Source organism: Tauraco erythrolophus, chromosome 3 (genome assembly GCF_009769465.1).
Source record: "Tauraco erythrolophus isolate bTauEry1 chromosome 3, bTauEry1.pri, whole genome shotgun sequence".
In the NCBI taxonomy this organism is placed as follows: domain Eukaryota; kingdom Metazoa; phylum Chordata; class Aves; order Musophagiformes; family Musophagidae; genus Tauraco; species Tauraco erythrolophus.
The window spans coordinates 53,761,947-53,822,894 of record NC_141467.1 but is presented as its reverse complement, the minus strand read 5'-3'; the positions used below and the strand labels follow the sequence as shown (position 1 = coordinate 53,822,894).

The following is a 60,948-nucleotide window of genomic DNA, read 5'->3' as shown; positions in this document are numbered from 1 at the left end:
CTTCTCCAAGGCGCCTTCGCTCACTCGCTCACTCGCTCACTCGCTCACTCGCTCACTCGCTCACTCGCTCACTCGCTCACTCGCTCACTCGCTCACTCGCTCACTCGCTCACTCGCTCACTCGCTCACTCGCTCACTCGCTCACTCGCTCACTCGCTCACTCGCTCACTCGCTCACTCGCTCACTCGCTCACTCGCTCACTCGCTCACTCGCTCCCTGCCCGGCCCGCCCCTCCCGGCCCGGCCGCCAGAGCGGGCTGCCCGGGTGCAACCAACTGCCGCAGCGGGTAGAGGGGGGAGGAGAGCGCCCCGCTCGGCACAGGCGCAGCGCGTCCCTCGTAACGCGCGCACCACAGCGTTCCCACCCCCCCCGCCGCCGGCCGTACCACTTCGCTGCCTGTCCGGCGCTGAGGCGCGTTGGGCAGGAACGTACCAACGCCGCGGAGGGAAAGGGGTGACCGAGTGGGTCGCGTGACAAGGGGAGATCATGCTTAAACGGTGCAGCGCCGACCCTCGGTCCCGTTGTTTCGGCCGAGCGGCGCGACCCGGCCGCGGCCTCACTGGGGCTGCCCCTCGCAGCGGGAAAGGGGAGGAGCAGCAGCTCCTCCTTGGCTCTTCCCCGGCGGGACGGGGATGGGCCGTCCCGCTGGGCAGCCGCCCCCGCCCCCCGCGCGCAGCGTTCTTCCCGGATCGCTGCCGCCTCCCGCTGTCGCTGGTTCCGCGGGGCGCGTGAGCGGGCGGGCGGGTGGCGGGCGCTCCTGGCAGCGGCCCGACATGTCGGTGGCGTTTGCGGCCCCGAGGCAGCGGGGGAAGGGCGAGATCACGCCAGCCGCCATCCAGAAGGTGAGGGGGAGAGGAGAAGAGGGTCTGGGCCCGGGCCCGGGCCCGGCCCCAGCCCCGGCCCCGGCCCCGGGGGCCATAGCCGCTTCCTGCCGCCGGGCTGCGCGGGGAAGGGGGTGGCGGCGCCCCGGCCCCGGCGGGAGGGAGCGACCGGGCCGCCCTCGGGGCACGGCCCGGCGGTGGCGGTGGTCGCTGAGGCGCTGCCTCCCTGTACTTCGGCACTTGTGCGGGGGTCCCGGGGCCGAGGGGAGGCGCCGAGCGGGCGGGCTGTGCCCTCTGCGGCGGGGCGGGGCGCGGAGGCCGGGGCGGGGGTGGGGGCCGGCCGGGGCGAGGACGGCAGATGGCCCCGGGGGCGTCCCGGCTGCCCCGAGCTCACCCGGCGCCGCGGACGCGAATTGACCCGTAAAGTCTCGGCCTGGCACGGTGGGGAGAGGGAGGAGTCGAGTAACTCCTTCCTGTGAGGGGTGTCTGTAAGTCGGGACTTCAGTCGGGTTGTTCCTAAAGCCCGCCTGGCTGTGGGCTCTGCCTCCGCGGGGGAACGGCCGCTACAGCTCCCGAACTTGGTCTGCCTAGTAGCAAGGCAGCCCCTAAACTTTAAATGTTATTAGCGAAGAACATTATGATCGGAGCCAATGGCAGCAACTCCGTTTAAGCTTTTGGGAGAGGGAGCAAGTTAACTCGCTAAAGCAATCAAAGAAAAGCATGTATAGGATTTGTAATGTTCCAGGATGTTTTGTATCGACAGAAGCAAAGGAGCGTGTTCAAGTTCACTGGTAATTTGATGGTATTTAGAAACTTAACTGAAGACTCGCACTGTTATCAGTGTAAATAGCTATGAATCAAACAGATTTCAAATTACTGCAAGATCCTTGTGTAGGAGCCTTTGGGATAGATACAGCTAACCTACGGTAAAGAATGAGAGTGTCGACAAGTTAGGTGTTGCAGGAATTGGGACCTGAAAGAAGACCCTGGAGTTATAACAGACCTGCAGGGTACTGTAGCAGAAGTCTGCTTGAGAAGTGTAGATGAAAAATACATACCCACTGGGTAGAAAGCTGCCTAAAGGCAGTCAGTAGAGACTTCAGGTTGCTGAGGTGCATATGGAGAATATAGACAATTAAGTTTTTTCTTGTGCTGTAGTCAAACCATTAATTTGATGGTGGTGTGCTGGCAGAACCCTAGTATAGTTAAAGCTGAAGAATCTTTGTAATGTATGTAAGCTGTCAGAAGCCCTGGAGGTGTTTTCATCCAGCTGGAAACTAAACTCTCTTTTGATGGTAGGTGTTTATAACTCTTTCAAATAACTATTTCAATTTTCAATCAAATTTGTGTAAAACAGTGCCTGCAGCCCCGTCTAGGATGCAATTGTATTCCTTTTTGTTTACTTTCCTTTTGGCCCTAGCATGCCTTTTTTTAACCTCCAAAGAGGTCCAGCTTACATGGTGACAGTGAAGAATGTAACCATCTAACTGGAAGTCTGAAGGTCTAAGTGTCTGCTGCCTTCCTCTGGAAGGTGGGAGACATTCTGAGGAGGGCCCTGATTCAAGGCAGCCTTGGCACGTGCTGTATTAGACTTTGATATTGAAGGCATTAGCTCCTTTTTCCTTATTTTTTCTGGTGAAAACGATCATTGTATTTCTTGCAAAACTTGATGTCAGTACTTGTGAAATGTGTCTGTGTAGCAGTATGTTTGTGATCCTCTTCAGAGTGTGCAGTGACAGTTCTGCCTAGTTTCTGAGGCTCAGACAGTAACTGAGTTCTGTCTGTGTTTAGTGCTTAATGACAGTGGTTCCAGGTCCAGCAATTTCAGGCAAACTAATTGCTCAGTGATCATTCTACTTAGTTCTGGTGAATTAGTGGTTTGAATTTAGGAAGACTTGGCTAGTTGGCTCATTCTTACATGGATATAAGTCCTGAGTGGAGTATGTGAGGTTTCTGACTCCATACCCTTTTCATAGTAGGGACGAATTAGTCAGAAGAAAAAAGTGTCAGTACTTAATCTTTCTTTCTTTCTTTCTTTTTTTTTTTTTTTTTTTTTTTTATTTCCCTATAGAATTTGTTTAGGTTGGATTCCTAGGGAAATAAAGGTGATGTAATAACACTGTTTGTGCTTTACTTGTAGAAGCACGAGCCTTTTGCGTAATGTCAGCTATGTTTGGAAGAAGGAAAGAGTCTTGGAGATGGTTAAGATCCTATTATTTTTGTGAAATTCAGCAGCTGGGTAAAGGGATCTAAATAGCTTTCCACTGAGAGGAAATGAAGGGATAAATCAATGCAAATTTTTCTGTTTGATAGTAAATTTTACACTTAATTCAGTTGGCTTGAGTAACTTGGCTGGTAGCTCAGATTAGCCATGGTTCTGCTGACTCAGAGTCAGGGACAGTGGTTAAGAAGAAATGAGTGTAGGGTTATGCAGCTCTGGGAAACCAGACTTGATTATATTTTTCCTGTTTATGGAGCTTGGAACGCCTTGAATTTCTGCGCTTTTTGTAGAAAGCCATGAGACCTGCGATTTCCCATGATTTTTCATGGCATTTTTGCCACAAAAGTAACTCACGTATGTTTGTATTCCTGGACACTTCTAAGTGTGATAGATCTATTGTGCTCGTTATACAGAATATTTATAAAGTGCAGTTTCATTAGAGATTCTTAATGTAAATATGGCCTAGCTTTCCAATGCATTTCCTTGAAACAAACCTGTCTGGTAAGGTCACTCTCTATCAATAGTAATTTCATTGCCTTTTATTGTTAAATTTATGAACACCTGTGGGCTTTAGAAGGAGGTGGGAAATTTGAGGCATAAATTTTTAAGTAAACTTCTTGGTAGAGATAAAACAAAGAAGTGAAAGACTTTGAAGACTTCGTATGAACTTGGTGTGCAACAAGCATGGGTATTTTGAATGGGAAGCTTCACAAATGTAACTGTAATAGTGACTTGAAACCCTGAAAATGAAAACTGTAAAACTAATCGTAGATGGGAGCAGAAGAGTGTTCTATAGATAAATGGTTAATGTAGAACTTTCTGGAATACTACTTTTATTTATTGTTTGTTTTTAAAAACTCTGAGAAGAGGAGCAAGACTCAAATTTATCTTCAGTTACTTCATGAAACTTACTCCAGACTTCTTCTTTATCTTTTCAGATGTTGGATGAAAATAACCATCTTATTCAGTGTATAATGGACTATCAGAACAAAGGAAAGACATCTGAATGCTCTCAGTAAGACATTAATCCAAATTTACTGTGGACTGGGTGAATTTCCATCTAGATCAAGATTCTTGAGTTGTTTATCTCACCTCGTAGGATAACTGCACTGTGAAGAATAGAAAAGTATTGCTGCAGATGCTACACTTAAAATTGAGTTTTCTGTTTGCTCTATGACTATCACTTCTGTCACTGAAATGTTGCAACTTGACTACTGCAGGTTGATGTCATGATGATGATGGCCGTAAAAATGGGGACTGTCTAACCAAGATTTCTTTTTTTCCTCTGCATCATAATTACACTTGGGGAAAGAGGTAGTTTTTTTCTCAAACCTTGCAAAATCATGTAGGAATGGACCTTTCTTCTTCCTGATGACATGTTTGAAAAATACCTGCTTACCACTTGCCCAAGAGCAAACAGGCTTGTCTTAAAAGTTTGACTTGCCAGAATATCCCATGCAGACTTGCTGTCTGGTGGGATCCCTGGACAGTGACCTGAGAGAACTGTGGAAAAAGTGAATTATTAAGGAGTCTTATTTTCCCATTGCTCTCTTCTGGCGTGGGATGATCGTGGCACTCTTGTAATCAGACAAATAGAGTCATGTGACAGACGGGGATATCATGGTGTATGGCTGTTGAGCCCTTACTAAGGGGACTGATAGTTGGGGATTGGGGGGAGGTCATAAATAGTAGGTATTTTTGCTTTAAGGGAATACCTTTATTGTAGTACACTTACTGTATTAAGCTGTTTGCAAGCCCATAGTTATGTATTCGTTATATGTTCCTGCTTTCCAGGTCATTGTGACTGTGGGCTGGATGTTGAGACTCTGGAATGTGGTTCTGTAGCAGAAAAATCATTCCATAGCAAGTTTTTAAAGCTCAGGGTCCTGATGAAATGTTTGCACTGTTCATGGTCATGATTCACATAATCTATTGTACCTTGCATCTGGGGACATAAGAGCTCCCTTTCCTAGTGTTTGTGATGGAAATTACACCAAATAGCCACGTGCACACCATATGTCTTCTGGTGGCTTAGTTTGGGGCAGGAAATTAAATAGGTGAGAACTGTGTCACTCAGTTCTAGATTTTCCATAGCAAGACAGAAGTTGTAGAGAAGATGCATGCACAGGTTTGATGGAGACATTGGGGAAGGTTGGGTGATAGGTAAGTGTGAGGGAAAAGGCTTAGGATTCCTAATAATGGTACTCTTGTAAGTCTCTTGAATTTTATTTTACATAGGTAACTTTCTTTACATATGTAGAATTAAAGTAAATTCTGATGTTACTATATTCATGGCTTAAGATCTGTTTTGCTTTTATTTTGATAGATACCAGCAGATGCTGCATACAAACTTGGTTTACCTAGCCACTATAGCTGACTCCAACCAGAATATGCAGTCTCTACTACCAGCAGTAAGTACAAAATAGTGTAACAGTACAGGGAATAGATTTAATTTGGGTTCCTGGAGAGGAAAAAACAAAACAAAACACACAAAAGCGTTTGAGGCAACAGCCTTACATTTAGCCTCTCGTTTACTGTACAGTGACACACGATGCGGTGTGTCTTCATGCTCTATTTGGAGTTTACTAGTCTCACTGTTCACGTCTTGCTCAAAATCTGACTTGTTTAACTGAAGACTGATACTCTGAATTAGGCGCGCAGTGCACAGGTTATGTAGGCTGTCTCATAGATAGTCGTAGTGTTGGTTTTTTTTTTCAGCTAAGACCTCTAGTGATGTGGCTCTTAGTCAGCTCCTTTAACAGTACTGGTTTTCCTCTTATGTTAGGGAAAGGTAGAAGGGTGGGGATTTTTTTTTGAGTGGGTTTTTTATTATTATTTTTTGCTGTGATGTCATCTGTTCTTTTGCCTCAGTGGAATGAGACTGGGTAAATCTTTGTCTGCTTTTCTGTACTCTAGGTGAGTCTAGTTTTCCTCTCTCTTGTGTCAGATCAGAAACCAACCTTTTTTTAAGGTGGATAATAATATGCAAGAAATAAGGTTGCACAGGCTTAACTTGAAACACTGCATTGCTTTACAAATGAAGCATTTCTTAAAAAATACTTGCCATCTTTTTTTTAAACCAGAGTTTTCTGAATCCGTATTCCTGAACTCTATTTTATAAGATACCTCCAGTTTTTCTCCCTTTCTGTTGTTTATGGAGCAGTTAAGGAAAGATACAACAAACATTAAAATAGCTTGCTATCTGTTTGCATTTTGTGTTAATCGAAAAGCTTGGGGAGTTCATTGTGAGTAGCACAAGGAAGTTCTTTGTTTTTTGGTAATAAGACTTTTTCTTGAATTAATATAGTCTTGATTCATTTCTGTAATATGAAGCTAAAAAGAATGTCTATAAAACAGCCATTCCTAGATACTAGTTTTCACCAACTGAAATTGAATTACTTTTTCTTTGGTCTCTGGAGAAGTGTTCTCCAATCATTGCTACTAGCGAAGCATCCTTTCAAGTTGGTACCTAGAGGACTATAGAAACAGTGTTACATTATGTCCAACCTGTTGTGCCTGCAGAGGCTTCTCTTTTTATAAATCCATGCTGGTAGCTGAGAGGGAGGGAAAGAAACCTTTAAAAGGACTGTGTGTATTACTCAACTAATAGGTTTTTGGAGGCCTAATTCATATCCTGATTCTGATGACAACTGGAAATGAATTTGACCTTATCCTAGTCCCCAATGAACAGCTCTGTTCTTATGGTTGAATGTGATGACATTCTCTCCTTAAAAGAAAATGAAGATAAGGCCAGGGAAGACTTTTTTGTAGATCAAGACTGAAATGCGTTTCTGATCTTGAATGTAAGGAATATTTCATATTAGTGGGAAAATAGCATAGTGTTTTTTGTTGGGGTGGAGAGAGTCCCTTTTGTACAGCTGAGAGCGGAATAAAAAGGTAGTTTCTTGGGTTTTCTTTCAAACTAAAATATAAAATGAAATTGAGATGTTCAGTCTTACCTGACCTACCAAGTCAAATCTTTGAAGATTTGCCTGAAATGTGATAATGTAATCAAGATGAAATGACTTTTGTTGCAGTTTCTAGAAAAATATTACTTAAATTATTTCTGTCTTCCCAACAAATTTTGGACAGAAGAATTTGGCAACATGTGAGCTGCTGCTTTTTACAATGCAAGATAAACTACTTCAGACTCTTTTTATTTGCTTTCAGTTAAAGACCTGATGACGCTCAAGCTGACTTGGAAGTATTATGTTTCTGTTCACCATGCTTCTATGTCAGCTGTTGAGCAGTCTTACTAAATTTGAGGGTTGTGGGTGGCAACTGTTAAATATGGAGCAAGATACTCTGTGTGTGTAAACTTCTACTATTTTTAATAGTAAAATACATCAACTTTATGATACTACCATTGCAGTGGTTTCTCACATAACTTAGGAGAGCTTGAGTCTGGATAGCTTCTGAAGTTGGATTATATCTGATCTATTCATATCTGGAAGATACGGGATAAACTAGCTTCCCAAATAGGACTTTGTACGGTGAGGAACACAACACTGTTGCATTCTTTTGATTTTCATGATGCTACTTTTGCAGGAGGCAGCAGCAAAAGATGTTAATCTTCTTGAACTGTAGAGAGCAAAAATGCAATTAAAGTTTGTTACTGGGACTTCCAAGAGAACCTCCAAAAAATAGTAGAGAAGTATTGTGTGCACGTGTTTCTAACCATATTAAATCTCAACCTTCAAAACAGGCATCTTCTCCTCCCTGACTTTTATTTTTTGTTTTCTTGATAAAAAGGCATTGCAAACTATTGAAATAAAAAAACCCCAAACCTTTTCCTCTTGGACATCCTTTTGCCTCTCCCGTAGGTCTTCATTTTGTTAAATATTTATGAGAAAACAACCTATGACCATCGCTTCATTGGGAAAAGTAGAGTGGAACTTTTGTCCTGTGCTCCAGTCTTGTCATTCTGGCGTTAGTTTTATAACAGGCAAATAGTGAGGTCTGCAGGAATTATTTGGTTGAGAACACTGTGGGTTTTTTTAAACACAGAAAAAGTGATTATTTTTTTTTAGAGTTTTTCTTACATAATGCAAGTTGCTTTCTGCCAGCATGCAGAGCACTTGATTTCACTGTGTGTTTCAAGAAGGTGGTGAAAGTCAATGCTTCTGATTATTACATGCTTCTATAACATGCCAGTTTTCTTTTACATTGAAAGTGCCAGTTTCTTCCAGTAGTGAGCTAAACTCTGAAGTGTCTTCCAAGAAAACTGATATCTGAGTTGTAGAAAAATGCGCACATCGCATTAAATTGTTTTTCTTAATTTCATAATATTAGAAAGGTTATAAACTTCTTAATAAAAAAGTGATTTTTTTTTTCTTGCTTGAAATACTTCTCTCAAAACTAATGCTTTTTGTAGGACTTGTGAAATCCCTTAATGTATGCTGTTCCCAGTCTAGTTTCAAACTTGTCACACAGATCAAGGCAGACTTCATGCTGATTTAGTTACAAAGCACTCCTATATAAAATGGTGATTACTTTTTATAAACACCCAACATCAACAAACACTGAAATGCTGATTACTTCCAAAGAAACTGTTTCGGGAGGCAGAACCATAAATATCAGTACTAGCACCTGACTAAAACTTTTCAACTTCCTTACTGGAAGATGAATTTGTTTTGGATTTAAAAGCTGCAGAGTTTGAATGTCTAAATAGGAGTCTTCAATGTAAGAATGATTTTACTCCATCAGTGGGAAGTCTCCTATGATCTTAAATACGCTTTGGTATTTTTCAAATGGGTAATGTTCAATCTATGGTTTTAATGTTCTTGTGATGTGATTAGTTTGTAGAAACTGAGTCTTAGGAACCTGAGCAGTGCACTTTGCTTTTTTAGTAGCCTTCATTTTGAACATAAAAGTTGTCTAGAATATATATGTTAATTGAATTGTCTTGAATACTGCTTTTCTTGAAAAAAGCAAGATGACATCCAGGAAATACAAGCATGCCTCAGTTTTAATAGCTCAAAATAAAATTTGCAAATAAAACTCCTGTTACTGAAGATGAGAGGAATCCTAAATTAGTAAAATTCTTGGCTGATTATGTGCCAAATGCCTGGGAAAGTCTGATATCTATGGTAGTATAGCAGAAAATCTGTTAGCGGTATCTGCTTTCCTGCTGATCGCAGCTGGCATTGGTCTTTAAACCTCTGGCTTAATTCCGTGTATATTGAGTGTTAGTGTGTTGATTAAATTAGTTTTAAAGCAGATACACAAAGCGGTATGGTATAGTATTGTGCATTAGCCTTTCAGAACACAAGTTCATGCCAAGCTCAAATTCAACTACTTGTAAACTGAGTTTGTAGAGAACAGAGTAAAAGAAAGGTTGAGTGTTTCCTGTCAGTAGGCAAGTGAGCTGTTAGTCAGAAGTGGAGCTTGAATTTTGAAGAGTAATTACTCTGATTAAATGTTTGTTAAACAGTTTTCAAAAATCGTAGTGATTTCTAGAAGACTTTTAAAAAGAGAAACATTAGTTCTGAGAAAGGGAGGAAAGATGTTGCATTCACACTCACCATAATTATACAACTGCATTCCAAGGAGGATTTCTAGACCGTGTCACTAATGGTGATTGTGTTGTTTCAAACAAGAAATTTGAATGCTTCTGTTGGGTGTGGAATTTCATGTTAGAGTAACTTAACCAAAAGAGCAACTTCCCTGCTGCTCTTCAAATGAAAGGCAAGTGGAGCGACTGTGGCTGGGCTGGGTGAAAGAAATTAAGCTTCACGTTCCTGTGCTGTTGTTAGAAACTATGGAGCTAGTGCAAATCCATAATTGATAAAAGCTGATCTATTTGGGCCTGCAGAACATCATTTCTTAAATTGTTCCTTCCTCCATCTCTTCATACTCTACCTTTTTATTTGCCATGTTTATCTTACATAGCAAAAACCATTTCCTGTGTTTTTGAGGAAGAAGCACATGGGGTAAACCTCCTTAGGCAACAGTCTCTAGCCCATGGTTAGTTAGGCTTTGTCGCTAAAGAATGGGAAATGTGGGACATTTAGGTCCATGTTACAACACGTTATTCTAAGAATTCAGCGTTACCACAATGTTTGAGTGATCTCAGACTCAGCACTTTGAACAAAGACTTTTCCTGAAGTTGCATGGCATTACGGGTCTGTTAGGGATGAGATTTAATTCTTTATTGCTGGCAGTAGCCTAGTTCTTAGGTATGACTGCAATAACCAGTCATAAAAGCAATGCTTTATGATCTAGCTGTGTAAGTCCTTACAGAGAGATCTAGTGTGCCTGTATCACTTAATTGTCTTTGCTCCAATGCCAGCACATCATCACCTGTATCCATTTTCTTTCTTTGAGTCTTTAGATGCTGTTTGCCTTCTCACTTCTCAGTGAATACTCTTGACTGCCTGCGTGTTTCTTGTATGTGAAAATGTGGTTATGGCATATTAAAAGTTTTAGAAATAGCTACTCAGATTTTTTTTTTTTGTTTTTTGATGAAGCGTGAAGGGACACTCCCATTGCTTAGACCAGGAAACTGAAAAACTACTTGTTACGAAAAGGAAATGTTGTAAAATTCAGTAGTACAGGCTTTTTAGAAGACTTAAAGGCAAAACAACCAAACTGCTGTGATTTAAATTTTGTGGATTGTTTCTTCCCTAGCTTATTCATTGAATCTTTGTAACAACATCAGTCTGTGTGCTGATACACGTCTTTTGGGGCTGATAGTGTCATCCTGCTTTAGCAAAAGAGAATTGGGTACATTGCATTTTAAAAAGAATTTTCAGATTGTAGATCCTCAGTTTATCCACATATGATGTGGTTTTATAATAAAAATTGCTTTTCCAGGTTCTTTGTTTTACTCCAAAGAGGCTTTTAAATACTGGAAAGAAATTTGACTGTTGTTTGACAAGATTTCCTTTTGATGGTAATAGTTATGCTGACATACCCAGAGCCATACTCTCTTCAGCTGCAATTCTGCTGTGTGATGTTTTGAAGTTGTTGTTTGACGAACCAATCTGGAGAATCAGTCTGGATTAATTAGGTGGAAAGGGGAATATTTTCATTCTGGATTAGTTCAGATTAACTGCAGGGCTGTGTAAATGGCTGTGTTGGCACAACCAAAAGGGTAGTGTTGGGAAACAGAGAGCAGCTGGAGGGAGCTTCTTAAGCCAACAATTCTACTAACAAAAATATCAGAATATGGGAATTTAAGTTGTTAGCATGTCAGGAGTGAATTCATAGACCATGAATGTACTCCACTTTAAGTAAGAGGATCACTCTAACTTCTGTAAGCTGCTTTGCATGATTGCTGATCAGGTGTGTCCACATGGGGAGCTAGTGCACTGTACACAAAAAAACTACTTATTGCCTGCTAACTTCTGTGGATGATTTAGAAATCAGTAAAAATAGCCGCCAGTTTGAATTAGGAGTATGGTCTAAAGTGTAATTCTTTCATACTTGAAGATGTGATTTGCCTCTCTGTAGTACAGTGTCTGCACAATAAATACCTATTTCAACCCTAAACAGTTTGCTGAGAGCTGTACCAGGCAGCCTGGTAACATAGATGTCGAGTCTTTACCCTGTATGGTTTTGCTGTTTCTCCAATGAAGTGCTCTGAGGGTTCTGCAGGATTCTTTCTGCTTTAATTGAGTTTACATAAGGCCTTCTAGCTGGAATTTTTCTCTAAGGTTACTAAATGCAAGCAAAACCCATAAATATTGGACCAGACATTAAACCTTCTTAAAAGCCAAAGAGACTGGAGGTAAACAGCTATAGAGAAGAAAGCTCCTGCTTTTGAGGACAGATGGGAACTGTATTTTATGGGGGAATTGTAGAGTACTTCTGAAGTTGTCTGGTCTCTGTAGCTCAGTGTTCACCAAATTAGTGTCCACAGTTAATGTATTTCTAGTCATTTAAAATAAAAGCATCTGAATTTGTACTAGACTATTTAACTTTTGATTTAAATAATTTCTAGTTATATCAAGAGTTAAGAATTTTGTGTGATTACTTTTTAAGTATCAGAAGAGCTATTGCTATGTGCACGTTAAGTATTTTAGGGTTAAATTTTCTGTTTAAGATGATGCTAAAGAATATTTGTACAGTGAAATATTTTTATATAGTGATATATGCAGTTTGAAACAACTGAAGATTCCAGTTTCCTCTTTAAACAAAGTGTTTAAGTATTACATTATGCACTATTACAACATTTTGTTCAAATATTAAGTCAGAGTTTCTCTGATTTTTTGAAGACGCTGATGTAAATTGAGATTTAGAAACTGGTTGTCATTCTAAATTTAGAATTCTTTACTGCTGGTGTCACGACTGTTACTCCAAAAGTGAGAGCACAAATTAAATTTGTAATTAGCTTAGCTATTTAGACATGATTGTGAATGTTTTTCATGTGGAAATCCTCCTTACTCTCAAATATTACACTTGCTGAGAATTGATAGAGGTTCTTTTTTTTTTTTAATTTAAGATATATTTAAGATCTATGCCATTATACCCTGCATCTTGTAGAAGAAGAGTCGTAACCCAGTTATATAAATCTCGCCTCTTTCAAATCTCAAAAATGTATTCTTTTACGATCTTATTTCCCAGTCTGACACCTCAGTAAGTACTCTGCAGGTGCCATCAGCACCTATCAGCAGAGTAGTGTTCTCTGAGACTGGGACAGGTGCTGTGATATTAGCAATGTGATATTAACAGGGCAGGTGCCTCCTGGGATGGGATATTTTGCTTTGCAGAAAATGGTATTTGAGAACTGAAAACAGAGATGATTGATTAAATCCTGAGTGAGGGCTTCTTTTAGAAAGATCAGAAGGCTTTTGGGTTTGTATTCCATGTAGCTTTTAATTATTATGAGAGAATTCCAAGAAAATTCTGGTTTTGGTAGTGTACTTTAAATATCTATTGCTATTTATGTTGATTAGCAACACTGTGTTTTAGTGTGCTTAACAGTATTTTCTGTCCTTTATATTCTATTGATGATTGAGTTGGTATTCCACCTCAGTTTTTATAAAAATAAATGTTCCATAAACAAATCCTTCAACCTGCTATTGATGGTAAGAAAAATCTGATAATACAAAGTAGGGCAGAGAAGAGATGATAGATCAAAGTTCCAGGTGTACAATTCCACCTTGACTACTGTTTTAAGTGTATGCTTTCAAATAACTTTTGGGTTTTGTAGGATTTTGTTTGCTGAAAGTTGTCAGTTTAAATCTAATGTGTTGTTTTTCATTGTCTCTTTTTTTTTTTGGTTACAACTGCAGGTCATTTTCAGTCATTTCCCAGTTCAGATTTTCAGAGTTGAACAAAATAGCTTATAATTTTTTTTCATGCTCTGATAAATTTTAAATGCTCATAGAGGCTATAAATTGTAATCTGTGCATTTGGGGAAGTGAGCCAAAAATTAGTGTTTCTTAAGTGAAGCCATGTCTAACATCTTTCTTCTAATTCTTTAATTTACTTTTTACTGACAGTAAAATATTGAATGTTTTTTACTTCATAATCGGAATAAAATCGTCAGTGATTTTAATTTCCATTCCTTTCTGTCATTCATCAAGCAGAAGGAGGGAAGTAGCCTTTCCTTTGGTTCTGTTGACCTAACTGCATTTGGATGTTCGTTTCATTCTTCATATCTAGACTGAATGGGTAGGGTTCATGTTGGGTAACTTTTCCTTTCATGAAGGGTGAGGGGTTTCTTTTTTCTTTTTTATTTTCTTAGTATTGGGCTTTTGAATATTGTTTTGTCATTTTGTATTTTAAAAGGTCTTTAGTATGCATAGTGCATATTACTAAGGATGGTCAAGTTCCTTAACTTCTGTAAAGAACAAAAAAGGTTAAATGATCTAAGTGTTGTGAATGTGAGTGTTTTGTTTTGTTTTTAAATTGAATATAATTCAAAAGAAGCTTTATCACCTGTAAAAGCCTGGATCAACTATAATAGAAATAAGGAAGTTTCCCTTCTAAACCAATTTTTTTTCTGGTTTTCTTCTGGCTCTGACCAGAAGAAAAATGCTCTGGAGGAATTTCACTGAGGAATAATTATATCTGCAAGAGGCATTTCTTTTTAATTACTATCAGATAGTGATTAACTTATGACCCTGACACGAAGGCTTATAACACACTTTTAAAATACCCTATGTAACTGCTTTTATTGCATATGTGTATGTGTAATTATCTCTGAATCTTAGTTAAACTTTCTTCTAGTGTCTCATGTTGATGAATTCCTCAGGTTTATGTGATTTATGCAGTTTCTTGTATGTTTAATGTTATTCCTCAGTTTATTGACTATTCTCCTGGAGCTTTCTTTGTTGTTAAAGCGTAAATTGGATGATCTACTTTTTGTATGTATCATAAATTAAACTGTACTTCTGTCATACCGTCCTATGCTCATTTCCTTTCGATGTAAAACAAAAAATAAAAATATCTATCGTTTTTGACTTGTTTCAGGTGATAGCATTCAAAGTCTTCAGTGATTGGTTGCCTGACTGTTGAATCTTTCTGCTTTTACAGTATCTTTTTCTAATTGCATTCCTCAAACTGAACATGTATCATGATCACAAAGGCCATGGCATTTTTTTTCTTGCATATTGTACCTCACTTGGTATATCAAGTACTGTAGACAGTCAAAAAGTGAACATAGGTATTTTTGAATATTTTTTATGGATCATTTTAAAATTATTTTTTCCCAACAATCTGTGTAGTGGTCAGTTCTTTTTTTTTCGGATTAGTTGCAATGGGAGTTTCCTCTTTCTGAAGAAAGCAATTCAAAATTCAGTGCAATTGCTGTGTATTTATCCATGTTGAATTTCACCTGGCACCATTCTTCTTATTCTTCCACAGTTTCCAGTAATTACTGTTGCAATATTTTCAAATGTTGACATTTAATAACAAATATTTTCAGGGGACCTCTATATATTCCTTTATTCTTTGGACTTTGTATAAGGTTATTGCTTATTTCTTCCCTTTGGGCAGTTTCTGATCAGTGAAAGCTTGTACCCCTGGACAACGTATTTTTTCAAAAGGCTTTATAAAAAAGCTTGTATTAAGAAGTTTTTGTTAAATACATAGCTAAATGGGTTTTAATTATATTTTTGAAAATTTCTGATAGATTAGAAAGATGTGACTTCCCTATATTGACACTGTAGTAACTCATCTTTATTTTTATTATCCTTGGAATTTTATAATACTCTTATTATTTTCATCAATTTCCTTGTAGCTTGGGGAACAGGCTCACAGTTTTATGCTTCCTAGAATTGGTCCTACTACTTTTTTTATAAAAAAGAGGTACGGTGTTCGCTATGTTCTGGTCATCTTACGGGGTAGCTTATTTTAATGAAAGATTAAATTTGTTAACAGCTTGGACGTTTTTCTTGCATTATTCTCAAGAATCTGAAACGGGTTCACACAGGTCTTTGGGCTATTTCCATATCCAGAAGCTCATCTTGCGAAATTATTTTCTGCTAGTACCTTTTTGGGTGTCTTTAATTACTCCCTCAGTTCTCTCAATTCCCCATGGTTTGTGAAGTCTCTTGCAGGTTTTTCTATCAAATGGGATTTTTTAAAATCCTTAATACTTTTTTCCCTGTCCTTGAATGTTTGTGATCTCAACGCTGTTTTTTGATCACTGCAGTGTTTGTCTTAATTGTAAACAATAGTTGTTTTGAAAGCGTACAGAATAAATTTCAGAGTTGAAATATATAGTTTTTGTTTCAAATAACCCTTAGAAGTTTTTTTTGTCCATCTTTCCATGCATAGGAGCATGCCCATGTTTGTGCAATAACACCTGCGGGATAGGTAAAACCTCGGTATGATTTGATATTTTTAGCACTTTATAGTATTTTTTATTATCAGCATGTTGTGCGAACATTTGATTTACTAGTGATTTATACTTGGAATCTATTGGAATTCCAACAAATACTTTCTAAATAAAAATAATCTTTTTGTTTTCTTTTTTTTTGTTTTGTTTCTCTGTATATTGCTTTTGGCTAATTTGTTAGGTGCAAAAGTAGGATGATAGTTAGCTTTTGAAGGTGAAGGGAAGGCAGACTTAGCTGAAGCAGCCTTTCTTTGGCAAGACAATCAAGAAAAATTGAGCATCATTCTACTCACACCATTCAGAAAGTAGAGCTGCCTTTCACTCTTAACTTTTCCCCGTTCTACCACTTCTGCTATAGAATGAGGAATAAATTTGCTTATAAAAGGTCATTCTCATCATGAGGAAACGAAAAAAGAAATTTAGTCAGAGAAGTCATCTACTTGCTTGTTATTCTTCATCTCCTTCCTTCCTTCTTCCTGCTGGAAAAAGCGCCTTTCACTAATTTTTTTTTTAGGAATTTTTAAAAATATTGCAGGAAGAATTATACTTGCTTGAGGTATTTGAAGAAATGTGAAGAAAATAAGTTAATACTGTTCCCACCCTCCTCCTGGCAAGTGAATATGTATGTCTCTGTATTACCCTGATTTGCCACCTCCAAGGCCAAAAAGAGGTCCTGACTTACACTGCTTTGGAAAGGGTTACTCTTTCTACTGTACTACATCTTGTCGTTATGAACCTCCTGATCAGTAGAGATAGGTGTAAGGGTGGCTGGGATAGACAGGAACTTAGGGATCACCCCCTTGGTTCTCTCTTTGAAGAGAAGCGTTGAAAAATACACATGTGCTTGTCTCATGGGAATGGTTTTGCATTAATAGTTAATGGCCTTTCAGAGAGGGTCCTCAAAAGCCAGGGACCCAGGCGCTGACTCTCACAGAGGCGGTTTTTATTCCCCTGAGAGCACTTGGCTGAGGTGCGTGAGGAGGATTGTACGGTCTCGGAGGTGTTTTTAATAGGAAAGCGAAGCTGGCTACTAGCAGTTCCTGCGTCTCCTTACACCGCCGTGAGTAGAACCTGATAGTAAATCCCCCCTTGTATTTACTGTTTTTTCTTGTTCTCCCTCTTTGAACTCTCAAGGTTATTCAGTTATTTTCCTCACAATTTCATTAGGAAATTTGCCAAAAACATCCTTTCCAGGCAGCTGTCTCTGGACCTTTGGAGGCCAGCGCTAATGTGCTGCCAGTCTGCGGGGGGTGTTTGGCACGAAATTACGAACTTGGGGGAGAGAGGGGAGAAGGGAGCGCCAACGCTTTACCACACCCAGCTGCAAATTTCTGCTAGTCTATGAGCATCCAGAGGCTTTCATCTCACCTTGTACCTGTTCTGTCCCAGCGCAAGGTCTGTCAACGGCAACAAATTGTTGATGTGAGAGAATTACTGTGGAAGAGTTATTTTTCTGTTCAACAAATGTTGCTTTGAAGGAAAGCGCGTGTGTGTGTGGGAGGGAGCGACTCCAGCAATCTTAAACTGTTCAGATATGTTTTTTTTAATGAGGCATTGATTTGGGGGTGTTTTTTTTAATGTTAAAGCAGTGTTTGAAGGTGCCGTGGTGTTGTCTGCATGTCATACTTCGTGTAAAATCAATTGAAATATTAAAACATTTTACCAAAATTAATACTGGGAGGAGTTCAATGTATCAGAAAGAGCAAGAAATGTGTTTCAGTGCTTTCTTTCATACCCTGCTGAACAATATAGGCAACTGCTGTACCACATGTACATATAATATATTTGTCAGACTAACTGCTTCTCGTGTTTGACTAAACTGTCTCCTTTCAGCCACCCACACAGAATATGCCTATGGGTCCGGGAGGGATGAGTCAGAGCGGCCCTCCCCCACCTCCGCGCTCGCACAACATGTCTTCAGATGGTATGGTAGGTGGGGGCCCTCCTGCACCACACATGCAGAACCAGATGAACGGCCAGATGCCTGGTAAGTTTTTCTCCTCTAAGACATTAACACCAGTGTTGCCTGGCAACTGAAACGACATGAGGGCTCAAGGGATACTAGATTGTTGATGACAAAACTGCTTTGAATGCCCCTGAGTACAAGCTCTCTTAGAGTTTGTTAGCTACAGAGCTACGTGACCTGTATTCAGTGTTTATCAGGCTGCCCTTGGGCTTTGATGTAGCTGACACACAGCATTCCTCTGATGAACAGAACTGGCTAAATTTAGTCTGTTTGAAACCGTGCAGTACAGCTGGCTTTAGAAGGCTTATTGGGGAAAGGTATTGGCCTGTGGCTGAGTGAACACAAATCCTTCCATAAAAAGATAATGTGAAATCATCGTAGCTAAATAATTAGATAATAATAAAATAGATATGTCTTTAAGAGAGTGCTTTGAATGTGGGTAAATGTTTAAAAAAAAAAAATCGCTTTTATACAGAAAGTCATCCAGCTTCCACTAATCCTCTGTGTTCTTTATTATTGAAGATGTGTTGGATCATAAGGGATTTGTAAAGAAAGGGCCTCCAGATTATTGTTCTAGGTGTAAATTTTAAGTCCGTTTTTATGCCATCCTGTTTTGTAATAAAAATAAAAGTGCTTGGGAAGTCAGAAACAAAGCAGTGAAACAAGATGATAAAATTCCACATGGTACCTACCAGTACTGATTTTAGGGTAACTATTCCCTTTAGCAGTCAGATCAGAGTGGAGTAGGCCCTGGAAAAGCTTGCTTCTTTATATAGAGGCTGTTTTCCAGAATTTCTACTCATAAAGTCATACTGCCTATTTCATGTGAATTGGCTTTCAGCTTAAAATTGCATTCCCAGGATTGCTTTTGTTCAGGACCTCTTCACGTTTTTTTTTTTTGTCTGGAGGAACTTTTCATACAATAGCTCTTCAAGGTATTGATTCTTCCAAGAAAGGAAACTGCTGTCAAAAGATCTTTGAAAATTCATCTCTCAGTGGTCTCAGGGATAAGCTCCATAACAGCAAACACAGTAAATAACTATGCAAAACTTAATATGAAGTAAAAAATACAATTGCTGTGTCTCTAATTTCTGTGCAAATCTTGATAAAATGGACCTGATAGTGTTAGTGACAGCTTTTCTGAGAAGAGTAGCTGAATAGCCTCCAGAGACTGTGTGTAAGAAGTGTAATAAAAGATCTAGAGAAGTTGTTAGTTTCATCATTCGTGTTGGTCATGGTCTGCATTTGGAAGTGCAAAGAGCAATATATGCTGCTCCCTAAGTAGGGCAGAGATATTCTGGTTGTGGAGTCCTCTATCCATCTAAGATCCATCACCTCCCATGGAGAATAGCATTGCCTCTCACAAATCAGTCTCTTTGACCCTCTAGTGTAATCATATTATTGTTATTATAATGATCTTTTGCAAGGAGAAGGATTACTAAGTCACAATGTGAGCGTAATGACTTCACTGCAGAGCCACAGGGGAGAAAAGTCACTCCTTAAACATACATATTTTGTAATTAGATAGAATAAGAAAAGAGCTCTTACGAAAATACGTGAAAGGTAAATAGGTTTGTTTTGGTATTAACCTAGACAGATACTTAAATACAGTTTCCAACTAAGCTTTAATTTAGCCTTTCTTCCACCATACTCCCTTTTTTGAATGTCTGTTCCTTCCCTTCTCTGTTTAGAGTTGTCTCTGAGGATGTGAAGATAAACAGCTTAGGATGAGGGCATCTCTAATATCAAAAAGGCACACTAAAATAATTTCATAGTTAGGCATTAGAGAAGGGAAAACAGAATCATCTTGTTAAGTGGATAGCTGAATGATTATTTAAGTGTTTGCTAGTTTGCCTGTATGTGAGCCTTTGTGCATTTCATAGACATGTATTTGTGATAATTTCTGCAGTGTATGCATTTGCTTTCTGTTTACAGGGCGCTTACTCTAAAGTTATGTAGATGCTTTGTAATAGAAGCCAGATACAAAACCTTAAACATCTGAAGAAATAATCTGTCCAAAAGGAATAAAGTCACTAAGGTGCAAACCAAGAGACACAGGGTTGACACGCACGAGTTGGCCAGCCCGAAAGAAATAAAATGCAGGTTCTTAAAAATGTCAGCTAAGGATTTCTGGAAGGCCTTATCTGAGTAGGGGTATCCACAGGACTGAGTGTAGGTGGAACGGTAAATGGGAGGATAAAAAGAACTGCCAGTGATGGTCAGGGCATGAGTTGATTTAAAGTTCTCCTGTAGGCCTGTCACGTTACCTAAATGGCAAAGAATGATTTTTCTCATATTTGTGTTCTGGTTAATAAAGGACCTGAAGTGCTGCTGAGGCCCTTAATTGCATCCATTGATAAATGAGTGTTGTATCCTCTTACCAGGGAAGACAGTCATGATGAACCTTTTTCATACTATGGTGGAACTGAATGTTATCTGTATCTGTGACAGATTATGGCTTTTACCTGTCCTGGTTTTGACTGGGACAGAGTTAGTTTTTCTTTTTAGCAGCTAGAGGAGCTCTGTGTTTTGGATTTAGTCTGGGATTTGTTATGAGAAGAATGTTGACAGCACACTGATGTTTATAGTTGGTACTGAGACAGTGAGGACCTTTCAGCTTCCCATGTTTTGCCGGTGTGCAGGAGCACAACAGGCTAGGAGAAGCACAGCTGGGACAAAGCACACACCCCCTTTATGGTCTGAAATTAGATTTAGGGTTGAGGGCCAAATTGGCCAGTGCAGTATTCCATATCATGCAACGTCATGCCTAGTATATAGGTAATGGTTGACCAGGAAGTTTGATATTATCTTCTGAGGACTCTCTCTCAGAATCTTGGTCTGTTGGAGTTCTATCTCTTGGGGGGTTTTTTTGGGCCTCTCACTCATCCAGGATTGTGGTGTCAGGACTTACCTGTTTCAGAGTCATTTGCCAGGACGGGCCAGGCATTGGTCACTGAGTGGTGAGCGATTATATGGTGCATCACTTGTTTATATATATTTAAAATATATACATATTTGTATAATATTAATATTTTATCGTTATTACTTTTAAGTTTATATTATTATTAAATTTTTCTTATATCAATCCACAAGTGTCTTTCCCTTTTCCCCTTTAATTCTCTTCCCCATTCCCCTGAAAAAATTACTGTCTGAAGAGTTACATTGCTTGAGAGTTTGTGTGATGCAAAGTAAAGGTGGTTTGGATTTGAAAGGAGATTATCAACTGGGCTGTGCTGGTGGCATGTGATCTTCTACCAAGATTTCTTGAGCTTGTTTTATCATATATATAAAGTTGAAAGGTAAGACTAGCAGTAGGGTTCTCTGATCTTTGTCCTGGCACTGGTAAGCCACCTTCCTGAATAACAGGTGCTTGTGTATTACCAACAAATTCCTCAAAGTCGTCTTACCTTCCTTCAGATGTAGTCTCAAATGTACTTAAGCTGGCTTACAGCTTTTTGGAGCTAAGATACTGTTCATAAGTGGTTAAGAGGAAAAAGAACTTCTCTTTATGGTCAAGATAGATACTTATTCCACTAACTTTGTTATAACACAGAATCTAATTAGTATAGCATTTAAAACAGTTATTTTAGTAGCAAATACGCACTTCGTGTCTCATTCATTCATATTTCATTGATACTGCATTCTCCGTATCTCCCTTATTTGTATGAAAAAAAAAAAAAAATCACTTGTTGTGATCTTACTTGCAGGAGAACTCCATGCAGTATTTTGGCAAGCTATTAAAAAAAATATTTGTAAAGTGTGTTCTTCCTATTTTTAATTTGCAGTATTTTTTGATACTATGGTCTTAGCACTTCCTCTGTCCTTGTCTTCTAGTTTCTGACTAACAAACTACCTGATTTTGATCTCAGAACATATGCATGCCTGACATTCATGTGCCACTTTTTCTTACAAGTGCTTTCTTCTGTTTTGGTACTACCGGAGATGTGAAGTGTAAATCAGCCTTATAGAGAAGGTATTTTGTTGGTTTTTTTTCTCAGCTTCTTCTCTCTTGTGATGGATTTTGCCTTCCCCATTTTGCTTCTTACATTACCAGTTTTTGAAAACTTGCACAGTGTGCTTGGCTCGCTCTTTGAAATCTCTTCTTGACAATTTCTTCCTTTAAACAAAAGGAACAAAAACACTCCCAGGCCCTGACTTTCTGGCACTAACCCTGTGTATTCCTTCCTTTTCTTAGGAAAGAAATTAAGAAAGTAGTCTTCTAGCAGTCCTGCAATAATTGCTTGGCGCTACAATCTGGAGCCTTTCTTCACCTTAGCTTTACTTTAACACATTGATCATTGATCTCATGGTTAGAGATGAGCTCCTTTGTTCAGAATTAAACTGTCTCCACGTTCTCACTATTACAGGGTTCGGCAGTGTTGAAGAGGGAACAGTATAGGCATCTATAATTCTGTCATGGTCATAATTTTATTCACTGAGTTCTTCTATCTGTATTTGGGGTGGATCTGCCTTTGTATAATTCAGCAATCTCTGCTCACCTTGTTTTGCAGGAATAGTGAACTGCTTTTTGGCTTTCCTTGATTCAAATAAGCTTATGTGTTAATTTCAGTAAGGTGTCTTGAAATGGGCAAGAGGGTAAACATTCTTAAATGTATTCTCTGTTTCTTTGTTGGCTTTCAGTAGCTGTGTTCCTTGATCATTGTTATCTTTTTCGTCTGCATCTTCTTGTTAGCAGGTTAGATGATATTGCCTTTGTGACCTTGTGTACAACTCTCTGTCCTTAGTTTAGCCTTCATTCTGTCTTAGATTAGTGCAATTATTTCTTTAGCTGAGACAGGACTTGGAAACTGTTTACATCTGAGGGCAGCTACTTTTATTTTTTCCTGCTCCTCATGAAGAGATATGTAACCAAATCACTATCTTCCTACAGCTCTATTGGCATGGTTTCTTTTAGATTCCTCTTCTAAGTTTTCTGTACTTATTAGATTTTTGTAGCTTAACAAAAAAACTATGGCATGTTTAGTAACAGTGACATCTCCTTGCTGAACTCTGTATATATCCACACTTGCTTTGTTTACAGTTGACCTATTCTGTCACTGTGCTCTGGTTGTACATATCTTCATAAACCCTAAATGTGGTGCTTGTCACGCGCGTAATCCTCACATTTCATTTACTTTTTTCACTTGTCATATTTATAGTCAGTCACTTCCTAACTTTACTCCTAGTAGCTGCTCATTTGTCTCAGCTAAGGTAATGAGTAAACTGATCAGATGGTATTGTAGTGTTTATACTTTTAAAAACATGTATTAATAGTAGATGTAATTCTGAGAACAATCCAATTCCAACCTGTGTTGTCAGGAAGAGGGGAAATAAAAGGTGAAGAGATGTAGTTGGCCTCATGGGTATATGAACAGGTTGCTTTTCCTTTGAATCTTTGCAAGCATGAGAGGTGAGCTGGTAATTTGATGGCTGCCCTTCCAGTTATCATCTCCCACCCTAGTAATCTGTACTAGTTGCAGGATATTTGCTGTAGATTATATGTTCAAACGATATTAAATGTGCCTTCAGCCATTTTTATTATGTATTTGTACTATGTCAATGTTAATACTACTTTTTAAAAAAAAAAAAAAAAAAAAAAAGACCAAACCTGTTACTTTTGGGAAAAGTGTCTAATATGGTTTGTTTGAATAAACAGAAAGGTAACAGCTATTGTAACAATTAGATGTGTAGCTGTGGTAGAGCTACCAAGCTGGTTGTTAAACTGACATTGTGCAATTCAGGTTGAAATTCAGGGTGTGTGCTGCAAGTATTAAAAAGACTAGTTTTGCATATGATGTGAATATAAGATGAGCTCTGTGATATTTTACACGTTTGTTTTAGTAGCTTCTGCTGCTCAACAAAAGAAAATATATTACATAGTAGAGCTGAACTTTGTTAACTTTTTTTTTAAGTTGGGACATCATAAGCAAACTATTTCAGCTTTGTTTTAATGTAATTGTATTTAATAACTTTTATTTAGTTTTGAGATTTAGTATGATTGTATTTGCTTGTTCTATGATGCTTAATGTAGAACCTTTTCCCTGTTTTTCTTTCTGAAGGACCTAACCATATGCCTATGCAAGGACCTGGACCTAACCAACTCAATATGACGAACAGTTCCATGAACATGCCTTCAAGTAGCCATGGGTCAATGGGTGGCTATAATCACTCCGTGCCATCCTCACAGAGTATGCCAGTGCAGAATCAGATGACTATGAGCCAGGGGCAGCCAATGGGCAGCTATGGTCCCAGACCAAACATGAACATGCAACCAAACCAAGGTGAGTGAGGTGCTTGTTAGCTTCTGTTAAAAGGAAATATCTCAGATATGCACTTTTTTAAAGGTCTTTTCTTGTAGATTTACTTCTGTAAATGCAGTTGTACCCATGTTTGGAGGACTCTGTATCTCCTTTTCCCCATGTGTCAGTGAAGACATTGAACTGGTTTTGGGTGTTGTGTGAGAATCTGGGAATGGATCTGCTGTCATCAGTTAAATTTGAACTAATGTTTATCTTTCTCAGACTTTACACTTCTGTCTAAGTGTTACGATTGCTCTGGTTGATAAAGTAGATTGCTATTCTTCAGTCAGTTGGATAAATTGAAAAACTAAAGCCAAGTAGCCCTCAAGATTTTTGTACCAAATTAGTCTTTGTTCTCTGCATACTGTTTTAGAATGGAATGTCTATTAATCTTAAAGAAATAAAATTCAGTTCCAGGAACAAATCCGCTACTCCCTACTGTTTTCAGGAGATGTCCTTGTGTATGTAGTAAAATTAAAAACTAATTTTGCATCTAGGATATTTGCGTAGCATAAACAGATGATGTATCCTGGTGACAGTATGGTCCTTGTTGAAGTGCAAGGACATTGCAGAATTAAAATATTGCATTAGAGTCGCAACAGACCAAATTATTAAATTGTATGTATAGTATACCGTTTATTCTTACAAATGTGCTTTACCAAGTCAGCAAACAGTATTTTCAGTTTACCGGTTAAGTCTATTACTACATTGGGTCTGGACATACCACCGGAAGACATATTGCAGATTTTTTTTTTAAAAAATGATTCTGCCACATTAAACAAGTGTGTTTTTTTCTGTAATATGTATGAACTTTTATGGATATATTACCTGAAGGATATGACTTGAGTTGGTTTTCATCTCTTCTGATGCTGTAGGAAAACATCTCTTTCTCTTTCACTAAGACTTTGTTGCTGGTCATTGTATAAAAAAAATAATCCTCCAGTGATGTAGTTTCTTCTTATTGCAGTATACTCTTGTAGGAGACCAAAGCTCCACTTCGTTAGGTAGATACCATTTGTTCCTGAGGTGTACAAACAGACCAGTACTGATCAGTTTATTAGATCACAGAAAGGTTCTAATCAAAAGACTGAGAGACCAAAAATAAGTCAAGACGAAACAGCTGTTTCTGTAGTTTTCTTACCAGTAGTGAAAGTGGGAACTCTTAAGTCCTTCATCATCCATGTTGTTAATGGCATTTTTCTTAAAATTTAGCAGCAGGGAAAACAAAAGATAGGCGCATAGCAGAGCAGACTGTCACAAGTGGGGATATTTTTGACTGTCTCCTGAACTGGCAAATTGTCTCTGTATTCTGGGTAATACAAAATGGAGTAATTTTGTAAATGCTGTAAGATGCTTTAGAAAAGTCCTGTGCATGCTCAGTTGAGATTTCTTAGTTGCAGAGAGTTAGCAATAGGTACGCAGCAGTATGTGTGAGGGAGCCATCCACTAAGTCGGTCTACAGAAAGCAACTTACTTTGTATGACTGGGTTACAGTTTAGGACTGGTGATTATTCCATCTCAAAGTAGTGTTCTTTTCTCTTTCCCATTCCCCTGCTCTATTTTCAGTACTCTGTCAAACTTGAAAATCGCTCATTAGGAATTAGACAGGTACCTAAAATGTTCCTGTTCTGAACAAATAATAGTACTATAGTGGCTTTGGGGAATAAAAAATAAAGTAGTATCTGACCAAATTAAACATTCAAGAACAAGAGCAAAAGCTTTAGTTAGAGCTGGTACTATTGCCAGCACTTAGGGCCCTGGTAAACTTTCATATTGGGAAATTCTAATTTTTGCCAATTTTTGACCTTTTAGGCTGAGAGCCTTCTAATTCCAAATGTCTGCTTCAAGGCTGATTTTTTTTATTTTTTTTTTTTGTGGAAGTTTAACAGAAGTAGAGAACCATTTGTGACAGTGGGGTGAAAAATTATATTCTTTAAAATATTTCAATGTCTCACAAAAGCATTAGTAAATAGAGTGCTTCATATGTAAATGTAGGAGTGAAGGTGCCACTTGCTTTAAAGCAAGGCTCTGAAGCTTGTCTGTGAAAATATTGTCTCAAATTAGTAAAATTTTAAATATCTGTGGAGGAAGAATCTTTTAAGTTTGAAGATGTGCATGTTTGTGTTGTATTGGTAGCTAAGGTTTTTGACCTAAGAATATTCCTGATCGGAATCATAGAATGGTTTGGGTTGGAAGGCACCTTCAAGATATCTAGTTCTAACCCCCCTACCGTGGGCAGGGACGCCTTCCCCTAGATCAGGTTGCTCAAAGCCTCATCCAGCCTGCCCTTGAACACTTCCACAGATGGGTCATCCACAACTTCTCTGGGCAACCTGTTCTAGTGTTTCAGTCTACTACATTTCATTAATCTTAGTTGTTGCATTTGTGTTGAGATTTGGTGACAAACTGGAGGAAATATTTTTGTATCTTCACTCTCTTGTGACTCCAAGACAGCAGGTGAGAGAATGGCAGAGAAATTTGTGAGACCATGAGAGATTTAGATAGGTAGCCAAGATCTAGTCGGGCTGGGCAGAGTGTCTCAGCCAAGCACAGACACTGCAGACTTCCCATCGTAAGTGAAGAAACAAGAATGTGCTGCTAGGAAATGCATTGAGATGCAGTTTAACAAAAAGGGAATAAACAGACTGTGACTTGAAGATTTCTTAATTGGTAGCATGTGCTGTCATTCAGAAACAGAATAAACCAAAATTTTCTGAACCTCACTGCTGTTGTCAGGAAGCATTTGTATACCCCTAAGCAGGTGTTGTTTCTTTTGAAGGGGTGACCCATATTGAGAATGAGAGATCCTACTATACCTGTCCAGTTAATAACAGCACTAGCTAAATATAATGCTAAACATTCTGCAAGATAAGGTCTTAGCATCTCAAGTTGGCTGTTTAAAATATTAGTGTATGTTTTTGACCTTAGTCGTACCCTGCATGGGTCCCCCTCTGTAGAGGAACGAATTTGATGGTAAGATTATAAAACCATCTGATTTCACAGGAGTGTTGTGAAAGTATATTTGTTATGAAGATTTGGACATTTTAGTTATGAGTGCCATAAGAAAACCCATGAGTAAATGAATAATTCTGTCTTCAGTGTTTGACTAGGCATGGTGTCTCACATGAACAATTAGGAGGAAACGAAATATTAAAATAACTTTTCAGTGAATAATATCTACTGTGTACTGAATGAGACCAGTAGCTTTTTTCTGAAAGTGTGCTATCGTGTAATAGGTAAAGACACCATAACATGCAGAAAGGCTTGCTCTAACTTTTGGGTGGTTTTAGCATATCTTGTTATGTGTGTTTTCTAGCAAAACATTTTGCTGTATATACACACTTTGAAGCAGATGGTGTTAGTAAGAAAAAAATGAAAATGTGCTAATTAAGAAATAAAATGCACGGTAACAGAACCCATTGTTGGATTTACTTTGTCTCCACTTTGTACTCATTATTGATTTGCACTAGTTTATAAAATGCTAGCCACAGGAATATCTTAAATGAGAAGCAAAACTTTCATGGTATTGTTTTGATATAGTCAGTCCAGTAAAAGGAAAGACTTATTTTGGTCTTAGGCTGTAGATTACTCTTGATTAAAAAGCTACTGTAGCAGCCTGGGACATTGTCAAGGAATATTGGCTACCTTTTTTAGAAAAGATAGGAAGCAGCAGGAGCTGAGTGTATGTGGAAGAAACTCCCTTCGTATAGGTGCATTTCTTTTGTATGGGAAGCTACATATGCTGAAGGAAATATTTCAAGTCTTGTCAATTTTTGGCTTTTCAGAGGGGTAATGTGAGCATGATTTCCTGGAACCTGAAACTTAAATGAGAGAAATTTTCATCTATATTGAACAGACCTTTGTCAGTCAGAGAATAATGAACAGTAGAATTCAAATACTTTAAAAGTAAAGACCAAGAAACTATAGCTTGGCCATCTCAGACTGTTTCTCAGGTCTTTTTGCTAGGATTCTGTTCCCTTGCCAGAAGCACTTGAAGCAAAGTTGCCAGACTCCCCAATCTGTATTAGTGAACATTATACGTTGCTTGGGGTGAGGGAGGGGAACTAGTTTGCTTGTAGTAGGTGAACTCTACGTGAGAATATCATGTTGACTTGATCATTTGCAGAAAACCAATTGTCAAATCTGGTGCTGAGATTTTTTTAATGATGGTTTCATTTAATGGAAATTTTTTAAGTTGATATAAAGTTTCAGAACTCTTTCAATTACAAGCAAATATGAAAAGATCATGGAGACAGCAGAGATGAGGCAGGTGCAGAATTCCTGTTCTTTTGTTGTCCACAAAGAAAGGAACCCTGGTAAATCGGGCATAGCGTACTTTGCTGATACTCTAGATACGGATGTCCTATTGCTTTATTGATACAAGTGCACATTGTGAAATGCCTGAAGAACAGACCTCTTCTTAGCAACAAAACTAACATATTTTTGAAGACTGAAGAAACAATGGAATCATAGAATGGTTTGGGTTGGAAGATCAAACCCAAAGATCATCTAGTTCCAACCCCCCTGCCATGTGCAGGGACATCTTCCATTAGACCAGGTTACTTAAAACCTGGCCTTGAACACCTGCAGGGATAGGGCACAACTTCTCTGGGCAACCTGTTGCAGTGTTTCACCACCTCATTGTAAAAAAATTTGTTCCTTGTATCTAATGGATACAAGCTTCAGTTTAAACTCTTTCAGTTTAAAGCCATTGCCCCTTGACCTATCACTACACACCCCTGTAAAAAGCCCCTGTCTAGCTTTCTTGTAGACCCCCTTTAGGTTTTGGAAGGCTGCTAGAATCATAGAATGGCATAGGCTGGAAGGGACCTCAGAGATCATCTAATCCAACCTCCCTGTCATGGGCAGGGACGCCTCTCAACTAGATCAGGCTACTAAAGGCTCCGTCCAACCTGGCCTTGAACACCTCCAGGGAGGGGGCATCCACAACCTCTCTGGGCAATCTATTCTAAAGTCTCACCACCCTCGTACTGAAGAATTTATTCCTAAGATCTAATCCAAATCTGTTCTCCTTCAACTTAAACCCATTTTCCCTTGTCCTATCAGTGGACACTCTTGTAAAAAGTCCCTCCCCAGCCTTCCTGTAGGTTCCCTTCAGGTGTTGGAAGGCAGCTATTAGGTCCCCCGAAGTCTTCTCTTTTCAAGGCTGAACAATCCCAGCTCCCGCAACCTGTCCTTGTAGCAGAGGTGCTCCAGCCCCTGGATCATCTTTGTGGCCCTCCTCTGAACACGCTCCAACAGAACTATGTCTCTCTTATGGTGGGGACACCAGAACTGGACGCAGTATTCGAGGTGGGGTCTCACAAGAGCAGAGTAAAGGGGGAGAATCACCTCTCTTGACTACTGACCACGCTTCTCTTGATACATCCCAGGATGCGGTTGGCCTTCTGGGCCGCATGAGCTCATTGCTGGCTCATGTTGAGCTTCTCATCTATAAACACCCCCAAATCCTTCTCTTCAGGGCTACTCTCAACCCACTCTGTGCCCAGTTTGTATTTGTGCCTAGGATTGGCCTGACCCAGGTGAAGGACCTTGCATTTTGACTTGTTGAAGCTCATGCAGTTTGCACTGGCCCATTTCTCAAGCCTATTAAGGTCCCTCTGGATGGCATCTCTTCCCTCAAGTGAGTCCACGGCACCACACAACTTGGTGTCATCGGCAAACTTACTGAGGGTGCGCTCAATGCCGTCATCCATGTCGCTGACAAAGATGTTGAACAGCGCTGGACCCAGAACAGACCCCTGAGGGACACTGCTTGACCCTAGTCTCCACGTAGACATCGCACCATTGACCACAACTCTTTGAGTGCGACCATCCAGCCAGTTCTTTATCCACCGAGTGGTAAGTCTTCGTGAAGCCTTTTCTTCTCCAGGCTGAACAACTCCAACTCTCTCAGCTTGTCCTCACAGGAGCGGTGCTCTTACTGTCGGTTTTGGATTACACCCAGCTGCTCCCGTAGCTCTTTAACCAGAACAGCAGAGCCACCAGTTCATTTGTGAGTGTGGTTCCTTACTTCTCTGCTTGTTCAGAAGTTTCAACCATGTCAGCAGTTTATCTTGTCCTCTCAATGGCATTTGCCGCCTGTATCTGAGCTTCAGCAGAAAAGTAAAAGCTAAGGAGATATTTTTAAACCACTAAGTTTTTCTGCAGCTCTTTCAACCTCAGTGCACTTCTGGTCTCATATTTGTTAGGTTTATCTGGGACCCACTTCTAGTTTGCATTTCTGTTTCTCTCTGTTCATCTTACGTGTCTGAAAACTAGGTTGTCAGTTTCCCCAAGTAATTTCTTGTTAGGAGACTGCCGCTGGGTCACTGCACTTACAAGAAGATCAGATACCAGCCCGTTTTTACTTAAAACACATATCTTTTCTTCTCTATACGTGAGTCCTTCTTATGAGACACTGGCTGGAGCAGGAACAGGTATTTTTTTCATTTAGTAGGTGTAGATGTCTTTGAAAGGATTTGAGGAAAATGTTGTGTATTGTTGATAATGTAGACTATTTTTAATTAAATTGAACAATGAGCTGTTCAGTTTTCACCTGTTGTCTGGCTTGCTTTATACACTCACTCCATAAGACTGATTTAGGTCTACATTGTGCATTTTTCAAATGTCTGTGTAAGATTACCAGAATTGCCTGCACTCCTCACAGGACCTGCAGTATTACTTCTTTGCATCTTTTTCTTCAGCCTTTTATCACTATCTCAACAGTACTTCTGGTATATTGACATGTGAAGGCTGTCTCCTGAGTATTCGGAAACATTTATAGGGCTTTTTTACTACCAAAGTTAAAATAGTTTCTTGGAAAGACAATAGTCTGTGTAAATAGTCTATTTACAGGGATAATCCTACACAATATTTTCCTGAACTGGTTTTGAACTCTAGACAAATCAGGTATTTTGTCCTCTCTGGAACAAACAGTTCTAGAAATTCACCAAAAAAGAGTTTTGAAGGAGAGTTTTTGAAAGCAGTGAACATTCTTTTGCAGCGCAGTTTTGTGAACTTCTGCGTGTGAAGTCTTACCTCCAAGTCTGGAAGAGATCATAACTTCCATTGACTGTGGTTTGTTCTGACCTGATTGGAGATTCAAGGGCTGTATTTCAAGTGGGCTATAAAAATATGTGCTACAAATATTAGAAAGCCTTAAATGATGAACTAATGGTCTTAAACTTTTGACTTAGGTTTTGTGAAGGGTTTTTCTAAGCTAGTTTTGTGTCATACTAAGTATTATGCGATGAATAAATGTAGCTTTATTGTAGGCTTAATTTTTTCAAAAGAAAAAACAAATTCAGAGTTCCCTCACCCCTCAGAACTATTGCATGAAATGATTCTGTTGCATGAGTAGATAGACCATGATTCTTCTTTTACTTATCTTAATAAAAGAGAGATGTGAACTAAACTGGAAGGAAGCCAGACACTCTGTTATTAGCACAATACACAGTCTGATACACAGTACTGAATTCTCATTGTGGCTCTACAAAGCGTTAATGAAGTTCTAATTTAAAAAGCAAACAGCAAACCTCTACATTGCACCGTGGGGACCCAACACATTTTATCACATTGTATTGTGACTAATATTAATATTGTTAATTAACAAGCTTTCTTGAGATCTAGGAATATTACGGCAACAAGTTTTTTTTATTTTTTTTCCAAGACTGCCTGATGTTTCTCAGTACCTCCAAACAGAGGAGCAGTGAAATGTAATGATCTAAATTACCAACTCGTTCAGAAGATGAAAAAATTAAATCTATTTTTGCTAAGTGAAAAATAATTACAGTATCTCAATTTAAATGATTTTTTTACTTTAAGATCAAGACACAGAAACAGCCATGCTGAAGGATAGAAGCATAACTGGATCATTTTAAGAGTGGCCAATATTTGTCTTCAGAGGAAAATGAAGCTTAACAGAACTAAGGCCACTTTACTTCTCACTGAGAGATTCCACACAGGGGTTTAATGGGATTTAACTAACTCGCTTTGAATTCATACCATTAATTAATTTGGCTTAACTTTCTTTCATAACCCCACATAGACAGGATCTAAGTGACTATGTATGCCTTTCCTTATATAAATCCATTGTCAGTATTGAATGTATCTTGGTAATTTTCCAGTGCTGCGGTTTCTAAGTAGGACTTTCTGCTTATGCTCCAGCACCTAGTTATTTAAAAATAATAAATAAAATGGCAAAATCTAACATACTGAAAACTAGATGATACCTTCTTTTTTCTCCTGGGATGGGGCTAAGGAGTGGCTGTGCTAGTTTGTTTTGATTTATTTTGGTTTTCAGTGAGACAATTTACTACTTGTCTTGGTAGTTTATAAAATAAATTTTAAGAAGAGAGAAAAAAAATCTTAGGTTTTCACCATTATAAAGTATGCAATATGTGTTAAGTGGTTTGAATTAATGTATTATAAAAGTGCATTTTTGGAGAAGTTTAGTTTTAGTCTTTACAGGCTAAATAAAATAGTTTATTTTTTGACAACACCTAAGTGGCTCGTTGATGGACAATAACAACAATTACATGTGTATTAAAACTATGCCCTTACAAGTTCACAATCTTAATTTTTCTATGACTTATCAAAGCATCAGGTTTTCACCTCTGCTTTCCCTGCAGATGCTTTATAAAACAAACAAAAAATGGTAAAAGTGTGTGTTATCTTTGTGCATGAGTGAACTAATGTCTGTGTAGTTTGAGGAAAAGTTGTCTAGAAAGCAGCCTTATTTAGACTGAATTCTAGTTTGTAACTTGGTTACTGAATTGGTATTCTGCATTTGCATAGGTCCAGAAATGACAAGCCCTTATGAGAGCACTAGAATCACAGAGCCTTTTTTGCTGTTTTTAAAGGTTGGGTTTTCCATGTTCTTTTTGAAAGATGTAATCACAAATCGTGCATTACAGAAGTCTTACGTGCTCCTTTTCCTTTTACAGGTCCAATGATGCACCAGCAGCCTCCCTCCCAGCAATATAACATGCCACAGGCGAGTGGCCAGCATTACCAGGGGCAGCAGCCACCTATGGGAATGATGGGCCAAGTTAACCAAGGAAATCATATGATGGGTCAGAGACAGATTCCTCCATACAGGCCGCCACAGCAAGGTAGGACTTCACTTCAGTGTTTTTACATTGATTTTAAATAACCATCTTTAAAACTATTTTAGATCACTTCCTTGGTTACACCAAATTTTGATCAAATCATTGAGTGTCACAGACTTTGTTTGCACACTCTTCTCCTTACCCTCTTAAGAGTGGTTCTGGCAGCAACAGATTACTGGTACCACCATGAAACATGAAGACAAATATTTCTTTTGTTTTTTGTTCTTTCTGATGAAAACTATCTAAAATTATGCATCCCAGATAAGCTGATGCAAAATTCTGTTTTGGTATTTAAATGATAGGTATAGAAAAAGAACAGAGTACCTGCTTGGTTCTGAATTCATTCAGTTACAAAAAGCAACAATGTTCCACCATCTTGCTTCTTTTTTTTTTTTTTTTCCCCAGTCCTTTTAGAACCGGAATAGCTTTATTTTTAACACATTAGTCTGTAATACGCATGTTCCTAAAATGAGCTCAAAACTGAAGTTTGATATAATGTGCTCAATCTAGTGCAGCCAAACAACTCTGTGTGTGTGTGTGTATATATATATATAGATATATTTAATTTTATTTTGTTTTAAGTAAACCAGATTACATATGTTATCTGAAATGCAACAATATGGGTGGGGAGTACATTTGAGAAATATTTCTCAGACTAAAATCACAAATTAGTAGGCTTTATAACAGAGAAAACAAGTTATTTACGTATTGACTGGTTGTGGTTTTTCAGGCCCACCACAGCAGTACTCAGGCCAGGAAGACTATTATGGGGACCAATACAGTCATGGTGGACAAGGTCCTCCAGAAGGCATGAACCAGCAATATTACCCTGATGGTAATCTCTCATAAATGTTAACTTTCCCATTTTCTATACCTGCCCAATACTAATGTAGTCATATGCCCAAAATTAGGGAATGAGGCAAGAATAGTAATTGGATATCATACCTCACACTTACAAAACCTTCCAAATTCAGAATTGTTACAGTGTAAGTTACTATGACTAGTTAATTTTGCAATTTACTCAAAGTGTGTAATTTGTAGTTCTCCCATTTGAAACTCTAACAACAGTTGTAGTATTTAGAAATGAAGTTCTGTAACTGGTTTTTCTAAAAGTATGGAGGATTCTTTAGTATATCTAGTATAATTGAGATGAATTAAAACAGTCGTAGCTTTATTGTAAATCAGAGAGGGGGTGATATCCTTTTATTAAAAATTTTATTGAAGTGGAGAACCTTGTTAAAACGAATGTGGTTTTCCTGTAAATATTCTATTTTTTTATCTTAGTGTATAATTTTCATGTAAGTAACACAAATGTGTTATTGCTGCTATGGTGTGGGCCTTTAGTTTAATTTTTACAAAGGAATATAAAATGGTCTCTGCCCTGAGGAGATGGTAATTGTGAATCCTCTTTAGAAGCCCCCCCAGGGCTTTCAAGACAAGACCAGAACTTTAAATTTCATAAATCTGTCCTCCTACCTCTTGGAATTCGGAGTGCTGAAGGCTCTTGGATTGTGTTATAAGTTAGGGAAATTGCAATTAACCTGGCTTTAGGCTGAGCAGAGACTGGACGGACAGAGGTGCTTACTCATCACTACTGTGATAACTGTGTGTCCAGCTTGATGGTATCTTAGGAAGTTCAAGGAATGTGGTAGATGTTAAACATTTTAAAAATGTATTCAAAGCAAAGCTACGTAATTACCAAAGCAACGACTCATTGCAAATAAAAAGATACAAGTTAGTTGTTTGAATTTTAATTTCTATTAAACTGATTTTAAGATACGTCAAGCCCCATCTCTGTAAGTTTACATGTGTTCTTTTTGGAGATATACATGCAGAGTTATTTTAGAAGTTGCATTAATTCGTAATTATTCAGCTATCATTTTAGAGTTTTTACATTATACACGTGAACTTTAAATGGTTAAAGGCAGTTTTCTGTAGTAAGGGCAATTCCATGTTATCATCAACAGCTCTGTGGCAGCACAGATTACTTCTCTAAGACCTGTTCCTTCTAAAGACTCATTCTTTATCATTATCTCATTATTACTCTTACATGGAATGTAAAGAGAATATGTTGTAAGACTTGTTGTAATGGTTATGTATTTATATTGGATCGAGTCAATGACATATGGTACAGCTGCAGAACTAATTAGAAAGACCACTGAGTTTTAGAACTGTTTCTCCTTTCCTGATTTTTGTTCCAAAGTTTTATTCCAAATTTATATAATTTGTATGACTTAATGTCAAACAAAATTTTAGTTTTTCTCAACCAAGTTAGCAATGAGAGATATTTTGGTCATCTGTAAGACAAGAGATATTTGTTCTCAAAACAACAGGTGGAGCGCTTACTGCATGTACTGGTTTCTTAATCAGAGATGCCTGTAGTCTCTGAAAAGGAAGGTTGGTTTGTAATGATCCTACTCAGAACTGGAATGTAAGAGGAAAAGTTTTGTTGAGACTTGTAGGAATTCTGTTTGTAGGGAAAATCTTGACAATGTTATTTTTCTGTCACTTAAAAGCAAAATTTATTGTAGACTGTGGTTCATAACTTCATTGAGCTTTGTTTGTTGTATTTCACACTGCTTTTAGCATATGCTTTTGAACTGGAGATCAGCAGAACAGGTGTTAGACAAAGTATGATAATTGCTTTCTTTGTTCATTCTAATTTAATTCAGGTTATTTACATGTGAAAGGCCTAAATGCTTTCATTTTTTTTTGAGTGAAAGATAAAGTACTTTTTTTTTTTTCCCCCCAACAAGGATTATCAGAAGGTTAAGACCATCGCTTGCTGTGATGTTGCTAAAACTACTGCCTTTTTTTTTCCTGTCACATGTTAATTCAATATGAAAGGAAATCATATTAATAAGTCTATGGCTAGTACAATTGAAAATTCTTCTTCATGTATATCCAGTTGAAATTTTTTTCATTTTTCTGAGAAATGAAATATTTTTAGGGTTTTTCACTCAGAGACCATTAACGTTTCTTCCTGTCTCTTGTCGAATTGATGTAGGTCATAATGATTACGGTTATCAGCAACCGTCGTATCCTGAACAAGGCTACGATAGGCCTTATGAGGATTCCTCACAACATTACTACGAAGGAGGTATCTATATACCTTCACACACATACGCACATACATTCCCTTTCCTTCCCCACCCGCAACGGGAACAAAAATTCTTGCACAACACGACTTATACCCATGCAAAGCTCTGTAGAGTACTAGTTGCTGGCTGTCTTGAAAATTGCAGGGAACCTGAAGCCTTCAGAATAATTTCTTGCAAACACCTAAAATATATAACCACAATTTGCCATTTCTAACAACAGTAAAATGACTAAAACACTCTAGAGATAACTTTTTTTTTTACCTCAATGGAAATTTTTATTTAAACATAAATTTGTTGGTTCAGTTGTATATCTTTTTGTGTGTGTATATATTTTGTATAATTATAGTGCTGTTAGGAAATAGCTTGCTGATCTTGTGTAGCTAGTCTGTGCTCTTGTAGCTGTCCTTAATTTTGTCTTTTTTTTTAATTTTATTTAGCATAGTCATGATCTTATGACTGTGATGTTCCAGTAAATGTAATGCTCGTTTGGCAGAGATGCTGAAAATGCTGCAGTTCAACTTCGCAAAATTGGCTTTAACTGCAGTTTGTTTGGCCGAATTCCTTCTGTTTGGTTTGAGTTTTCTTTGTTTTGTTCAGTTTTTGAAATCAATATTGCGTTTTCATTTTGTTCTTGTGTTGTTGGCTGTGCATCTTAGAAGGAAAAAAAATAATAAAGTAGGTATCTTTATAAGTTTTTGCTTTCTTGCAATCGTCTTACAGGAAACTCGCAATATGGTCAGCAGCAAGATGCATATCAAGGACCACCCCAACAGCAGGGTTATCCACCACAACAGCAGCAATATCCAGGCCAACAAGCCTATCCAGGACAACAGCAGGGTTATGGTAAGAACCTGAAGACGCAGACAGCAATCGCAGAAAAGACCAAGGCAGATATTCATACGTTATTCCATCCCTGTTTTACTGGGTTGGAAGGCCAGGCTTGTGCAAAAAAAGCTCTATGCCTGCAATTTTACTGGGCCAAAACAAGAAGGCATAGAAAACAGCATCTTTTGGGAAGCAGGACTGTTGGCAATCTAGGACAGTGTGGTAGCATAGAAAAGGAGGGTGACCAGAAAACATTGTAACAGGTGTCTGTAACTTAGAAGGACCCAGAAAAACTCTGCTCTGTTCTGTCCTTTCTGGGTGAACACAGAGTCAGGAGGGCAGAAAGATGGCAGAGACCCTTTTGTCCCCTTTCATCCTTGATTTACCATTTAGAACTAAATCTTTTAAATCTAGTTTAAAATTTCATCCAACATACGCGAATCATTCTTTTAAAGTTCTTCTACTTATCAGTAAAGAAATGAATGTAACCATTGCCAATGCTGATTTTAAGAGGGTTTGTCTTATAAATTTGCACTAGTAGTGCAAACCTGCTGATGTATGGCAGGAGTGAGAAGTCCTCTGCCACAAGTGAGGTAATGTACTCCTTGGATTCAAGGAGAACCTCCCAAACAGGAAACTTACAGTAGTATGTAATTTTTTGTGCGTTACTGCTGAAAACTTGAGGTCAGAAGAGCATATTGAAAATACTGCTCTCTTCGTTTTGCTTGCTTGCATATTGTAAAACTGTACATATTTATCTTGGAAGAAGGAATCTCTGAAGTCTAATTCCATATATTTTAGCTTTGTTGCAGGTTTAAGTGCTAAAACTTTCTGCATGGCAGGTATCCGAGGAAGCACATGGCTGACTTGTTTGCTGTGTAGATAAATGCAGGATTGGCATTAAATCCAGCTATGTTGAGGCAGAGTTAAGTTTTAAGAGGATCCAATGAGATTTAGCAAGTTTCCTCATTTTGGAGGTTATGGATGAACTGGTAGTTCTAAAATAACTCATTTACTTACGTTCTGCTAAACATAACATAGAAACAGAATGAAGATCAGAGTGAAGGTCCATCTAGCTCACTATTCTAAATTTTATGAGTAAAGAAATAAAATCTGGATTACTTTGAAAGTTTGGATTAAGAAATACTAGAGGAAAGAGATGAAGAAATCTGTTGGAGTGACTTAACCCACCGCAATTGTGTATCCAAATATCATACTTCTCAATTTTTAGTTTTTAGCAGAAATAAATATTGAAGTTGCATTTTTATTGTATGAAAACTCTCAATGAATATTTAGAGTTCAACTACAAAGAATTAGCGTGAACAAATAAAACCAAGTTTCATTTGTCAGATGAACACAGCACTTTTTAGGATGTAGTATCCTTGCTCGATTTAATATTTAATTGCTTTCTAATTTGCAAAAATAAATCAGCATCCCAGTCACTATTATCAGTCTTTAAGGTTTTGTTCCACTGTAGAAAGCTGAAACTGCATAGTTCAAGGGGATTTGAGGCCTGAGGAGAATGGTAATAGCCTATGGAGCTTTTCTTCTTTGGATCATCTTTTTGACTGTGTCATGGATCCAGAATTACTGAAAGAGTTACGAACTGATGTCATCTCAGTGTCCAGTGCTTGTAGCTAAAACTAGCCCTCTCTAGCACTGAAACGCATTATTGCTGAAACACATCTGTTTCTTCTGAGAGGAGAGGAAGAAAAAAGGTGCTGGTTTGTATAAAAGAAAGCACTTCTGAAGAGTTGCAAATCTTCTCTGACTCTGCCAATTTTTAAGATCTGTATGGAGTGTCACTGAAATACACAGTACACCATCTCTCCCAAGATAGGAGGAGATGAGGTTAATTTTGTTTGGAACATGTCTGCACTGCCTAATGGTAGTAACGTGCAGTTTCTGATGGTAGACGGGCTGAGTCCCTTTGAACAGTAACAGAGTTTGTATTGACAAAAGAACTGCTTTCTTTTGCAGCTGAAGAAGGCTGGAGCCAAAGTTGGTTGTTTTTTGTTTGGTTGGGTTTTTTTCCCCCCCTATCCTTTTCCTGTAAAGTTAAGATGACCAGAGGAGTATGGAGTAGAGGATGCTTCCCCCCTCTCCCATCTCACAGTAGCATTTACTGGTTATCACATCTCACATTTTATGCGTGTGACTTGCTTGCCTGACATCCCATTTATACATCCCAGTTATGATTGCCTGCTGTGGTGCGAGAACTGACTTTCTGGCAGTGCAGTGCCGCTAGTCTCTTCAAAAGGTCCAAATGCTAAACGCAGCTGATCATCTGGCTGCTCGTGGCACTGTAAAGTTCTGGAACTGGAGCAGCATATGGCAAGAGGAGAGTGTGTCTCCCTAAATCCTGGAAAGCGCTCATGTTTATGATTTGTCATTTCTTGCCTTGTTATTCCCTGTCTTGTGACCTCGTGTGTGGAACTACGTGCATTGGTAATGAATAATGAATATATAAATAAAGGTAAATGTTTCTATGGTTGGAGCACAGGCCCTGCCAGCTGAGGAGCTTTCCAGGTGAGAGGAGGACCACTGATCCCTGGTATGTGTTTAGGTAGGAAAAGACCTAATTGCACAGTAGTGATACTTAGCCTTGCTTAGTGGTAAAATTCAATGCCTTTACTGTTCTGTTCTCCCAAACATGTTAAGGAATCTTTTTTAAATTTTTTTTATTTACATTTTAATGATCTCCAGGCCCCTCTCAGAGTGGTCCAGGACCTCAGTATCCCAATTATCCGCAAGGACAAGGCCAGCAGTATGGGGGATACCGACCCACACAGCCTGGGCCACCACAGCCACCACAGCAGAGGCCTTATGGATATGACCAGGTAGTCTTTCATTTAATGAGAAAGTTGTGATTCTTACACACTCGTTTGATAATCTTAGTTTCTTGCAGACATTTAAACTGATCAGTTTGAAGATAGGGTTTCTCAGGTGTGTATATACAGTTCTCATGAATTTTATTTCTGAGTTACCCAGAATCATTTGTCTGGAGGTGTGATTAGTCATTCCCTTCTAAGTTTGCAAAGTTTTCATGCAGTTTGGCAAAGCGAGGCGCTCCAGGCAATATTTTTGGACCTTAAAAATTTAAGGTGATCTATTTCATAGCCTCATGGTGAATGACTAATATGAAAGATGAGATTCCTAAATCTCATGGTGGATCGTTCTTCGTTACTGCTTTACAATAAAAATGATTGAATTGATTTTCCACAAACACAAATCCAGTAATCCTCCTCTCCAGTTGCAGAACCACCTCAGGTGTGCAGCTGAAGTCCCTCTACTGTAGAGCTGTGTGGTGAGACATGAAGCCTACTTTTGCACAGATTTTTCTCTGACCAGTATAAAGGAACACTAAACGTAGGAAAGAAATGACCTGAAAAATCAACTGCTTCTTTCCCATCACTACTAAGATAAGTTTAAAACAAACAAGAACTGTCAAAACTCAAAGCTGGAGTTGTGGAGGACTCTTGTAAAAAAAAAAAAAAAAAAAAAAAAAAAAAAAACAAACAAACTTGTCTTCTAATTAAAGGATGAAATGGAGATTTTATTCCTGTAAAAGGTACTAAATTGTAAAAATCTTCACAACATGAGTCGTTCAGAAATGTCATTAAAACATACACTATTACTTTCCTCGGCATAAATAGCATGGAAGGTAACTAAATATACCTTATGATGAAAATGAGGTTTTAGTGTTTAAATAAAATCCTGATATGACAGTAGAAGATCAGTTGAACTTCCAAGAACTACTTTGCCTTGGAAGTGAGAACAGTCACAATTGCTTGCGTTTTTAAAGAACAACTGGCTTCCTTTCTACTGAAATTAGAAAAGACAAGGAAAAAGGAACAAACTTTCAAAGCAGTAGTTAGGAGATGCAATTACTTCTGATTATTAACAGATAAACAAAATGCTTATACACTGAACAAATAGCTTCCTCCTGCAAATAATAACCTACAGGAAAATGCCTTGCTTGTGGCAAATGTAGGGTCAAGGAAACTTAATCTGTTTGCTGAGTTCCTTCCAGCTTTCTTTGCAGTAGAAGTAGATAACCCTCTCTGTAGATAAGCTCTACTCCTCCAGTTTGTGCAATCTAAGTCCCGCTGGGAAACTCAATTATAGAAGACCTCTCCACTCTTTCATACTAGCCATTCCCATAGGAATTGTGCTGCTTAAATTCTCATCTGGTAGCTGTTCTGAAACTCTTCTTCCTAACTGATTGTCATATTACAATGGGAAAAACTGACATTGCAACATGAAACTGGAATTTCAAATACTGCCTTATTGCGATGGTACTTAACATGGAATGGTGGTGGGACTGCAGTTTGGAGAATGATCACTTCATAGTGCACTACTTGTTTCTGCAAGCCTTGAACCCTGTGGTGAAGGATCATGGTAAGCGTGTAGCATTGATGCTTTCACCTCTGTCCTCCTCTGCAGTACATGATGTTCTGTCAAAAGAATATTGATAAGGGTAATAACTCTATGAATTGGATCTATGGAATAATTGATTCCAGTAGAATATGTTGACTAGTTCTTTGTGTTCACTGGGATGTGCCTTGATTTTTGAGATACATGTGTCAGTCCATTCTGTGATGCTTGCTATATGGATATTTTTAGGAATTCCTGAAAGCAGGTTAGTTTCTTAAATTACTGTGAATTTAGGTGGGAAGTAGTTCCCATCTTTTATTTTTGACAGTGCTCTGCAAATTTCACATCAGTCTATTGAATTTAAAGATATACTCTTTTGATTAAATTAGCTTCCGTGCTTTAAATCCATATCATCATCTTACTTTTAGATTAAAATGCAAAGGATTTTTAGTGAGATGAAGCTCTGTACCACTTACTCATACTGGTTTATCATTTATTGTTATTTGTTTCCACCTTTTAACATCATAGTTTATTTGGATGGTCTTCTGATTTCAGCTTCTAATACAGGAAAATATGCCTTGTGGTCTAATTATATATTTTTAATTTCTTTTTTAGGGTCAGTATGGAAACTATCAACAGTGAAAAAGTACTCACATTCCAATAGGCAATATCTATTAGCAGCCATATTGTCTCCTCAGCACTGTGGCCATCTTCCTGAGATGAGAACCTCTCATTCCATCTAGATTTTGGAAAAATCTTGTGGCTGTTTTATGGTATACAGTCTTTATGGGTTAACTGTTAAAGACTGTAGATTCTCAGAAACTGATTTCACATCTCTACTCTAGATGGCAATATTGGACAGAAAATATGTGACATAACAACTTGCAGTGAGTTGAGAACTGTATGTTGAGTAGACTGTTACAAACTGAAAGGTGCAAACAGCTTTGTATGTTTATGAAGGTTATGGGAATTTAATATTTTTTCCACAGATTTTTTTTTGTAGGGGGAAAGGGGAAATGCACACTTTTTACAGCAGCAATATTTTGTATATTATGTTTTTCATGTGGTGAATATGCAAGACAGTACACTACTGGCTGGGCAGGACGAGAAATATACTGTTAAAAATGGGTAGAGGCACGATAAGTGCTTGATTGTATAAGTATCAAAATGGTGTACAATAAAGATAACAGTGGAAAAAAAGTGGAGAGCATCATACATCACTGATAGGTTCATGTACAAAGAATAAGAATCCCAGTTATCTAAATGGGAACATAATTAAGGACGGTATAATATAGTCTTGTGCAAAGATTAATTTTTTAAGCTTTCCAATTTTTCTGAGTGAAGCTTTTTTGTAAAAATTGTTTCTAACATAGTTTGGCAATTTTCTGCAACATTTTTTGGGTAACAAGATAAACGTTTGGGTTTTATTTCTCAAGTGTTTTGTCACAGCTTTGCATAAGCAAGCTGTAATCCCTTTTAATAATTGCAATAACAAAATGGCAAATATTAATTTTACTTGGCTTGAATATGCAAAGAACTTGAAAAAGAATATGGAGGACAGGACTGTATTGTATAATGTATTTTAACCTTTAGTTGAATAATTTGTATGTATCAAAATAGCCTAGAAGACTTTGTAAAACCTGTCTAAACTTTTCTAACTGGGAGTTAATATCTTTAGAAAGGGGGCATTTTTTGTGCGTGTCCATTTTTCTTATTGGTTAACATGAGACCAAGGGATGTTTTGTGACATCAAATATCAAACCTGTTGGTGAGGTAAACGCCAAATTTTGTTTTGAACTGCATTAATGCTTATAGTGTTGCATGTGAGATAGAGGCAGCACCTTGATCAATAGCATAGTACACAAAAAATCGGTTTTTGAGACTGTCCTGCAAATGTATATCGGATAAATAAATGGATATTCTGTTGTGCAGGAATATATGCATTCAAGAACTGGCAACTTTTATAAAGGACAAAACTTAGAATTAACCCATGAGTTAAAAATCTTTTTTTTTTTTTTTTCAGTTGGCTATCATGTTTGGGGAGGTGGGGGGGAAGAAAAACAACTGGTGTTCATGGTATATATGACATTATACATGAAAGACAAGATTTCAATTTGTTCATTGTTTTTTAAATGGAGAACAATTTTCTTAAAGCTGATAGAAAATACACATCGAGGTTTGAACAGATACGGCATGAGGAACATTATTATGAATGAAATGCCTGTAGGTTCTGTGCCAATTTTCCACCACTGTGTACTTCGTTGCTATTTAAAACTGTACTCCATCAATTCTAACGGAAGAATAAATTATTTGTGATTTTAATTTTCTCATTTGTTTCTTTAAATTAGATCCCTATCACTCTGATGTCTCATCTGGAGGCTCTGCTGTGGATTTTTATTTTATAGAAGTTTGGCCAGAATAACCAAACTGTATTTGCGTGCTAGGACTTTATCAAAATTCTCTTGCTATAGCCAAGTTAATTAGAATTAACTGTTCAGTAATCAGCATGTTGTGTAGGTTGTTTGTTACGAAATTCTTCCTCTGAAAATGAAGGTCCATGAGGCTATAATCAAGATGACTGAATTAGATAAATGAGTTGAGGAGGCAAAAATGTGTTGAACCCAACCTGTTGTAGATATCTTATCTCATTTGAAATAAGCTCAACTGACATTAAGAAATAATTTGTCTTGCCAGCCCATCTTCTGTTGTCTTATTCTCCTTTTTAATGGAAACTAAAATTGCAATTTTAATAAGCAGAATTTCCTCCAGGGTTTCCCTCCTAGAGACTACTACATTTGCAAGGTTTAATTGTTTTATAACGGTCCTGTTTCGTAAAAAACTTTTTAATTGGTGGTGACAAAAATTACCTTATTCCTCTGATACTATACCAGAAGAACAACTTGAGAGGAGATAGCTCCATACGAAAAGTATTTCTACTAAAATATATTAAAAAAAGAACCAATTTTCCCTAAACAAAAAAAACAGGAATGCACGACAGGACCAGAATGAAATAGCAAGATGCAAGGTTCATTTTAGTACGTGTTCTTTACTAAATAAAATCCAACCAGTAGGAAACTAGTAAAAAGATGTTAATGTTTGGCGTGTTACATGCAGAGTGTGGAAAACAAGACCTAGGGCAGGGACTGACACAGCAAATCAAATAGGTGAAAAGAAATGATACAAATGTCCAAAGAGTAAAGAGGAGGAGTTAATGATTTAAGTGACTTTGAATTATCATAGCACTGTGATTTTTTTTTTTTTTTTTTTGCTGTCATATTTTGCTCTTCCTTTTCAGATGGCTTTATTTCCCTTTCTGCTCTGTGAATGACTGGCAGTAGGGAGAACCTGGCTTGCTGTTTTAAATGAAATTGACTGTAACTTAAGTGTTGTAACTTAAGTAAGCAAAGGTGCCACTTTATAAACCAGGATAAATGTATCTTTTTGCAAATAGTCCTGCTTTCATTTTCATATCTAAAATTACTTTTAAGTGTTTAAAGTAATTGATTTTTTTTTTTGAGGAAATATTCCTGATTAAAGAGGAGCAAGGACTCAGTGCGAACATATGATTATACTTCTACAGTTCTCACCACAGAGGATGCTGAAACATACTTTAATGTGTGGGGGTTTGCTTTTTGTGTTGTTTTTTTTTTTTAAATAAAGAAGGATAATCAGATTTCAGATTCAAAAAGAGGAGAGAATACTTAAATTTACAAAATGAAGAGAAATTGTTACATCAACAAATCCATGTGGAATTCAGCCAGAAGCCCTGAAGAAGTTTAAAAAGAAAGTAGCTGATTTTCATACATGTGCAGCAGTTGCTGTATAATAAAATATAAGCATAAGAGTGAAATCCTGTGAAATGAACTTGTAGTGGATTAGCCCGGCTGGCAACTAAATGCCACACAGCTGCTCGCTCATGCTCCCCCGCCCCTGGGGAAGGGGGAAAAGGGAAGGAGACTTGTGGGTTGAGATAAGAATAATTTAACAGTAACAATGTTATATGAATATATACATATATAAAAAATGATAATCATATATACAAATGAGTGATGCACAGTGTAATTGCTCACCACCTGGTGATCAACACCTGTCTGGGTCCTGGCAAATGATTCCAAAACAGGTAAGTTCTGATACTGCAATCCTGGACAAGCAAGAGGCCCAAAAAGAGAATGAGAAAGAGGTAGGACTCTTCAGAGTGAGAGCCCCTGGAGGAGCAAAAGCCCTTCTTTCCAGTCAACCCTCATCTATATACTGGGCAAGATGTTGCATGATGTGGAATACTTCATTGGCCAATTTGGCCCTCAATCCTAAATCTAAGTTCAGATCATAAGGGAAGTTGTGGGCCCTTTCTCCTGGCTGTACTTCTCCCCCAGCCAGTTTTGCCCCTGCATGCTGGCAAAACATGAGAAGCTGGGAAGTCCTTGATGTTTCAGTACCAACTATAAACATCATTGTCCTATCAATGTTCTCGTAACAAATCCCAGACTAAAACCAAACCACAGAGCTCTTCTAGCTGCTAAAAAGAAAAACTGTCCCAGCCAAAACCAGGACAGAACCCAAATAAACCTTCTGAAGTGAATAGATAACTGGACAAAATAGTAAGTTACATTAAAAAAAAAAAATAGTGTTTCAATAGTATATTAAATTATGTGTTTGTTTGTTCGTTTTTGTGGTTTTCTTTAAACAAACAAAAAATAAACCAAAAAGACACAAAACCACCAGACAGAAACCTGCCCCTTAATCTACTAGAATTATTTTAAAAGATGATAGCACAATCTGATGGAACTGATCTTTATTTGTATGTTCACAAAGCCTGAAGTTCTCTGAGAAGCTGCTACCATAAAAATAAAGCATGCTGTAAGATGGACTGTGAAGCCCTGGAAATTAGGTAAGATGGGGGGCAGGAAGAAAAGGAGAATGATAATAAATTATGCCAGAGCTCTCTCAGGACCACAGATTAACACTTAAACTGCAGAAAAGAATGCATGTTCAGGTAGCAAAATGAAGTGGAAATTGTGTACTTGGATTATGCAGGACTTAGAATTGTGGAAATGTAGTGGACCACAGCAGAACTTAAGAAGTTGACGGATTTGTAAACATCAGCCGAGTAGGTACTGAGTGGGATAATACCAATTTACTCATTGTCAGGAGAAATTCTACAGCTAGTGCCGTAAAACTTCTGTTCAGTGGGTAACGGAAGTCATAGTGCCACCAAAATGTTCAAAAAGCAGAGGCATGGAATGCTTAACGAAATACTGTAACAAAGATCAGAGTTTTATCAATGCTCTGAATTACTGTGTTCATCTTTGTCTCTCCCATATCAGCAAAAGGCAGCTCAGGTAAAAGGTAAGTGAGTAATGAATGGTCAAGAGGGAATGAAGTACGTTAGGGATTCTTTATTTCAGAAGTCGGAATGTGTAAACCAGAGGTACCTAACAGGGTAATTTTTGCAAGGATATGGACAACATGATGAAAACTAAAGGCAACACCTTTGAAATCGATAACATGCACTACTGCAAACTTAATGCTCAAGATGTTATTGAAGCCAGGGGCTTAGTAGGATTAAAAAAATGAATTGTGTGTGTGTGTGTGTATATATATGAGAACGTAAATAGTTACATTAGATCAGATGAAAGTTTATTTTGAAAGAATGGAAAACCTCATGCTTCGCAGCTTTGTGCAACAAGCAGCATGCTTGGAAGATATTTCTGTAGGTGCTGTGACAGTAAATATTTGGAGTACATTTAGATTTCTTTTTCTCATAACTTTTAGAACCTCACTCTGCAAAACCTGGCAGCGGGCATTACTAGCAGCAGACTGTTGGGTTAGGTTGCAGAATTAAACCGAAATGTACATCTGAACTGAGGTGGCAATGTTCTGTTCAGAAAATTATTTTTTTGCTATGATAAAATATATTGGCAAAGTAATATGAACAGTGAAATACTTATATTTCAAGCTTGCAAGATGCTGAATGTTTCTCATTCACTTGGTTCTCGTAAGTTTCCCGTGATGCAGTTTTTCAAGAAAAATTCTTGACTAATCTGGTAGAATGTATGGTTTTCTATACCTAAAACCTGATGATTTTACAAGAAGAGTTTTTTTTCAGTTTTCTGTAGATAACATTTTCTGATTTTCCCTTACTATTCTTCACTTGGTCTTAAGAAACGAAGGTAACTCAGTATGTCAGTGCCTTCACATATGTACATCACAGGTTTCTGGTGGGGAGGAGCTGTGGGGCTGGGAAGGAAACTGCTGGAATAGCCAGAGCTATTGGTCTGTGAACTCTTCAGAGCACTGCGTTATATTCACTTGCCTTGACACTTTTTAAACAAATGGCACAGGCGAATTGCCATATAAATGCTTTTGCATTTCGGTTCATCGTTTTCATTTAATCTAAAAGTTAATTTTACACAGCATAAATTCTAATCACCTCCTGCAGTTGGTGTTGCCAGAAGTGTGCTGGCGTCTTGACGCAGGTCTGTTACAGATGATACTTTTGTAGAAAAACGCCATTTGCTAGGGCAGGCTTGGTAGAAATACACATTCTGGTTTTATGAAATCAAGTTACATCAATTGTACTTCTTAACCGTTTTTTAGCAGGCTTCAAATCAAGTGAAAATTTTTAGCCTCCAAGATTAAGATGCCTTCTTTCCATTTTTCCAGTCATAGCTTTTCTCATCCCGGAGCCTTTAGACTTCCTTTCCCACAGCGCTACGATATAAACAAGTACTTGCCACAGTTCTTAGAGCTTGTATCTAAATACTGACTACAGTCTTACTTGTTAAAACAGTTTCTTGCCAAGTTGATACGGTGTCAGTCTCAAAGGTTAATGATCTGTATATCTATTTCTGTATTTTTTTTTTTTTCCCCAGCAACGCTACAGGTCATTTCAGAGCTAGCTCTTCTTATTTGAGCACCTAGAGAACTACATCTGTCTGTTTGCTCCCAAGGCTGTTTGCAGCTTGGATAAAATGTTTGACATCTATCATGAAATACCTTGTTTAGAAACTTACTGTTGGGGGGAAAAAAGGTTCTGTCTATGAACGCCAGAGTTTTTAATTTCTTAAGCCCAGAGAGCCTGCCCATCTGAGTATGACAAAGTATTTGCTAGCTCGGCGCTGGTTTCAGATTTATTACCTGCTTCAGCGTCCGTGTAGGCTCAGGAAAGGTAAGAACATCGCGAAAGTGAGGCAGGAGTGAAGGTTTCTGTTGTATCCCCCAAAGTTTTTGGCTGATGGCGAGTGGTTGATTTTAGGACTGTAAATAGATGCTTGGTGAGTACTAGGGTACCTGTAACCACTGCGAGTACCTTGTGTGCACGCTAATGTGTCTAATGGACCCCGGCGTTCACTGGCGCTTGTCATGACTGTTGCTACGCTCTTGCTATAAAGACAGCGCCGATACTTTATTACCTCAGAAACTTAGTTCTATATGGTCTGTATTATTTGCCCTTCAGTTTCACATTGCTTTGTGTTTTCCTGCTCTCTGGCAGCAAACAAAGAAGGCAGAAAACCAGGAATCTTAGGAGCAAGAAACATGGAGATAAATTGATTTGGCTGCTTCAGTAGATCTTTCACCTGTTCAGAAACTTGGAGTGTAAATATGGTAGACCTGAGGTCAGTGGGCCAAGCACGATAGAGGTGACCTGCTGACTAAGCTTTCTGGATACTCTGTGCTGTTATCATTATTTAAGTGACCACTGACTCTGGTCACCATTTGAATGAACACTTGGTAGGATGTATGCACGACGGATTTGTATCAGTTTTTTGAATTGAGCTAGTGGGCCAAAGCACCTTTTGTTGAGCTGCCTACATTTCCACTGAGAGTTGTTGCAGGAGGGTGCAGCAGGGTGTCATGCTGGCCGGTGTGTGTTTGACCATGTCTTTGCAACACATTGGTCCAATAACTCAGTAACTTGTAGGCTACTCCATGTTATGCCATCAGCAGCGCAGACAGTTTGTATATTTGGGTGAATATGGAGAAGCTCTCTCATTTGTAACTGTTTCTCTCCCTCATCATGGGACCGTGTTGATCATCATGTTCTGTATTTGTAAGCCATGACAGCTCACCTTTTAACCATGCCTATTTTTTAGAATGGTAGCAGGCAAGACTCACCTTGAAGCCTGACAAAGATGCAAAGGTAGAATTGCTGCTGGAGATACTGGAAGATGTCTGTGACAAAGAACAGATAGTAATTATTTATGGAACTGCCCACATGGATGATAAGATCATCTATAGTTCCTCCTTTGGCATGTGTTTGAGATCACCTTCTCCATTGCTATGAGGAGGTTCTGAGACCAAGAGACAGCTATGAATTAGTGGATTGACATTATACTTACCATTTGGAAGCAGGGCTTTTGGGTGAAGATCGGTCTAGGGAGCTGCTCCCTGAGTTTCTAAAAGAGCATGCCACCTTCCAAGCACTCATACATGTGAGGGAGAGGGTGCCCAAGAGACTTGCTTCTGTCGGTTAGTGGCCAATGACTTTGGAGTGGGAAAGTCTTCTACAAGGAAGATGGACAACAAAATCTGCCTTCTCCTGGCAAAATTCTATGAATTTTGTCATGTGGAACCTCACCCAGCATTGAGTCCTCCATTTCTAGCACTGTGGGCACCTGTGACTACATCAAGAAGAGTTTCTACTCCTTTTATATGAGGCTTCATGGATTTCCACAGATGCACACACTGGCATCACTGGCCCAGGCTTGGACACCCCTCTCCCCCACCATCTTCTGCACATGTAGATCTCGAGAGCAGGAGAAACTTGTACTCCTTTTTGTCCAGAAAAATTAATATTCAAGGAGAATAGATCCCGAAGTGCACTCTGGACAGTGGTGTGAACAGTCTGTGGCATAGGTTCATGAGAGTGTGAAGGACCTGTTTATCCACCACATTGTACACTGATGAATCTGAGAGCTATGTCTTCTTGCTAACCTCCCTTTAGGTGCTTGGAGGCTGAGTTAGGTACTCTCCAAAACTCTCTCATCTTTCCTGAACAAGGCCTGTGCCCGCAACCTCTTCTCCAAGGGCAAGCACTCCATGCTGGTGGCCCTCCACTGAGTTTGCTCCACTTCATCAGTTTCTTTGCCTGGGGTGGGACAAGGCTGGATACAGAACTGCAGGTCCATGCAGCTTCCCATGCATAGTCAGTCCCTAGCAGTCAAAGATGTCAATGCCAGAAACAGTCTCAGGAATCAAAGATTATATAGGAAGAGGGGTTAATTTATAAGATCAGAGGAGGAACAAGAACGAGGAAAGTGAATCAATATGCTTAAAACTCCAGTTGTCTGTATATAAGTGCAGTAAGCAAGGGAATAAAGAGAAAGTTTCTGAAGAATATGATCAAAATTATGACTGCATAACAGAAACATGATTCTATTTATTTATTTACAGGCCTTGAACATTAACATATACGGAACTTTTTTCAGGAAGGACAACAAATTGAGGAGAGAAGATACTTTGTCAGTGAACGAGGCAATATGTCTTCTCTGAGGTATGGAAGACTGACCAACTGAGAATCCAGTAAAAAATGGGAAGAGAGCAAATGCTGTCGTTGTGGTGAGAGTTTACTATAGACTTTAAATTAGATCTGCGGGAGGTGCGCTGGGCCATTCTGTGACTGACCAAGCCGAGTCATATGAAGTGCAGGAGTTGATGATAATGGGAAACGGTAACTGTGCAAGCATGTCTTAGGAAGGAGATGCAGCAGAAACAGGCGGGTTCCTAGGAGAGTTTTTAGTAGGCAGGGGTAAGGCAGACAAATGGAAGAGGTCTTCTGTGTTCATTCTTACCAGCGAAGAGGAACCACCTGTTGATGCGGGGCTTAAAGGCAGCTTGAGTAAGAGATCATGAGGTGGTAAGAGTTTACTCTTAGGAAAGGAACGAAAGAGAGGAGCAAATAACGTTTTGAACAGCAGAAGCAATGTTCCCCGTTTCTGCATAGCTGTACCAAGAATAAGTTTATGGCTGGTTTCTCTGATGCCTAATGAGTTGAGCTCTAAGAACAGCATTTGCTGAATTGAGATATTTATCAAATCTCTTTTTCTTTCCTAGTTGGATTGTTTGGTGACCTTTGTGAGAATGCAATGTCTTGAAACCTCTGTCTCAGAGTTGAGTGAAATTTGTCAAATTTGGTTGAAATTTGTTCAAGGAGTTCACTTTTTCTCAGGAAGCCCAGCAAACAGCAAATTTCCACAAAGACGACATCTGTAATCTCAGAGAATGAAGAGGAAACACATCATGAGGAAAAACGTCTAAAGAAAAAGGAGTTTAGGAGAGCTATCAAGTCCTTAAAGAAATTATACTATGGGTAGAAGTACAAATCATCCCAAAATGGAGGATCAAGAGCTCATCAGTGCCTTTGAACAAAAGAGGAAGTGCACAGAAAGATCTCATTGTTAGGATTAAGCTTAAAAGAATAGTAGAATACATTCAAATAAAATCAAGGCAAACCACAAAAGGAAATATAACTATTCAGAGATACTGGTAGAAAAGGAAGAGGTGGTCCATTACTTCACAGAGAACAGAAGCTGAAGACAGTGTTGCCAAGGAGTATTCAAGCTTTAGGACTTTACTCCTAGATTTAGGTAGGGATAATCAGTTACACAAATACCTGATGAGGAACAATTCATTAGGTACATCTAACTTTACCATAGCTGCAGCAAAAGATTAAATTGCTACCCCTATTTTAGGATCAAGGAACTAGTAAAATAACAGCGATAATAACAATACAGTTTAGATTTGTTATCTTAGTGCCCGTATCAGACCGATTTATGGCAAGAGAAAAGACAGTGGGCATATTAGAGGTAGACTTTTGGTGGGGATAATTATCCCCAAATGACTACTGGCAGAAGGTGAATATGGAGAAATGATGGTGGGTGGATCTCAGAGGGGAATAATGTGTATTGATCGTATTTATCAAACACAGTGAACTGACCACAAGATCCGTAATAGTATATCGGCTCATTACAGTACAAAACATATATTAGCTCTAACATAGATTACACCTTTACTTTTAATCCCCACCACCGCTGAGGGAGCCATGAACTTCCAGCAAAGCATCTGACAGGGAGGGAGTAAATAAATGGTCTTGCAGAGAACCCATGGAAATGGCTGCTGGGAAACCAGTAGGTGAAACTTGTTTTGAACATCAGTTGCTCCTGCTATTCAGTTGTACTATTAATATTTTTTAACTTAAGAAAGCATCCTTTAATTTTCAACTTTGCCTACACAAATTCATGATGTTTTGATTCAGAGGATTCCGTATGTCTGTGTGATTTTCAACCATATTAGGCATCAGCGCAAGTTTCCCAACTGGTGGTGAGAAACTCTGGCTTTCAAGAAGGTGAGAATCCAAATTCTCTACTACATAGGCTGTTCTTCAACCCATAGAAGATGGTGGTGCTTTTTCTCTTTTTAATACTGAGAACCTAATGATGCTCCAGGACATCCTTCGACTATCTTCAGCTGAGCTGGAGGTGTCCTGGCTGGAGCAGCAGACAATGCTTGTGCTAGAGAAGGAGGCCGTATCACTATCACAAAAAGGAGTTCCCATTCCCCAGGCACCCTTGCTTAAGCAGGGAGGAAGAGGAGGTGTTCTTCCTCTTTCTCTGGAGGAATAAGACGGTCAGCTGAGCAGCTGGGCACCAAGCTCAGGGAGAACTGCACTCCACTGGGAGTACTGGGGTGGCACAGCAGGGTCCCTGCAAGACAGAGCTCAGCAGGAACTGTTTTTCAGAGTTATTTAACTGACATGTGTCTACTGCTTTAGACTGTGCTAGCGGGTGTGAACACAAAAGCGAGTACTTCTGAGGTGTGTCGGAAAAATTATTTTTGCACCATCTGTGTATAGTAAGCACAGGGACTAGGGACCGATGGGGAGTGTGGGGATATAGTGGGGACAATGACCGTATTACGCGTATTTGGCACTTCCTGGAACATTTGAGACCACAGGAGCAAAGCAACCATTTCTATATTGTCTACAATCCCCCACATTTTTAAGAAAAACACTTAATGGTTTACGAACAGAATCCTAAAGACTGTAGGTCTCTTCAGCAGCCATAGCTCTACTAAGCCATCAAGACCTACTACTTCAATTTCAGCATCTCACTCTCTAGCAAGTTGTTGAAGCTCCGTAGCAAAGTTGAGTACTTCAAATCCTGCCAGTTAGAGCTCAGTCCTCATTCCCACATAAACACAACCATTTTGCAAACATGATCTGATATTAATTACCCCCCTGGCACCAAAAGTCAGGATTTCCTGATGCAGCCCGCTAATGTAAAATGCATTAGTGAAAACGCTGGCTCCAAGGGGTTAGGTTCTCTAAATAAACATAGCAAAGTTCTTCTTTATTCGCAACTCCCAGGCTATTCTGAAAGACTGATTTCTCCTAAAAGAAAAAAAGGCTAAAATCATCCTTGGGTTTTTAATAGGTTATAAATGCCTTTTTTCTATTCAGTTGCAGGAACTGAATGTCAAGTTGTAGATCAATGAAATCTGACTCTTTCTTGCCTTAGAATGAAGTTTGCCTGAGCTCCTTTCTTCCGTCGCGTGCTTTATATTGTCTCTCTGATGGCAGATGGCTGAGGATCAACAGGGCAGTATTGCACTTCTGACTTTTGGCAACACTAAAATTTGTGGGTATAAAAAGGAAGTTTGCGAGAGCTAGGGAAGATTATTATGTCAAAAAAAAAAAAGTCTTAATTTCTAAGGCACTGACTTAGAATTATTTTCCTTCCACTAAAAATGGGAAGGGCTCAAACAAAGCCAGCTTGCAATGAATGAGAAACGTTCAGCTCTGTTAGCAAAATACGGCTGTGAGGCCAGTGATTTCCATCTGAGAAATTGCCCACGTCCTCATTGGCAATACCAGCTTACGGCATTGCCACCTTCTGCCAGAACCGCAGCACATTGCCTTTGCCTTTGTGCCAAGACTGGGACATGATCAGGAATTTGATCTGGCTTGAGCAGAAAAATAAGGAAACATTTTTAAAAAAGCCAACACAGTCGATCCCCTGAGCCGTTCCTAGCTCAGTCCCAAGCTGTGTTTTCCTGGGACACCTGGCAAGCACAGTGAATGGTGAGAACAAGAGGCAGCAGCAGCAGGAGCTAACCCAGACACAGTCGCCCAGAGCTGCCTCTTGCTGAGCTGCTGCTGCTCCCCGAGTGCCAGCAGCAAACAGCCGGGGATGTGACCTTGTACTTTGCACCAGAAGCGTTGGCAGGGTGAGAGCTGCCTGCGCTGGGCCCGGCACGCTAGGGTCGCCTAGGGAGGATCCCAGCTTGGGGCAGAACTGGAGAGTATCAGGGAGGAGTGAGCTCCACTTCCAGATGTTCTCCCATCTCTCTCTGGCCATGCCACCAGGTTCCTGAGCTCCTCCAAAGTCCCACGCAGTAAAATTTCTACACGGAGTCAAGAAAAGGCAGCCTTAAAACGCCTGGATGAGATGCCACAGAAGTCATAGACCAACAAGCCATAAGCCAGCTTGGACTCCCCTGCCTAACTGGCTGCTCCCCATCCGATTTATCCCCGGGGTTTTAGAGAGGTCTTTTGAAATGAGGCCCAAGGTATCCATTCTTCTTCTGCCTCTTCTGTTGTTGCATTTCCCTACCTCTCCCTCCTTAGGGATCAGGGAAAGGGAGTGTGTTGCAGCCCTAGTCTAGCCCTTTTATATGGTATCATGAGGCTGAAACGGTAGTGAGGATTTCAATCTGTAAATGGCAAGTACTATGTAACTAGATTGTCAAAATAATGTGTACTCAGTCCTCTTCCCATTTCAGAGCAGCTAAAAATATATGCACTGGTATGATAAGTTCAGGTACAACTACGAGTCTCATCTTCACCTGATTTGAAACGCAAATGCCTGTTTAATATTACTCCATTACAAGTAAGCATATTTGCATCTGAAATGCTGTCCAGCACATATAACAAAATCTATTGAGATATGGTCCCATCACATTTATAAGGACTGAAACCTGCAATAAGTTGAAAGAAAATTCAATTACAATTTCAACAGGATATTTGTCCAGATCAAATTTTGTTTCAATCATTTAATGAAGCACAATTTATTGCTGGAAAACTGCAGCATTTTTTGGAGCAATTTTCAAAAGCTAATTGCATCTTTTTATTTCAATAGTTTGTGAATTCCATCTTTGGTTAAAAAATTTACTTTCTTGATTCAAAGATGATTAAGGGAGTGGAGCATCTCCCTTATGAGGAAAGGCCGAGGGGGCTGGGTCTCTTTAGCTTGGAGAAGAGGAGACTGAGGGGGAACCTCATTAATGTTTATAAATATGTAAAGGGTGACTGTCATGAGGACGGAGCCAGGCTTTTCTCAGTGGCATCCAATGATAGGACAAGGGGAAATGGATATAAGCTGGAACATAGGAGGTTCCGCTTAAACATGAGGAAGAACTTCTTCCCAGTGAGGGTAACAGAACACTGGAAGAGGCTGCCCAGAGAGGTTGTGGAGTCTCCTTCTCTGGAGATGTTCAAAACCCACCTGGACGCGTTCTTGTGTGATCTGATCTAGGTGGTCCTGCTCCGGCTGGGGGATTGGACTAGATGATCCTTTGAGGTCCCTTCCAATCCCTAACATTCTGTGATTCCAGCTAAAACAAAAACCCATTCTGTCTTGGTATTCTAGCCTTGCGTATTCTGTTCTTTAGTTGAATCACGTCCTAGACAATGTTTTACTTTTGTCTTTCACGCTTGTGAAGGGAAAAGTGAAATGGCAGCTTCAGTCTACTCCAAAATTTGTTCTTAATCCAGAATAAAAAGTTTGCTGTATAAGTTTTCTACCATGGTCAAGATCTAGGGGAAGGGCTGGAGGATTCTAAAATTTCAAAACTAAATACCTCTTTTCTACCCGGAGTTTTCAGAATTCATTCTTTGTTGTACAGGTCTGAAAGGTTAAAAATAACTGTACCTCCTGAGACTTCTCCCTGGGCTGTACTCTTCCCTGGGATTCTGTAAGCTTTTTCCACCCAAACTGGGTCATTCTCCGTACCTAATTTTAAAATCTCTGGGATCCAACGCTTTATAAAAATCAATGAGAACTTTCCCATTATATAATCCCAGCAGTCACATATGATATGCTCTGGCCAGATTCTGCTGAAGCTTGATTTTACATATTGAAATGGTGATTATTAGTTTTAAAGAGCTGCGAGCTCCTTGCGGGAAATTATGGGAAAAATTCTTCAAATGTGGAGTCTTTCTCTTCACTTTATGCAGACTCTTTCCTTTTCAGTCACAAAAACTACAGTTAAAATGAGAATGTTTCCTGAATGAATTTATGAAATTGTCTTTTAAACTAAAGATTGAGAAAGTACGTTTGCTTATATTTGCTCTGATTGTGTTTGTGATCTCTTTTACTTTCTAGAAATTAGAAGACATGGTAATGGAGTTCACAAATATTTCTACAAATACTGATTTTCTAGACATTTTGATAGCAGAGCTGTTCATGCAACTAGCCTGAGAGGTCTGGGAAGAACTCAAGCAATATTAAATAATATAGAGGACCATTACTATCAGATCAATGAATAAACCAAAATGATTTCAGTATTTATGTAAAATACCTCATTGTTTTTCCAGTCTCTGCGTAGAGAGACTCTTCTTTGCTAAGATGCCTACAAAATATTTGACAACTGTTTGACTGCTCACATGCTAAATCAGTGTCCATCATAGTCACCTTTTTCTGTGCTCAAGCTTTTCTGGTGATACCCAGCTGCTTCTAGACTTGGGCTGTGTATTGGAACAAGAATTTTTTTCGTCTGTGTTTATGCAGCACCTAGCACAGTGTCATCCTGATGCATGGTGGGGAGTTGAAGATGCTCCTGCAAAGCAAATTAACTGTGTCTTTGGGATTTGGAAATGACATGAAGAATTATTCAAGATTCAGCTCCAGAAACTAAATCACTAAGTCAAATTGTTAACGATAGCTGTGACAGGCCACTTGGTAGCAACGCATGGCTTGGAATATTATTGTAAACAATTTAACAAATACTTCAGATAATGAACAAAGTAATAAAAAAATCAATGTCTGTTCCCAGATAATTTGTGAAAAGGAAAAAGGAGTATATTTATCAAATATATTGTTTCTGCAAATAGTTCACCTCATGATTTCAGAGGGGAAATAGACAGGAAGAGAAAATGAGCTCAACAAAACAAACATCGGTTTATATGTCAATATCCTTGTAAATGGCAATGACAGAAGGGAAATACAGTTAATACGATACGGGAACAAAATCGGTTTTAAACTGAATATTTTGTTGCGACTCTTCCGAACCTCACCAGCTCCGCTCCAACGACAAACTGGAGGGATCAGATGCTGCTGCCCAGCGCACTTCGCTGCCAGAGCCAGAGCTGTAGGAGAGCCCTGGCTGTGCCGCTCCAGCAGTGCTTTCCAGCTCTCCCACTCTTTCCATTGCCGTCCTGCACCATGTATTTCCTTTTACTCTCTGTCTGTGGTAAATGGCTGTTTGGGAAACAAACAAGCATGTTTCTGAATTCCAGGGGAACAGCAGCCTGGCTCACAGCAGATTTCCTTATGACTTTTTAAGGACAACATTAATATCATTTATAGTCATCTTAATCATTCCCTCTGACAGAAACAACCGCAGAAGAGAGAAGCTTCTTCCAAGAGATTGACTCTGCCTTGCTTGTGGCTTCCCCCTTAATTAGGAAGCCAGAGGCGTATGTTTGAAACCTACCTAGGGTGGAGCTGGGCAGGTTTAGAAACCCCAGGACATCTATCATTCCAAAACTCAGCTACCCCAGACCCTAGCCAAGGCGCAGATAGGTTTGCGTGACCTGCTGTCACATCCTTTCCTCGGTGACATTAAGTTTCGCAGCAGCTCCCCTCCTCAGCTCCCAAGGTTTTAATTTCAGACTGGTGAATCATGCTTCTCCTGTGGCTGAGGTTCCCAGGCAGAGGGGAACAGCTGCTCCAGAGAGGTACGATAACTTATTTTGTTTCCGACTGGAGTCGTCGTGACTTTCAATGGGTTATTTTTAGTCTGATCAGACATAGGAGAGGAAACGGGTAATGCTATAGCTGAGATCAGGATGGAAAGCAAAGCCAGTGGAGCACTGAAAACCCACCTGTGCTCAGACCCTCCTTCCATGCAAAAACACCAGCTTACGACCTGTGAAAGCAAAGCCATCAAATCTCTGTGTGTGCACATGGGGGCGGCTGGCGGGGTCCTGCCAGCGACCCTTTGCTCTCCCCTTGCTGCAGATGCCTCTCCTTGCTCCTGTGGGAAAAAGAAGAACAGGAAGTTTGAGGTTTGCATTTTCAGCTCCTGTCTCCTTCCCCGAGGAAGGTGGCTGGTGATGCTTTCACTATGATGACAGCCGCTGATCATGGTGTGCCAGTGGCAGCAGCACTCTGCGCCCAAAGAAATTCTGCTGTGCAGTCCGCTCCGGAAGAGCCAAGTGGGGCAGTGGCCTTCTGCTGCCAGAATAGGGCAGAGTGGAGCCCTCAGGCTGCTCGTGGGGAGCTGAGAGGGTGAGAGGAGGCCCTGGTCAGGGCTAGCAGCTGCTTGCTGTGCTGTCCTCATACCCTGACTGCTCGACTGTGGGCTTCAGCACTGCTTGGTGCTCTCCTGGGTGGCTGAAAAGCAATCTCAGAGCTGGCCTCTTGAGATCTGTGGCTGCCCCTCAGATCTCTGTGTTTTAGTCTCAAAAACAGAATCTCATTAGATTCTAGTGGAGGAGACTTTCTCTGGAAAAAGGATTTTCTCTTCCAAATACCAGGACCCTAAATAAGAATGAGACTGCAACTGGAGAATAGGCTTAGTATCACAGACTCCTCAGGAGGTCTCTTCTTTCCCATTAAAGCCCTAAAACCAGGCAACATACATTTGGGAGCTTTGTCTTCCTCCCTTCCACAGTATTATCTTCCATTAGTGGTAGTAATCTTTTAGGGATGTGTTTTCATCTTGTGAGTATCCTGCTATGCAGAGAAACAGGTAAGTGTGATCTCCACATAAGACCCTGTTTGCAGTGAGGGGAAAATAACATCTGTTGAAGGTAGGTGGCACTGAGCTCTCCAAGCTCTACATTTGTCCACACCTCAGCAAGTATTTTTTTTTTTCCTAGAATCTTGTGGGGGGAGCATTTGCATAGCTTAGTAATAAATGCCCACAATACTCAACTCATTTTGGGGTGTCAGATATTCTTCTGCCATTATAATGATGGTGATGATAGGGCGAATGTTCAGGGGTAAGAATGAGGGGGAAGGCCAACAAGGCAGATATCATGGTGGGAATCTGTTATAGACCACCCAACCAGGATGAAGAGGCAGACAAAATGTTCTATAAGCAGCTGGGAGAAGTCTCAGTCACTAGCCTTTATTCTCAGGAGGGACTTCAACTTACCAGACATCTGCTGGAAATACAGTGCAGCAGAGAGGAAACAGTCTAGGAGGTTGCTGGAGTGTGTGGAAGATCCTGACATAGCTGGTGAGTGAGCCAACTAGGGAAGGTGCCCCACTGGACCTGTTGTTTGTGAACAGAGAAGGATTTGTGGCTGGTGTGGTGGTTGGAGGCCATCTTGGGCATAGCGATTGCAAAAGTAGATAGAGTGTTTGATTCCTGGAGAATTAGAAGGGGAGTCAGCAGAACTTCTACCTTGGCTTTCTGGAGGACAGGCTTTGGCCTGTTTAGGAGGCTGTTGATAGAGTCCCTTGGGAGGCAGTCCTGAAGGGCAATGGAGTCCAGGAAGGCTGGACATTGTTCAAGAAGGGAATCTTCTTGTGCAGGAGGAGGCTGGCCCAATGTGCCAAAAGATGAGCCGACAGGGAAGAAGACTGGCCTGGCTGAACAGAGAGCTTTGGCTGGAACTCAGGAAAAAAAGGAGAGTTTATGACCATTGGAAGAAGGGCCGGGCCACTCAGGAGGACTACAAGGATGTCATGAGGTTATGTAGGGAGGAAATTAGAAGGGCTAAAGCCCAACTAAACTTAATCTGGCTACTGTGGTAAAAGACAATAAAAATATTTCTATAAATACATTAGCAACAAAAGGCTAAGGAGAATCTCTGTCCTTTATTGGATGCAGGGAGAAACATAGTGACAAAGGATGAGGAAAAGTCTGAGATACTTACACCTTCTTTGCCTCAGCCTTTGATAGTAAGACCAGTTGTTCTCGGGGTACTCAGCCTGCTGAGCTGGAAGACAGGGATGGGATCAGAATGAAATCCCCATAATCCAAGGGGAAATGGTTAGTGACCTGCTACACCACATAGGCACACGGAAGTCGGCGAGGCTGGATGGGTTCCACCCAAGGGTACTGACAAAGCTGACGGAAACACTCACCAAACCGCTTTCAATCATTTATCAGCAGCCCTGGCTAACCAGGGAGGTCCCAGCTGACTGGAGGTTGTGACACCCATCTACAAGAAGGGCTGGAAGGAGGATCTGAGGAACTACAGTCCT

General features: G+C 39.3%; 1 protein-coding gene across 6 annotated transcripts; it reads left to right on the top strand.

The window, feature by feature from the left end:
- The first annotated feature begins 762 nt into the window (after positions 1–762).
- Positions 763–43,478, top strand: SS18 (SS18 subunit of BAF chromatin remodeling complex). 6 transcript variants are annotated; one of them, XM_086608627.1, is made up of 11 exons: positions 763–841; positions 3,980–4,056; positions 5,368–5,452; positions 17,665–17,818; positions 23,857–24,078; positions 33,045–33,212; positions 33,940–34,044; positions 36,217–36,309; positions 37,031–37,153; positions 39,842–39,975; positions 42,128–43,478. In XM_086608627.1, exons 1-11 carry the CDS (start codon positions 773–775, stop codon positions 42,152–42,154), a joined length of 1,257 nt encoding a protein of 418 aa, XP_086464753.1. In that variant the 5' UTR covers positions 763–772; the 3' UTR covers positions 42,155–43,478. The 6 variants fall into 6 exon arrangements, with proteins under 6 accessions (XP_086464753.1, XP_086464756.1, XP_086464752.1 ...); XM_086608630.1 differs by lacking the exon at positions 36,217–36,309; XM_086608626.1 differs by lacking the exon at positions 42,128–43,478 and having other exon boundaries at positions 39,842–40,136.
- The last annotated feature ends 17,470 nt before the right edge of the window (positions 43,479–60,948 follow it).

Coding starts and splice junctions, on each gene's coding strand:
- SS18 (XM_086608626.1), top strand. CDS start 773: ATGTCGGTGGCGTTTGCGGCCCCGAGGCAGCGGGGGAAGGGCGAGATC. Junction 17,819..23,856: donor GATGAACGGCCAGATGCCTG/GTAAGTTTTTCT, acceptor TTCTTTCTGAAG/GACCTAACCATATGCCTATG. Junction 37,154..39,841: donor AGGACAACAGCAGGGTTATG/GTAAGAACCTGA, acceptor AATGATCTCCAG/GCCCCTCTCAGAGTGGTCCA.